Below are 72,089 nucleotides of genomic sequence, written 5' to 3'. Positions count from 1 at the left end.
TTTAAGAGATTGCTCCTCAAATCTCCAACTCAACCCTACCAAACAAATGATTAAGGAATTACTTAGGATCATTTTTTATTTTCAAATTTAAAGAAAAAAAATACAAAAACAAAAATTGTTTTTTTTTTTGTTTCTTTGAAAACTAAAATTAATTACATGTTTTGATAAAAAAAAAAAAAAAAAAGCTTTCAAGTTTAGAGCTTTTACACTACTACCATATATTTTGAAAGTTAAATAGTTCCAATGTCAAGGAATGTGGGTCTTTGATTTCAAGGGTTTGTTTTTTCAAGTATTTTTTCATTCAGAAATGCATCAAAATAATATTTTTATTATTTTAAAAAAATTATTTTTGATATCAGCACATCAAAACAATTTAAAAATACTAAAAAAATATTGATTTTATAAATAAAATAAAATTTCAGGGAACGTAACGAGACTAGTGTTGTGGTCTAAGGCACCAGACTTGTTAGCTCCGTTTGAGAACGCGGTTTCAACCGCGTTCTCTCAATTTTTTTTTGCTAAATATTATTTTTTTATATTTTTAAATTGTTTTGATGTGTTGATTTTAAAAATAAAAATATTATTTTAATATATTTTTACATAAAAAACATTTTAAACTATAATTACAATCTCGGTGCAAGGGTGCTTGGTGTTAGGGCTTGGATATGATTTGGCATGGAAGTGTTTGTCTCTGCGTTGCCAACTGTGTTTTGGAAAATTTAAAATTTTTTTTTTTTTGCTAAAATTGAGTGACGGTTGTACTTTTTGGATCGTTTTGATGTGCTGATGTCAAAAATAATTTTTTAAAAATGAAAAAACATCATTTGCATGTATTTTGGCACGAAAAGCTATTTGAAAAGCAACCGCTACCACACTGCCAAACACGCTCTTAGGTCTTAAGACATGGCATAGGGTTAGGACTAATTGACTAAATCTAGATCACACAGGATTAAGGTTGTGATCGAATCTGAGGTGTCTGGGAATTAGGTCTGAATATTTTGTGGTTCGAGCTAGAATAGAGAGGCAAACAGAACTGGGTTCAAAAGTTGAGTTTAGAGCCAGTAATTATTTTTAGGGAGCCTAAACTAGGGTAATTTTTCTAGGAGGTCAAAATCTAAATTTCACTATTTTTTAGCTCTAAATTTATTTTTTCCTGGTTTTATGGGGAGAATAATATCAAGTTTTATTTCCCAGCCCCCTGGCCTCTTGTCTTCGTCACTGTTTAGAACTTCAAGGACCGGCAAAGACCACATACAAGGCTGTAAGATGTTGGGTTAAGTTTAGGTTCATAGTGTCTTGAGGTCAGAGGTCAGGAGCATCTTGAGTTCATGAGCTCGGTCATTATCTAATTAAGGGTTTGTTTATTTTTGTATATTAAAAATATTTTTGAAAAAATAAAAAGTTTTTATTTTTTTAAAATTATTATTTTTATAGTATTCCTAGATTATTTTGATGTGCTGAAATTAAAAATAATTTTTTTAAAAAAATTATTTTAATTCATTTCTAAGTAAAATATACTTTAAAAAAGAATTACTATTATACTTTTAAACATTTAAATGTTTTTTTTAATAGAAAAAGCTAAATAAAAAACTAATAAAAAAAACAAGTTATCAGATTTTTAAAAACAAGAAAAGATACTTGAAAAATGAAAACAAAAACAAGAAATAGAAGCAGAAAACAGATATGATTCCAAATAGCCCCAATTATTCATAAACTCGTAATCAAATTGCCCAATTATTCCAAATAGCAGAAAACATGTTGTTCTCGAGACAGACAAATTAATAAGGCAAGACTTGATGGTCCTGAAGCCAACCAAACCAGTACAAGCAAGCCGTACGTCACCGAAATAGAAACTCCTAGCAAATTTCTATTTTATGGACTTGGAGGCCAAGCTGAGAACCGTTAAATTTGGCTGGAGGTTATATATATATATATATATATAGTGCATGTCCTAGCGTATTAGTAAAGTATTTTTATCTTGTAAAGATAAAAAGTCTCTTACATATTAGTATAAAATTCCATTGTCTTGTCAAGATAAAAAAAAAAAATCTTACTTGTTAAGATAAAATACCATTATTTTATCAAAATAAAAAATATCTCTAACTTAATGGAATAAAATATACTGTAAAAAACATATTTGACTTATCATAATAAAAATATTTCTGACTTATCAAGATAAAATATCTCCAACTCAAGAATATATCAAGGAACTTAAATTTTTTCTAGAGTTATAAGAGAGTTCTTCTATAATTCAAAAAAAACATAAATGTTAAATTCATAGATGTTAGAAGATGATTGACTTAATAACTCGTCAAACTTATAAATATCTTGGCTTAATATTTGACTAAGTGTAAAGATAAAAAGTTTAGTAGCTTATCAAATTCATATATATCTAGATTCAATGCTTAACCAAACCCAAAAATAAAATGAGGCTATATATTTGGACTGAAAGCTTGGTTAAGTCAATAGATTATATCATACTTCTGAAATATAGTTGTACAAGTACAAAAAGATGATAAATGTCGATTCATCAGCGGTCAATAGCGTGGTTCGCCATGTTAATAAAATTTTGATATTTTTAACACAATAAACTGTGCTTGATATTTTTAACGGGACCAACCATGCTATTAGCTGTGTTAACACACACAGTATTTTTTTAATTTTTTTTTTTTTCACATGCTATGCCCATTTCCTGGTCTAATGCATAGGCGTTGGTCAACTGGGCACATTGCTTTCGGTTTGGCACTGAAACTCTGTTAATTGCTATGCTATGGTTTTCAATCTTGTAAGGTACAATCTACCACTTATTATTGCATTTACAGCTATTAATTTTGATTTTTTCCCTAATAATTTGGGGCAATACTATAAAGGGCAACAGATAGTTTTAGTTCAAAATCTCTCAGTCATGATCTAATAAAACAAATTTAATTACACAAGTTAACCCCTTAAATCTTACTTTAAATATTTTTTTTTTTTACAAAATGTGAACACTTTAGTTGGTCCAATTTAGAAGATCTTCTTGTTACACCACTAACATTGCCCCTAACTTTTGTGAAATCCAGAACTTATAGTTCAATTTGTAAGAAATCTCTAGCACATGTAATTAGATGCAATGGTCAATTTTCTAAACTATGTGATTTAGGGCATTGCATTAGATAATTAAGTTCGAACTATCAACTGAACAAAAAGAGAATTAAAAAAAAATGACTAAGAAACAACCACAATAGAAATAAATATAAAAGATTGTTAGGAAATGTAATAATTATTTTTTTAAATATTTTTAACTTAAAAATATTTTTTGGATTGGATTACAATGTTAAATATAATTAAAGCTTTACATCCATTTTTATGGAGTATAAAATACTCGGGAAATATTAAGAATAGTAGTAGAGATTAGTTTTCAAAGAGTTTTTTTTATTAAAAATATATTAGAATAATATATTTTATTTATTTTTTTAAAATATTTTTATTTTTTTAACTGTTTTAATAAGTTGATATTAAAAATGTTTTAAAAAAAAAAATAAAGAAGAAGAAGCAGTAAACGTTACCTTGATACTAGATATTCAAGGGGGCAGACATTGACGCAAAAGTCAAAGGTTATTATTGTTTCTCAACATATTTTATGTTATAAGAAATCAAATCTCCACCAGTAGCTTTGACTTTTGTACAAAAGATTAAAAAAAAAAAAAAAACCAGTACAGTTGGTGGCTCTTTCCTAGCAATTATATTTATGACGTCAGCTCAGCTATGAATACAGAATCCCTCTTCTTCTTCTTCTTCTACCTAAAGTTCTTGATCTGCAGTTGACCATTCAATTGCTTCTTGGGGTGAGATTTATTAAAATTTAATCTGATGGAGTTTTGAGTCAATTTTAACAGTGAAAATCCTATTCTTTCTCGATTCATCGTTTTGACTGGGTAGAATATGAAGAAGAAGTCGATGGAAATTGTACAAAAAAATATTTAAAAAAGAAGAAGTTATGCCTCCTCTTAAATCAAGGAAAATAAATAAATAAATAAATAAACTTCAATCCTTTATCATCTTATAAAATAATTTAATCACATTGTTTTGAGTGTTTGTTTTTGGATCACAACTTAGTTTTTAAAATACTTCTCAAATTATTTTTTATTGAAAAATATTAAAACTAATTGCTTATGTAATTGTAATAAAGAAAGGAATTGCTAGACAACATAAAATGAAATTCAAAGCACTCTTGTTTATTCATATTAAAATTACTGATTTTTTTAAAATACCCATTCTTTTAAATAAATTGTTTTCAAAGAATAAGAAATGTTTTAGACCAAGCTAAAATTTAATTATTTTTTAAGAAATTTCAAAGATGCATTTATCACATCTATCTCACATATTTATGAAATAAATATTCTCAAATTCATTTAAAAATTTTTAAAAAAGGAAAGAAACCTCTTTATCACTATACATATCTCTTTGAGATTTTTTTTTCCTTTCATATGTAAAACACAAATCTCTTGAGACTAGAGACGACTTTGTGAGCAAATTTGAAGTTCAACATCTTAACATTCAAATTCTTTTTTTTTTTTTCCTCTTTTTGTTAGTTCAGCAATAAAAAACTTAAAAGCCTAATTTAAGTTATTATATCATTAGATCAATCGTCGTTCAATGAGTGCAGTCTGGCCATTTCGAAACATTGCAGTTATCGAAGGAAAGCGCGACCCATTAGCACTAACTTGACTTCTTGGTTCTTGCCTCAGCCAGTCACCCCCTTTGACAGCAACTCTCTTTGGGATTTCACTTCTCTCCCTTTCTCTCACCATACTCTAAACTAAGCTAAACCATACCAGTAAGGGAGAGGAAACGCTCAAAGAAGGGACCTTTACACATTTTCCAGGAAATTTCCTTCCTTCCTTCTTCAATCACATGAATGATTTAAGAAAAAGTAAGTCTATTTATCTTCCTTTGATACTAAGAAACAAAACCAATCTTTTGTTTTACAACAATCACTTGGATTTCTTCCTCTTTAGAGGTACCATTCTACCTTTTCCTCTCTTAAAAACCCTCCCTTTTTCCTTAAAAATCTTGTCTTTCTCTTACATGTAGTTTAATTTTGCTTCTGTTAGTTGAGTTTCAGTTTATTCTCTTATGGGGTATTTTAGTTCTGCTTATCTTCTTCCTTTTTTTTTTTTTTGTTTTTGAATTTTGCAACAAGTACTTTAAAGTTGTCCTGATTTTGGTTTTCTGTTTAATTTTGGAAAATCTTTTTCCCTGAAACTTAACTTTCACAAAAAAAAAGGTCATTTATTGTATATATTTGTTGTGTGCCTGTCTATTGGTTGTCAAGGTATTATTTTTGTAAGGATTTTAGTGTCAATTGCAATTGGGTGTGTCCTTTGGAAAATCTCTCCAGGTGTCACTTTTATGTAATTCTAAAAAAAAAGTCTTCGATTAACCGTACCATTTCCTTGAGTCTATAAAATTTTCAACAAGTCTCTGAAGATAGGGTTTCTGAGTTTGTTTTATTCAATGTTTTATAATCCATTTTGTGTTTTAACAGTGAGTTTTAACTATTAGGGATATTGTTTCTATAAATTATGATTCCATATGTTCATGAACTGCAAAGGGTTGCATTTGCTGGAGTAGGGTTGAACAGGAATGCATTAATACAAGGTTTTTTTTTTTTTTTTTTTAATTTTTTTTTGCTTTTACTTTCTTTTTTTCTTGCAGGGGTTGGCATTTTAGTAGATTAGTGCGCAGTATATGAAGAAGTTTCTTGGATTTAATTTTTTGATTAAAGGTTGATTTTTTTTTATTGTGGACTGCCACTTAAATAAAGCCAGAGTCATGAATCAACCACAAGAGAAGTTTGTGAGGTTAGTTCATTTCCACATTGCAGATATTTGTTAACTTAAGTATTTTATTTACTTTTGATGGCATTTTTATGCTGGAATTTAAGGAACAATTGTAACATTTCAGAATTACATTTCTTAGACATGCAAGCAAATGATAATTGATGCATCATCTGTACTGCTGCTTCACATGGACGCGGAGAGAATGAGAGTGCTGATTGCTTGCTTTTACAAGTGAAGTTTTGCATTACTGTTCCATCATGGATGCCTTTGTAGCATTAATGGTCACTACGTTGCCAAGTTTTGTTGTTATATTGGAACCAACTTTGGAATCTCCACTTATTATGAATTGTTTAACAAGAATGAATCATTATTCTGTAATTTGTTATTAGCAACTTTTAACTGCCAACGTCACTATCAGTTTCCTTTCTCTTCTCCCCATCCATCATCATTGCTATTGTTTTTTTGCATCTAATAACTTACATCCAGGTGTGGTCTTGAGATGTTATATAATTTCGGTGTTGCATTTCATGCTTCTGTGATTGCTTGTTGCATATTGGATGTTCAATTTAAGTGGATGGTTTAGAGTGAGGGTAAACCATTATGTTGATAATGTGTTGTTCAGGTTTCAAGATTGGAAATCAGAGAAAACTACTGAAGGTCAGTATTCTGCAAGTAATGGGATGTATCCAGGAAAAATTAGAACAACAATAAGCTCAGTTTCGGAGAAGGTTCAAAGAGGATTGGAATCAGGTTCTGCAAGCTTTAGAAGGATTACAAAATCATTAAAATCACATTCATTCAACAGTGAGTTTGCGTCCAGGCAGAAAATTCTTGACCCACAGGGGCCTTTCCTTCAAAGGTGGAACAAGATATTCGTATTATCATGCGTGATTGCTGTTTCACTGGATCCTTTATTTTTCTATGTCCCTGTGATTGATGATAAGAAGAAATGTCTTTCTTTGGACAATACGATGGAGATTACAGCAAGTGTTTTGCGCTCTTTTACAGACATCTTTTATATACTACATATTATCTTCGAATTCCGCACTGGATTCATTGCTCCTTCTTCTCGGGTATTTGGAAGAGGTGTTTTGGTCGAGGATACTTGGGCAATAGCTAAGAGATATCTATCATCATATTTCTTAATTGACATTCTTGCAGTCCTTCCACTCCCACAGGTAAAGGAACTTCTCCCTGCCTATATACTGTTTGTGACATGTTTATCAGACACAGTATTTACAAAGAGGACTATATTTCATTTGGCCTCTATACTTGTGATGGATACTTATACCTGTTTTCCTAAGGTGAACATGGAAGAACTTTGTGCCTGTATATAACCCTCATTAATGGACCTTGAACTGTGAATTGGGGTCACTTGAGATTGTTATGTGAGATATCCATAGGTTTATCGATGGAAATTCTCCATCCACCATCAAAGTTTTTCTCACTTTTCCTTTGCCCTATCTGGCGGGGACACCAGGCTATTGTCCCGCATCACTATCCTTTTAATCAATCAGATGCTCCTTGTACCATGGGGAATATACATATGCTATCCATGTGGCAGAAACTGGGAGGATAGGTTTATCTTCCAAAACTAAATGCTTCTGGTATCTAATACTAAAATTTGGCATTTTATCAAAGCAAGTTGCTTGAAGAACCATAGTTTTCAATTTTTCTGCTCCTGGGAAACTTTTACTGTTCAAAATCTTGGCTTAGTTGGCATATTTATTTATAGAGTTTGATATGACCTGTGGGCTTCTAACTCACTGCTCAATTTCCAGGTGGTGATTTTAATTATCATTCCGAAAATGGGTGGCTCAAGTTATTTGAATACAAAGAACTTGTTAAAATTTGTTGTTATCTTCCAGTATGTTCCAAGGTTTGTGCGAATCTATCCATTATATAAGGAAGTTACAACTTCTGGCATCCTTACTGAAACTGCATGGGCTGGAGCTGCATTTAATCTGTTTCTGTACATGCTTGCGAGTCATGTAAGTTTGACTTACTTGATCTGTGTTTAATTTATAGTAAAATAGATGAGAAATCTACTGCATGTGCCATTCATGTGTATAAATATGTTGAATAAGCTATCTATAGGATAGTTTATGTTGGGATCAACTAAGGATGACCTAGCCTAATAAACACCCGTTACCTTAACACTATTATGTCAATAAAAGTTTTAAGGGAATGCATTTAAGCTGAGGTGGCATCAAAAAGTTGATCAATTATGTCTACTGGTATATATAATGATATTCATCTTTTGTTGTACAATTATTTCAATAAATTCTACCATTTTTCTATTTGCTTACTCAGATGTTTTATTAGTTTGTCCTTTATCGTGTCATGTCACTCCATGCATTTTAATGTTTTGTATGCTCTTGACATGTGCTCATATATATATATATATATATATATATATATTTAAAGTGGATTTGGTGCTTGACTCATTCTATTGAACACGTAATGATATGTTGGGTCTATTGATAACTGAAGAAGATTATGGAAAGGGTTGCAACTTTCCATAATTTGAAAGTTCTGTAATTGTCTTTCATGAATTCATTTCTGGTTAAAACCTGATTAGATTAAGCATGCTGTATTATGCCAGAGCTCTCTCTCTCTCTCTCTCTCTCTCTCTCTTCTCTTCTCTTTTTTCTTTTTTCGGAGTCAGAATTTGATTGTGATTGGAAGTGCATCTTCTGGCTTGAAGCATAACTTTCAGACTACTAATTCGTTTAGCTCAAATTTTAGGTACTTGGAGCCTTTTGGTATTTGTTCTCAATAGAACGAGAAACAAATTGTTGGAGAAAAGCTTGTGGGAAAAATTCTGGATGCAATCGTGAACTTTTGTTTTGTGATAGTGGTGTTGTTGGAGACGTCACATTTCTGGATGATCATTGCCCGATACAAACACCAAACGAAACGATCTTCAATTTTGGAATATTCCTTGATGCCCTTCAGTCTGGTGTTGTTTTGTCGTCCATGGATTTTCCACAGAAGTTCTTTTACTGTTTTTGGTGGGGCCTGCAAAATCTGAGGTAACCGTCATTTAAATTATTTTCTCATTACCAGGTTTATGCATCATCTATCAAGGTGGAAAGGCTGAACACTAAATTATGAAGTGATTAGTGTTCGGAACCTCATTTGGTAAAAGACCACTACCCAATTATGTTCTATCTGAACTCTTTAGAGAGAGTATGTGAGAGCAGTCCTGTCCTTTTTTCATGAGGTGGTTGTACTGAAACCTACAAGTTTGTAAACATCCTTGTAAAAATATTGTGGTTTATGTTCTGCAAAGGTCTCTGCTATATAATAGTTATGATCACCATTTTGTTATTTTGGGCTTATGAATCTTGGTTATGTGTCTCCCCTCCCCCCACAGTGCATGCACGCACGCACCAATGATGTTTTGATTGTCTCTTTGAATCTTGATTTTATGTCCTCTTCGTCAGTCCATTTCTTTTTTTTTTTTTTTTGCGGTCCAACTCCTTGGATATTTTTATGCTCTCTGCATTCATGTCCTGTAATGAACTATTGGTACTGAAAAGGTTCTTTGATATCTCATGTGTGTCTTTTGCAGTTCTCTTGGTCAAAATCTTCAAACAAGTACCTATGTTTGGGAAATCTGCTTTGCAGTTTTCATTTCTATCTCCGGCTTGGTGCTATTTTCATTTCTCATCGGAAATATGCAGGTTGGTATTATTATCTTTATTTTATAGCTCTTTTTCTGATTTCAAGCAGGAGTTTATTAAATTTTTTTTTTGGGAGCATGCATCTTATGCTTTCACGCCATGGTCCCAAAATTGAGTCCCACAAACACCTGATCAAGCATTCTTTGATCAGTAATTAAAAGGACCTTTCTTATAGTTTGCATCTGGTGGTATTGGTAGGGTAGCTTAATCTTTAGTGGAATCTCTCATTAACAATATGTACAATATTAAGGCGCGAGGATTTATTTCTTTTTACTTTTCTGTCATCTTTGTTTTTCTTATTTTTCTTTCTTTGAAAAAAAAGATTAAGCATCTGTGATGCTGCTTTGAGAATAGTAAGTAGGATTCTTATTCATCATCACCACCAATGACATGCTCCTTGGTTTGCTTAACCATTGTCAAAGGGTTACCATCTTGATTTTTGGACTATCCAAGGAACATGGGTTCCTGAAAGTTTATAAATAGTTTAGTTTACAGATCAAGCATGAGATATTTGTTAATGAAATAGTTGAGAGACATTCATTTTCGCGATGCCCATATCTTTTGTGTTTTGATGAACTGAAGTTATTCTCAATCAGACATATTTGCAATCCACAACTACAAGATTGGAGGAAATGAGAATCAGAAGACGAGATGCAGAGCAGTGGATGTCCCATCGCTTGCTTCCAGATAATATAAAGGAGCGGATTAGGCGGTATGAGCAATATAGATGGCAAGAAACTAGAGGTGTTGATGAAGAGACTCTTGTCCATAATCTTCCCAAGGACCTTAGAAGAGACATTAAGCGTCACCTCTGCTTGGCTTTGCTCATGAGAGTGAGTTATTCCTCTTTTTGTAATTTCCACTGGTGTCGCACGTATTGATGGTGATTTAACTGATATTTCCCTCGCTACTACCTGCAAATGTTGGCTTAATCTCCTTGTGGTTTCAAATGTTCCTATCTACCTGCAAATGTTCTTTCAAATTACATCTTTGGGTAGCAATTTATTGATATGACTAGTTGACCTGCATTTATCACTTGAGAACTATTTAGTGCATTTTTTATTGGAGATGACTTGAGTAGTCATGTCATAAGAATCCTTTAAACCACCCATTTTGGAGAAAGGTTCATTTTTCTATAGTTTTTTTTTTTGTTTTTTTTTCCATGAGTGTTATATGAAGAGGTTTAAGCTCTTAATGCTTGCTCATTTTATTGTGCATGAATACTCCATGACCCACAAAGAAGAAAGGCTGCCAGAAGTTACTTTGCAAGTTGAAATTTCGATGCATCCTTGGTTAACTACTAGATGTTTGATTTCCTCTCTTGTTTGGGATGTGATTGTCAGGTGCCAATGTTTGAAAAAATGGATGAACAATTACTAGATGCTATGTGTGACCGTCTTAAGCCAGCATTATACACAGAGGAGAGCTATGTTGTTCGTGAGGGTGACCCGGTTGATGAAATGCTCTTTGTTATGCGGGGCAAGCTATTGACCATGACCACCAATGGTGGAAGAACCGGCTTCTTCAACTCTGAATACCTCAAGGCTGGTGACTTTTGTGGAGAGGAACTTCTCACATGGGCTTTAGATCCCCATTCCTCATCTAATCTGCCTATCTCAACTAGAACAGTTCGAACCATTACAGAAGTTGAAGCCTTCGCTCTAATGGCCGATGACTTGAAATTTGTTGCTTCTCAATTCCGGCGGCTCCACAGTAAGCAGCTCCGGCACACTTTCAGGTTTTACTCACAGCAGTGGAGGACATGGGCAGCCTGTTTTATACAGGCTGCATGGCGTCGTTATAGTAAAAAGAAGCTCGAAGAGTCTCTTCAGCAAGAGGAAAATAGACTGCAAGATGCATTAGCCAAGGCTAGTGCGAGCTCACCAAGTTTAGGTGCCACAATATATGCCTCCAGATTTGCTGCTAACGCTTTGCGTGCTCTACGGCGTGGTGGCAATCGCAAGTCAAGGGTACCAGATAGAGTTCCACCAATGCTGCTGCAGAAGCCAGCAGAGCCTGATTTTACTGCTGAAGAATGAATGATGGGAAGTATGCTGCTTTTCATAATTTGTGCTTTTGATTGTTTGTAGAAACTAGACCAACTTTTTCCAGCAAAATATTAGATAAAAAAAAAGATCAAGAAAGAAGAGCTCGGCACAATGTTATAGCAGATGGCTGCAGTTAGTGGGTGTTCCGAGGCCTGTATATGTATATGTATATCATGTTGTATATGGAAGTGCTCAATTGTTTCCTGAGTTGATTTATGTTCATAGTTTAGAACTGAGAAATCTAACAGGATGTAATGAATTAGTGCAGAGTGGTGTCTGAATATGCAGAACTATGTTAAGGAAAGGCATGCTAGATTACTTATTCTAGCCTTTTCTTATTTTTTTTATTTTATTAAGAATATCATTAATTGATTTGCTTTTCAAATAATTATTAAGATGTTGCATGTCATCATCCTAGTGGTTAATAGTTAGTCAATTTGGTGAAAATTGGTCAAACTAACATGGCTTCGCCATAGAGATAGACAGAAGAATACATGTCAAGATGTTTTTCAAGGGCAATAAATGGAATAAGGTTTTAGTTTTCACTATTGTAGGGATCAAATTGAAAACATTTAAAAAAAATGGACTGAATTTATTATATTGTTAGAGGTGGGGACCTTTCACAAGAGAAATAAACAACTGTTATTGTTTTTATCCTTATATGTTTTTTAAAACATAGTATTTATAGATTTCACTTTATCGAATTCGAATCAATAATTTTAGATTTTTATTCATATACTTTATTGTATACTAGAAAATCCAGAAATTTTCCCGGTGGTTAGATCTTTTGAACATAAAAATCAATTGTTGGGTGTTCAAATAGTTTGGATTTTACGAACATAACATAGTATTCAGGTTTTAAATTTTATAATTAATTTTGGAATTAATAATCTAAAACAAAAAGAAGAAAAAACAAATATTTAATAGTCTGTTTGTTACCATTTACTGTTTTCTATTTTTAGAAAATCAAATATTCCAAAACATGCATGACAATAATAATAATAATAATAATAATAATATATTTGCAAAGGATATAAAGATAATATATAATGATAGTATTAGTGAAGTTAATGATAATAATTATATGTTAAAGAAATTGATGGTTGTGCAAGAGGGTAATGAAAATGGTGGTTGTGGTATCTATATTATAGTAATGTTTGGAAACATGGTTGAAATAATGTTTTTAAAAATTTTGAATATTTTTTGTTTAACATTAAGTTTTTTTATATTTTTAAATTGTTTTGATATGTTGATGTTAAAAATAATTTTTTTAAAAATAAAAAGATATATTATTTTGATGTATTTAAAGAAAAAAATATTTTAAATCACAACTGTTATTATATTTTCAAACACCTTTTTAATGATGATGAATATTTCGATGATGATTATGATGATGATAATCAAAATAATATTTGTAATAATTATCTTATTAGGTGAAGTTAATGATAAAGATTTTTTTTTTTTTTGGGCGGATAGAATCTAATAGCCGAGATTTATAATGCCTTTCTTAGGTACCATTTTTATGACATAAGGTAAAATTTGGACCTTTGCTTTCTACATGTAACTCATAATTAACAAATCACTTCAATTGTTCTGAAAGTGTGAAAAGTAGTTTGTATCCTTTAATTAACAAATCACTTCAATTAAAAATACTCTTAAAAATATAAAAAAAATATACTCGTATCCTTTGATGTTAAATTCAAAAGTTAACTTCGTCTAATGTTAATGAACCAAGATCTGCTCCCTTGATGTTAAATTGATAGATTTGATTTTGTGAATATTAAATTGTTGTTTTAGGTAATTAATTGAAGTGTCTTTACTTTGATTTAGTTTTTTTTATATAATAATATATTATTTCTTCATGTTTTTTTGGTCTCATATAATATCATAGAGATTTTTCTTTCTTCTACGTCTTTATGTTTAATAATTATATTTCTATCTCGATTTGTTAGGTTAAAATTAAGAAATAAAAAGGGAATTTAGACAATAGATTTGTATAGCATGATATTGTAAGAAATCTAAAATTTAATCTGTAAATGGATATACTTATTTCAACCCACTTAAACCATATTCTATCACTCCATTTAAATTGCCTGTCTTATTTTTTACCAAGCTTATGATTTGACGCATAGGGACTTAATTAACTTTTATAATGTAAATACTAAATTATATTTTTTAAAATATAAGGACAAAAATTCACATAAGGATGTATTTGTAAAAAAAATAAATAGAAAGACTAAAGTAAAATTTTCAATAAAAAACCAAAACAAATATAATAAAAAAAAAACATTTTGTGGGCTGGATTTTTAAATGGGTTAATGGGAATTAGTAGCTTTGGCCACCTTACTCCCTCTCCAAACACAAAAATATCTTAATAACAATATCAATCACAATTATAAAATACAATCACAATTATAACATTAATTGACCTTAAAACATCATAAACTTTGAAATAAATTCTATGAAAAAGTGTATGAGTGTTTGATACTGATTTTTATGTTTTTCAATGGAGGATATTTCTCTGTTTTACAAAAATAAAATAAAGAGTTCATAAATATATACCAATTGAAGCATGAACTCAATTTTTAGTTGATCCTAAAACATCATAAACTTTGAAATAAATTCTATGAAGAGGTGTATTTTTAGTTGATCCTAAAACATCATAAACTTTGAAATAAATTCTATGAAGATGTATATAAGTGTTTGATATTGATTTTTATGTTCTTTAATGGAGGACATTTCTCTATTTTACAAAAACAAACTAAAAAGTTCATAAACATATACCGATCGAAGCATGAACTCAATTCTTAGTTGATCCTAAAACATCATAAACTTTGAAAAAAATTCTATAAAAAGGTGTATGAGTGTTTAATATTAATTTTTATATTCTTAAATGATGGACATTTCTCTATTTTACAAAAACAAACTAAAGGGTTCATAAATATTTACCTATCTAAGCATGAACTCAATTTTTAGTTGATCCTAAAACATCATAAATATTAAAATAAATTCTATGAAGAGGTGTATGAATGTTTGATACTAATTTTTATGTAGGACATTTCTATGTTTTACTATAAAAAGAAGTTTTACTCATAACAAGTGCACATACACACAATCATATAGGTTTCAAACGTGACTCTCATTTATGAATCTATCTTTTTATCTTTAATATTTATGCAGTTGCTTAACACAAGATTGAAAAGACATAATATGTGGCTTGTTCTTTATCCAATATTCTATATTAGCTAGAAAAAGAAGGAGACAGCTTGTTCTTTATCCAATATTCTATCAAAAGTTATAAAGGGTCGAGAGAACAAATTAAAGTTCTTTTCCGAACAATTTAGGAGGGCCATGCACTCATAACTTTATATATACTCTCCATGTATATATATATTTCACATGTTACCGCACAAATAAGAATTCTTTGGCACAAACTCCTATTAATTTTAATATTGAAAAGGCAAATTAAGCTCCCTCTCCTTTCCTTGTATTTCTAAACCTGTAATCTTTTGCATTCATATTCCATAAACAACCAAAATAAATACAAGTATAAGAATTATATTAAATTACTACGACATTTAAAATTGAAAATAATAATCTCAAATTTTTACTAATTATCATCACTACAACTAAAAAACTAGGTTTCGGTTTAATTAATGATATAACTATAGATAATAAATCAAGATAATATATTTTTTAGTTATTTGATCACAGCTTCACATCATAGTTCAATGATTAACATTTTTGTATAATAAATATGGTGGAGGACTTTATTAATTTTGAGGAGATAGACAACCTCTCTCTCTCTCTCTCTCTCTCTCTCTCTATATATATATATATATATATATATATATATATATATATATATATATAATAACATATGACTTATTATGTATATCTCGTATAAAAAGTTAATAAAGAAAAATAATCATATATTTTTGGGAGAAGACAATGGTTTTTTGGTTTTTAATTTCTCTGATTTTATTCAATAAGTTTAAATAAATTTATGTTTAATTTTTATCGTATGTATTTACAAAATATGAACAATTGTTATGAATAAAGAACAATATTTTATCTAGTCATATATTATTCATGATATGAACTATATAGGCATATAATTTAATATTTATAGGATTCTGAATCGAAATAAACACAAGTATAGAAATTGTATTAAGTCACTACGTGACATTTAAAATTTAAAATGATAATCCCATTTTTTTAAAGCTACTAAAAATCTTATAACAGGTTTATATGCATAATCTATAGTCATTTTAATTCAAATGAGATGGCATGTCCGCGCGCTGCCGCGGACTTATAAAACAAATATATTTGATAGTGTTATACTTGTGAATTAACGCTAGATAAGTAATAGAAACTAAAGGTATGATGAAGCCAATATTTCATGACGAAAAAAAAAAAGTTGTGTTGGTGATTTTAGAGACTGAACAAAATGATTTGTAGCAATTCATAATATTTTGAGAGGAAAGATACAATGCTTTCACTACATGATTTAGCTTTTCTATTAATAAAAAACAAAAAAAATTACAAAGTTAAATTCTTTACCACCTTAATATTAAAAAAAAAAACTAACAAAGATAATTTTGGAAGGAAAAAAACCCATGTGAGGAAATGCTTTCCTCATTAAAATAAGATAAAAAACCATTTAGAGAAATACTGTAGCAATCCATAATGTTTTGTGAGAATTTTCCTATATAATTCTGCTTTATTGTAATTATAATTCTTAACCAACTCAATATTAAAAATAAAATAAAATTGATAAATATAATTTTGAAAAAAATCATATGGGAAAATACCGCAACAATTCATAGTGTTTTAAAGAAAAAAAATTACAAAGCTAAATTCTCAATCAGCTCAATATTAAAAAAATCAAATCGACAGAGATAATTTTAGCAAAGAAATAACAAAAAAAACTAAAAAAAAAAAAAAAATTCATGTCGAAAAACACTATAGCAATTTACAGTGTTTTGTGATGAAAACTACAGTGCGAAATTTTTAACTAGTTCAATATTTAAAAAGTAAAATCAACACAGATAATCTTAAAAAATAATAAATGAGAAAAAAAAAAGGAAAAGAGGAAAGTTAGAAAAAAAAGTGCAAAAAAAAGAAAAAATAATTACTATTATAACCCATAATATATTTGAACATGGGAAAACAATAATTCCCCCTCACCTTTTCGGTGTATATATAATATCAAAAGAATAGATTTATTCGCAAGACAAGAACTTGATTGTTTTGTTTCGAGGCACAACGCAACACGACAAAACACGATGAACAGACCACAACGACCGAATCATCCAACGAGAATTCAAATAGGCTAAAGGAATAGAGCACAACTTCCAAGCAAGCTAAAAGACTGGCTCCAAGCTAAAGCCACTTCACTTCCAAGCTAGACCGATCATTAGTGTGTATACGTACTAACAATGTCTATAGCACTAAATATTGAGGGCCCTTCACATAGTCCTGCGCAGAGTACAAGCTGCAGTACTGATCATCATGCGTGGCTGCAGTCCTTGATGACCGAAAGTAGGGCCGGAAATCCCAACCAAGTGGATGAGCTAGAGGTTCCAAGGGTTCCATTAGAGTTTCGTAAAATGAAAGAGAACACGGATTGCTATGAGCCACTGGTTGTCTCCATCGGTCCCTATCACCATGGGAAAAAAGAACTCAAGGAAATGGAGAAGCTCAAGGCTGAAATGGCCGGCCAGTTTGTCAAAGATAGTAGAGTGACTGCTGAAGAAATGTACAGCAAGGTCAAAGAATTGGTCAGCGATGCAAGGAAATGCTATGCAGAGGAGTCAACACGTCAGTTCAATGATGAGAAATTCACCCAGATGATGTTTCTTGATGGCTATTTCATTCTCCAGGTTGTCTCCGACAAGCTTGCGAAACAGAAGCTGAGGAAGGAAGAAGTTGCTTCGGTTAGAAGGGACTTGTTCTTACTAGAGAACCAGCTCCCTTTCAAAGTTCTTATCCCATTGATGAGGTTGTCAGTTACAAGTATGCTAACGTTTAATTAATTAACTAGATGTGATTTAGCATGATCTAGAATTTTTACTTTTGATGAAGTTGTAATCTTAGCATTAAAATTATAATTGTTGGTGAACTCAGGTTATATAAAAGGAAAGGGGATCACCTTGCCGTGGAGGATACCTCTTCTTTCAAACAAGTAAAACATGTATTCTTTCTGCCATCTATTTTAGTTCTTTTGTGTTTAGTTTAGGAGCATTTCTTAATTTTTTATTGAATTATTTATATTATTCTGCTCATAACTTGCATGCATCATATATTGTACTCGCATAAAAAATTGAACTAAACAATTTTATTGCGTTTTTTCCAGAGTTCGAGTCCGGAAAGTTGGAGAACAATACTTGAGAATTTCTTCAAAGAAATTCATGAAATACCCCCTCAAAGAGAGTCGTGCTGGGAAAAAATATCCCATTTTTTTTCAGAATTGCCAAGAGCATTAAAATTAAGTTCGAAATCCCCAATATCCATGGATACTACCTTTGGTTTGGATTCTTACAATCATCTTCTCGAAGTTTTTTATTTCATGTTCGTATACGGCGGCCCCGATGAACAACGTGAACGAGGGGGTGGAAGGTACCGGGAGATCCCACGCTGGAACCGGTATTATTCTGTCAACGAGCTTAAGAACGTTGGAATTTCTTTTAAGCCAAGCAACACCAGTGTTTTCACCGATGTCAAGTTCAAAAAAACTTTGCTCGGTGGAGCACTCCGCATTCCTCCTCTAATCATAGAGGACTCAACCAAGTCCTTGCTTCTGAACTTGGCAGTCTATGAAACATGCGCTCAATGGTACTATGGTAGGTGCACTTCGTATGTATGCCTTATGCGTTCACTGATTGATAAACCTGAAGATGTGATGGAGCTCCGATCAAAGGGAATACTCCGCACCACTATAGGAAGTGACGATCAGATAGCACAAATCTTCAAAGAGATAACAACCAATCTGGTGCCCAACCCTACTGTTTATACGGAGGTCAAACGCTCTGTTGAATCGCATTATAGAAGCAATTTCAATAGATTGATCCTTCAATATAAGGATCCTATTTCTAAAGCAGTGGTCAAGTACTCTTTTATTTATGGCATTGCAGTAACTGCCATACAAGCTTACTTGGCAGAAACAAAAGAGAAACCAGGTTTCGGCAACTGCAGCTGCTCAAACGCCACCCTATAACACCCTTAAAACTTGATCGTACGCGTGAGAACTGTTTTCTTCTTCTTCTTCCTTTTGTTTTCCTCATTAACAGTGTGGATTGGTTTGCCATATATATGTACTGCTGTACTGTTTGGATTGTGATCATTTCTTTCAAGAAGTCGTGTGATTCAAATTGATAATTAATATGCAATATCATTTTCAGATACAAATTTATTAATGCATTCTCTTAGTCAACTGACAGTGGCTGAGCCAGGGGGGGTTGGAGACGGAGCATCCCATCCCTCCTCAAGAATACTTTTACAAGGATATGTATATCATGTATATGGTAAGATAAGAAAGATTGCAATTAAAATATCAATGGATCTTCACCTTATATTTGATAGCACTTTGATAAAAGTAAAACAAACATAACGAGTACACACACTAACATTATGAATTATTTTATTTTTGGTTTTTGAGTTGATATTAAAAATATTTTTTTAATATATTTACAAACAAAAAATATTTTAAAAAACAATAACTATTATTTTTCAAAACACCCCTAATTACTTCTCATTAATAGCAGAAATCAATAACTTAACTTTGATATTGGGTTTACATTAATCTATAGTCACGGCAATTCCGAGGTTATTTGGCAAGAAAGATTCTAAATTTGATCCCCGACATGTCTGTTTAACACAAAATGGATAACTTCTACTCATCTATCCAACAATATTCAATTGTTTATCAAAATTCGAAAGATGCATGAGAGAGTACAAATTAAAGTTCATGTTTCTTTCTTTTCTTCTCTTTTGCATCTTCAAGCTTTCATGGAACCAGTAAAGAGCATATATATCGAAGCTATCTTTATCCCCCACGCATTTCACATCTTACAGCATGGAAAAAATAAAAAAATCAAGTCTAGCTTGAACAACATACTAAAGTTACTTCTTAATTAAGAGTAGACATCATTAATTACTTTAATTAATAGCAGAAATCATTAACATTACTTGAATATTGGGTATACATAAATCGATATTAACAAACACCCTACATCTAAAAATTAATATATTTTTTTAATATGACCCTAGCTACCTTCAGATAAAAGGATATTTAATATGATATCATTTTCTATTAAAAAAATATATGAAATAGATAAAGCAAATCCGAGGTGTGAGGATTTAGTGTGCATAAAAGAAAGAGATAAAGCTTAACAAAATTGATATTTGTTTAGAGTTGCTAATATTGGATGATGATGTGATATATTAATTAACACCATGTTATCAATTCAATTAACACAAATTACCAAGTACAGAAAAAGTTAGTGAGTTTAATTATCAAATAAAAAGAAAATCAAGGATTAAGCTGTTACTTCACTGATAAAATTCATTTCAATGGAGGACATTTCTCTGTTTTACATTAAAAAAAAAAATGCTTTACACGTAACATAGAGGTTTCACATGTGACTCTCATTTATGAATCTTTCTTTTCATCTTTATTTATGCAGTTGCTTGTAGCACCGGTAAAGGTGAAAAGAAATTCTGTCTGATCTTGCTCAACACAAGATTAAAAAGACATGGTAAGTGACAGGGATAATCTCTATATTAGCTGGAGAAAGAAGGGAAAGAAGAAGACAGCTTGTTCTTTATCCAATATTCTATCAAAAGTTATTAAGGGGAGAGAGAACAAATTAAAGTTCTTTTCCGAACAATTTTGGAGGGCTAATATGCATGCATATATATATATATATATACTCCCCATGCATTTCACAGGTTAAAGCATAAAAAAAAAAATTCGAGTAGCTCAACCAACTTTTCTTGGATACTAGGTTTTTCAAATTCCGTCCAATTAATTAATATAATAATCCAATAATTTAAAATTTGATTTTAAGTTGGGTTTTATTTTAAATTATTGTTGACCTGCAATTCAATTATTGTTGACTTGATTAAAAAAAATTATTATTTTTAAATAAAAATAATAGATTCATGTTAACTAGATAATTTAATGACCCCAGCTTTAAATTGGATTAAATTCTAGACTGGATGGATGTGACAACCAGGATTTACATAAATCATTGACATATACTTCATCTATATTTGCATCATTTCAGAGGTTATTTGGTTAGAAAAATTCTACATTAGTTCTGGATTTTATTTTCGAAGTAGTGTAATTTTTAAATCTTAAATATTCCTTAAACACGTCTGATTTAGATGACGTGGAAATTCATGAAGAAAAAAAAGATGACATATAAATTGAAATAAATAAGAATTCTTTGGCACAAACAAATATTAATTTTAATATTGAAAAGGCAAATTAAGCTCCCTCTCCATTCCTTGCATTTCTAAACCTGTAATCTCTTGCATTCATATTCCATAAAAAACCAAAATAAATACAAGTATAAGAATTATATTAAATTGTGACATTTAAAATTTAAAATAATAATCTCATTTTTTTACTATTTATTATCACTACAACTAAAAAACACGGGCTCAATTTAACTAATCATATAAACAATAATTAAGTTAATATATTTTTGAAGTTTGAACTGCTGTACAAAATTTTATAATAATGCTAAAAAAGTTTCAACAATCTAAATTTTATATTCTTACGTTCACTTTTTTAATCCAAAGCCCAACAAGAGCACAATCAATAAATTAGCCAATACAACTAAAAGATAGAAGGTCAGTTTAATTGTTCATATGAATAATAGATCCAATTAATATAGCTTTTTAATAGTCTGATTTAGCGTTTCATGTTGTAGTTGAGTGGTTAATGAACTAATGTTATGATGAGGTAACTGGTTCAAGACTTGGGTGCGATATTTATTGTCTAAATGAACAAACAGTTTGTTCAAGACTTGTTATGACAGAGTGTACCTATTACGGGCCTCTCAAGCCCATAATTTATTCTTCTTCTTGTATTTTTTTTCTTTGAGTTTTTTTACTATTTTATTTGTATTTATTTTTTAATTTCAATTCCTTTTTTTTAATATGATGTTTTTATTTAATTTATTTTTTAATATTAAATTATTTTTTTTATATATAGATTCAACTATTATATAAGGTTATAATAAAACAACTTTTATATAATTTAATTTAAAATTTAAATTAAAAAAATATTCAAGTCCGGATTTTTCAGATTCGAACTCGTATATAAATATCATGACAAGACTAAAATATTTTTAATAATTTAGATATTTTTATTTTTATATTTGTTTTATTTTATTCAAACTATAGCGATAGCACGTTAAATAAACTAAAAATCTTATAATAAGTGTATATGCTTAACCTATGGTCATTTTAATTCAAATATTACAATAATATATTTATTCATGACACAATAAATTGATTGTTTTGTTTCATGGCATGAAGCAACACAACACGATGAACAAACCGCGACAATCAAATCATTGTGCAGCACAATACTGTACAACGAGAATTCAAATAGGCTCAAAGTAATGAAGCTCGAATTCCAAGCAAGCTAAAATAGTAAAATACTTGTTCCAAACTGAAAGCCACTTCATTTTCAAGCTAGGTCGATCAATCACTTGGTATAAATTCATATTAATTAGTTCTGTTTAAGATATGTTATCCCTCTGTTGATGTGCATCATCTAGAACTGGTACTTGCTTATCATTAGTGAGTATACGTCCTAACAATGTCTATAGCACTAGATATTGAGGGCCCTTCATATAGTGCTGTGCATAGTGCAAGCCGCAGTACTAATTCGGGGCTGCACTTCTTGATGACCGAAAGTCCGGAACATGACGGAATTCCCAAACAACAGATGGGGCCAGTTATTCCAAGGGTTCCAACAGAGTTTCGTGGAATGAAAGAGAACACGGGTTGCTATGAGCCAAAGGTGGTCTCCATCGGTCCCTATTACCATGGGAAAAAAGAACTCGAGAAAATGGAGAGCCTCAAATTTAGAATAGCCCGCCAGCTTGTCAAAGATAGAAGCGAGGCAGCTGAAGAAATGTACAACAAGGTCAAAGATTTGGTCAGCGATGCAAGGGAATGCTATGCAGAGGAGTCAACACGTCAGTTCAACGATGAGAAATTCACCCAGATGTTGTTTCTTGATGGCTACTTCATTCTCCACTACTTTCTGTCCTACGAGCTTGGGCAGCAGAAGCTGAGGAACGAAGAAGTTGCTTCAGTTACAAGGGACTTGCTATTACTAGAGAACCAGCTCCCTTTCAATGTTCTTATCTCATTGATGAGGTTGTAGGTTACCAGTATGCTAATGTTTAATTTAACTAGATGTGATTTAGCATGAACATGAACTAGAATTTTTTACTTTGTTTAAATCTTAGCAATAAACTTATATATAATTGTTCATGAACTTAGGATACATGAAAGGAAAGGGCACAACATTGCTGGGGAGGATAAGTCTTCGTCCCGACAAGTAAGTAAAACGTATCTACTTTGTGCCATCGATTTTAGTTCTTTTGTATTTAGTTTAGGAAACATGCTAGATTAATTAATTTTTTATTAAATCATTTATATTATTCTGCCCATAACTTGCATGCATTATCAAAATTTGAACTAAACATTTTTATTTCAATTTTCCTAGAAGCTGAGTTCGGAAAGTGAAGATCAAAATATGATGAAAATCTTTGTACATGTCTTCGAAGACAATCGTGCAATACCTCCTCAAAGAGAGTCGTGCTGGGAAAAGATATCCAATTTTCCTTCAGAATTGGCAAGAAAATTAATATCAAGATCCAAGCGTACTGTCTATGGTTTAGATTTCTACTTTCATCTTCTCGATTTTTTTTATTGTAAGTTCGTATACGACGAAGGAGAACGTGAACTAAGGGAAAGCAGGTACCGGGAGACAAGGTGGAACCGGTATTATTCTGTCAGCGAGCTTAAGAACGTTGGAATTTCTTTTATGCCAAGCAACACCAGTGTTTTCACCGATGTCAAGTTCAAAAATACATTGCTCGGTGGAGCACTCTCCATCCCTCCTCTAAGCATAGTGGAAGAAACCAAGCCCTTGCTTTTGAACTTGGCAGCCTACGAAACATGCGCTGGTTGGAATTATAGTAGGTGCACTTCGTATCTATGCCTTATGCGTTCACTGATTGATAAACCTGAAGATGTGAAGGAGCTCCGATCAAAGGGAATACTCCGCAATAGTTTTGAAACGCGTGACTCTCAGGTCGTAGAACTCTTCAAAGAGATGGCAACAGATCTAGTGGGAAACCCCACTGCTTTTGTCAGTGTTACGAGGGGCATTGATTCGTATGTTAACAGCACCTTCCGGCGATGGATCCTATATTACAAGGGTCCTATTTCAACCACAGTGGTCAAGTATTCTTTTATTTATGGCTTTGTAGTAAGTGCCATACAGGCCTACGTATCAGCAACGCAACAGAAATCAGGTTTTTGCAACTGCAGCTGCACAAATGCCACCCAATTACACCATTAGAACATGCACAACTCTCTCTGTGTGTTTATCTATACCAGTAACAGTGTGGATTTGTTTGATACATATGTACTGTTAATTACATTGGGGTGGTATTGTAATTTCTTTGAAGAAGTCGTGTGATTCAAATTGATAGTTGTTTTTGAACTTGGCAGCCTTTGAAACATGCGGTGGTTGGTATTCTAATAAGTGCACTTCATATGTATGCTTTATGCGTTCACTGATTGATAAACCTGAAGATGTGAAGGAGCTCCGATCAAAGGGAATACTCCGCACCACTATAGGAAGTGACGATCAGATAGCACAAATCTTCAAAGAGATAACAACCAATCTGGTGCCCAACGGCCTACTGCTTATACGGAGGTCAAACGCTCTGCTGAATCGCATTATAGAAGCAATTTCAAGACATGGATCCTTCAAAATAAGGATCCTTTTTCTAAATCAGTGGTCAAGTACTCTTTTATTTATGGTATTGCAGTAAGTGCCATACAAGCTTACTTGGCAGAAACAAAAGAGAAACCAGGTTTCGGCAACTGCAGCTGCTCAAACGCCACCCTATAACACCCTTAAAACTTGATCATACACATAAGAACTGTTTTTTTTTTTTCTTCTTCCTTTTGTTTTCCTCATTAACAGTGTGGATTGGTTTGCCATATATATGCACTGTTGTACTGTTTGGATTGTCATTTCTTTGGTATAAAAAAATAGATTTGTGATTTGGATTTGGTATTAATTCTCTAGTGCTTAACTTTTAAGGTAAAATCACTTCGTTAAGATTGTATAAATATTTTAGTTCATGAGATAATGAGTACACACAAACACAATCATATAGGTTTCACCTTGGATTCTAATTTATGAATCTTTTTTTTTCTTTTTTTATCTTTATTTAAGTGGTTGCTTATGACACCGGTTGATTCTCCAAAAGGGTGGAAATAAATAGTCTGACATTGCTTAGCACAAAATTGAAAACACATGAGGGATAATTCTATTAGCTAGTCGAAAGAGAGAAAGGATTTGTTCTTCATCCAATACTGTATACAAAAATATAAAGATTAGAGATAACAAATTAAAGTTCTTTACCGTATAATTCAGGAGGGCCATGCATGCATATGTTTACCTACACTCCCCAAGCGCATTTCAATTTTTTTTCTTACATAGTTTTTGCCCTTTTTTAAGGGTTTTTTTAGAATATCTTTTACTTTTAAAAAATTGATATTTTTAAATATTTTTCATTATTTATGATATGTTAGTATTAAAAAAAATTAAAAACAATATTTTAATATATATTTTTTTTAAAAATCTCAAATATCCTATAATCCAGCAAATTAACCACATCAAAAGAGAGAAAGAGATAAAAGGGATGATTTTAAGATTTAAATCCCCAGCAACCTAAACACCAAAAACATCTACTGTCCTCGTCAAAAATAAGATTTGAAATAAAAAAAAGACGCCTTTGATCCTATCTTCCTAGCTAAAAAAAACCACCTAATGATAAAAACACATTCCTACACTTGTCCATTCCAAAACCGGAAAAAACACTCCAGAAGCCGTCGCCTCCTCCACAGCTGGACATCACATTTTAACTGTTTTTTTTTTTTTTTTTTTTTTTTTTTTTATAAAAATTAGATTGTTTTGTTGTTAAAAATAAATTTTAAAAAAATAAAAAAAATATATTATTTTAATATATTTTCAAAAAAAAACATCATCTTCTATCTTCTTGAAAAATCAATAACTTCCATATTGGTTTAATTAATCGGTGACATATTGGGTTTACATTAATCTATAGTTACGGCAATTCCGAGGTTATTAGGCAAGAAAGATTCTATATTTAGCAAGTAAAAATACTTCAGCCCTTCAAGAAAGTAAAGGGTGACACCGTTTGATCCCCGGCCTGTCTATTTAATCTTGTTTAACACAAAATGGAAACATAAGATCTGCTAGCTACAAATTAAAGTTCATCTCCGTATAATCTACAGTTCATGGTTCTTTCTTTTCTTCTCTTTTGCATCTTCAAGCTTTCATGGAACCAGTAAAGCATATATATTGAAGCTATCTTTATCCCCCACGCATTTCACATCTTACAGCATCGAAAAAATAAAAAAAAATCAACTCTAGCTTGAACAAGATACGAAAAGTTACCTCTTAATTAAGAGTAGAAATCATTAATTACTTTAATTAATAGCAGAAATCATGAACTTCACTTGAATATTGGGTATACATATATCGATATTGACAAATTAACACCCTACATCTACAAATTAATTTTTTTTTAATATGACCCTAGCTACCTTCTGATAGAAGGATAATATGATATATATCAATGCCATATTTTCTATTAAAAATATATATGAAATAGATAAAGCAAATCCAAGGGGTAGGGTTTTTGTGTGCATAAAAGAAAGAGATAGAGCTTAAAAAAATTGATATTTTTTTAGAGTTGGGGATATAGGATGGTGATGTGATACATTAATTAATAGGATTGAATGAGTATTATAAAATTGTTTTTAGATATTTTCTGTCAATATCTTTACTCAAATTAAATTAGAAATTATCAAGTATACTTTATTCATATAATAATTATTAGGTAGGGCATTGTTACCAGTCATTTTAATATTTTTTTAAACATTAAAAAACTTAAAAAAATATTAAAAAGTCGACTTCATTAACTCACCACAATGAAATTTGGCTCCTCTTCACGAACAATAAAATTACATCAGTCATTTTAATAAAGTCTTCACTAATGAGGAACAGTAAATTTTTTTTTCAAAACAAGCAAAACTAACTAAACTGAACAATTGTGAATTATGGCCAAGTTGAAAAGAAATATAAACACATAAAATATAAAACGTGATGAAAATCATGATAACAGAATATTTAATTGTTAGATTTTGGACTTGAAATTGATTCAATTATTCTAAAGGTGGAGTTACTAATATGAAGTATTTTTTATGTCATCCAATCATTGAATTTTCTAAAATTAGACACATACGTTATTATTTTTTTAGTTAATTTTAGATTTTAATATGTTTCCTACGTGCTTAGCTTTAAATTCTTTAGTTAGATCAGTTTTTAAAACTTTTATATAAATAATTGGAGTGTTAGAATTGTAACTTTAGAGTTTGAGAATCCTAATTTTTATTCACATTATATACTATGTCATCAATCCAATGAAAATAAATTACCAAGTAAAGAAAAAATTCAATGAATTTAATTATCAAAATAAAAAAATCAAGGATTAAACTGTTACTTCGCTGATAAAATTCATTTCCAAGATACGTGTTATTAGTACCATCAAATGATCAAGTGTAAGGGTAACAAAAATAAAATAAATAAAGTTTCAAATGTGACTCTTATTTAATTATGATTCTTTCTTTTTATCTTTAATATTTATGCAGTTGCTTATAGCACCGGCTGATTCTCTAAAATTGTGAAAAGAAATTCTGTCTGATCTTGCTTAATTAACACAAGATTGAGATGACATGAAAAGTGCCAGGGATAATTAACCTCTATATTAGCTAGCAAAAGAAGAGAAAGAAGAAGACATCTTGTTCTTTATCCCATATTCTATCAATAGTTATTAAGGGGAGAGAGAACAAATTAAAGTTCTTGGATATTAGGTTTACTTATAGTTGTTAAACCAGTGATATAATAATCAAGTATTAGAATTATATTAAATCACTATAAAATTTAAAATTTAAAATAATAATATCATTTTTTTTACTCATTATTATCACCACAACTAAAAAACTTTAACTAATCATTTAAAAAATAAATTAAATTAATATATTTTATAATTGTTTGATTAACAACTTTGTTGGCGTGAGCTGTAACACATGTGTAATAACAGATCTTGTAGGAACATAGATGGTAAGAATATGAGATATTATAGGAACAGAGATGGAAAGATATCCTTCCATCTATGTGTAGCATAATTATAGGAACCAAATATGTATAGACCAAAAATAGAAGATTTATTCTGGTAGTATAAATATGTAACCTGCTACTATGTTAATATTCATTCAGAAATAAAGAGAAATATTCTGACATGGTATTAGAGCATATTACCTTTTCTTTCTGCTTCAAAAACCCTAATACTCGTCTTTGTATTTTCCTTTTCTTTCTCTTCTGTCACATTCTTTCCCTAGCCTACCATGACTTCAGAAGCTGGTATTATACCTCAACCAGAGTCTATGTTTACAGAATTTACCACGCAAATCACTGAGGCTCTTAGCAAAATCCAAACACCGACCATGACTGCTGAGTCTCCTGCTGCTCCGATTGGCATCAAGTTGAATGGCACCAACTATGCCCTCTGGTCCCAAGTTGTCGAGATGTACATCTCAAGCAAAGATAAATTGGGATATATCAATGGTGATCTTCCACAACCATCATCAACAGATCCTGCCTTTCGTAAATGGCGTACAGATAATGCCATTGTCAAAGGATGGCTAATTAACTCGATGGATCCCTCATTAATAGGGAATTTTATGCAGTTCCCTACTACAAAGATGGTGTGGGACTCCATTGCTACTACTTATTTTGATGGAAGTGATACATCTCAGGTTTATGACTTGAGACGTCGTGTGACACAGCTTAAACAAGCTGGAGGGACTCTGGAACAATACTACAATGACCTTCAGGGGTTATGGCGTGAGATTGATTTTCGGCGTCCTAATCCAATGGAATGTGCAGTTGACATTCACAAGTATAATACTATTATTCAAGAAGACTGGGTGTATGTTTTCTTGGATGGTCTTGACAACAGACTAGACAAAATCAGAGGAGATGTACTGCAACTTCATCCATTCCCTACTGTTGAGCAAGCATATGCTCATGTTCGTCGTGAGGCAATTCGCCAGACTGTTATGATCAATGACAACGAGAATATTTCTGGGGCTGTTCTCGCCACCAAGGGATTACACCTTGGGCCAATCAACTCTACTTCTAATATACATCATGGGAGGCAGAAATCTCGGGCATCAACTGAAGGCTTAAAATGCACTCATTGTGGAAATCAAAAGCATACGCGTTAAAATTGCTTCAAGCTGCATGAGTATCCAGATTGGTGGAACGATCTTCAGGAAAAAAAACGCCATGATACAACTAGTAAAGAAGTGGCCCTTGGCACTGCAGCAGTGGTTAATACAGAGCCTCACCTATCTTTTACACCACAGTCGCAACCTCACAGTTCTTCATCCTCAGATCCAGGTAACCGTGGTTGTGTCTGTCTTAATTCACCATGTGATGCTGAATGTGGTACATGGCTACTGGATTCTGGCGCTACTGATCACATGACGTTTGATGCTCATGATTTCATCCAAACATCCTTACCAAGACGTACCAATATCGCCAATGCTAATGGTGTCGTCTCCCCAGTTACTGGTGCAGGCACAATGATATTAACACATACATTGCAGCTGCCTAATACACTACTTGTCCCATCTTTGTCTCATAAGCTCCTCTCTGTAAGCCAAATAACTTCTGATCTTAATTGTCTTGTGCTTATGTATCCTACCTTCTGTCTTATTCAGGACATTCTCACCAAGGAGATCATTGGGCATGGTACTAAGAGAGGGGGACTCTATTATGTGGAAGACTTCAGCATGGGAAGAGCACATCACATGCAGCACTCAAGTGGAATAAAAGAGAAGGAGATCTGGCTTTGGCACTACCGTTTAGGACACCCATCCTTCACTTACATGAAACACCTGTTCCTAGAAATGTTCTCTAAAGTGCACCATTTTGATTTTCAATGTGAAACCTGCACTTTAGCAAAAAGCCATAAGGTCATTTATCCTGCTCAATTGAATAAAAAGGATACTCCGTTTTCTTTGATACATTCCGATGTGTGGGGTCCTTCTCCAATTCATACAACATCGGGGTTCAGATGGTTTGTGTTCTTTGTGGACGACTACACCCGCATGACTTGGCTTTATCTGCTAAAACATAAAGATGAAGTATTTAGTGTGTTTAAATCATTTCATGCTATGGCAACCACACAATTCTCTGCTAAGATTCAAGTGCTTCGATCGGACAATGGTGGTGAGTATGTTAATCACCAATTTCGTGATTACTTCAATCTTCACGGCATTCTTCATGAAACCTCATGTCCTCAAACTCCTCAACAAAATGGTATTGTTGAGCGGAAAAATCGACATATTCTTGAAACTGCCAGAGCTCTCCTCATCGGTGCTCATGCTCCCTCTCGGTACTGGGCTGATGCAGTTACTACTGCTGTGCATCTCCTGAACAGATTACCTTCGAAGGTGTTGGGTTTCCAAACCCCATTACAAGTCCTTGCAACACATACTCCTCTACCTTCAGTCTTAATGCTTCCACCCCGTGTATTTGGGTGCGTGGCTTATGTCCATCTTCATAAAAACCAAAGAACTAAGCTGGATCCATGTGCTCGTCGATGTCTCTTTATGGGATATGCATTTCATCAGAAGGGCTATCGGTGTTATGATCCAGCTTCACATCGCATTTATATCTCCATGGATGTCACCTTTATGGAAACAGAAACTTTCTTCCCACCTGATTCTCCTCTTCAGGGGGAGACTAGACAAGAAGAGTCGAAATGGTTGGAACTGAACTGGTCGAGCTTGTCAGAAGCACATGTGGAATCAATACAGTTAGCTGGTCATGAAGGTGCAGTTCCAGAAATTGCAGAAGTTGTAGAAGTTCCAGAAGTTGAAGTTCTAGAAGCTACAGCTTTTCGTCATCAAGACGACAGTGCAGTTTCTTCCCCCTCTATAGTACCTGAACGCCCAACTCCTGAGAATGATCCTGAGGTAAGTCCTTTGAACACCAATATTATAGAATCTTCTGCTGGTTATAAACTACCTCACAGGCACAATCGTGGGAAACCACCAAGGCGATACTCACCAGATATTGAAGAGAGAAAATCACGATATCCCATTGCCAATTATGTGTCCACACAGGGACTGCCAGATTCCCTCAGGAACTTTATGCGTGATATCTCTACCAATCACATACCTACAGGAGTGGAGGAAGCCATGAAAAACCCGAAATGGACCCAAGCAATCACAGAAGAAATGGAAGCCTTAATGAAGAATAAAACATGGAGCCTAGTAGCATTACCGAAAGGAAAGAAGACAGTGGGGTGCAAATGGGTGTTTTCTGTGAAATATAAAGCAGACGGATCTGTGGAAAGATACAAAGCCAGACTTGTGGCAAAGGGTTATACACAGGTATATGGGGTAGACTACCGAAAAACCTTCTCTCCAGTTGCTAAACTAAACACTATCAGAGTATTATTGTCCATTGCAGCAAATTTAGATTGGCCACTACTTCAGTTTGACGTGAAGAACACCTTTCTTCATGGTGACCTTGAAGAGGAGGTGTATATGGACATCCCTCTAGGCTACTCAGTAACAATGGGAAAGAATGAAGTGTGTAAATTGCAGCGTGCCCTGTATGGACTAAAGCAATCGTCACGAGCATGGTTTGGAAGATTTAGTTTGGCAATGAAGAAGTATGGCTTCACACAAAACAACTCAGATCATACTTTATTTCTCAAAAGATAGCAGGGCAAGGTAACAATTTTAATTATCTATGTCGATGATATAATTATTACAAGAGATGATAGAGAAGAAATATCACGACTCCAAGAGCAATTGGCCAGCGAATTTGAGATGAAAAATCTAGGCGGGTTAAAATATTTTCTGGGAATAGAAGTTGCAAGGTCAAATCAAGGTATTTTTCTGTCTCAGAGAAAATATATCCTAGATCTATTATCAGAAGTTGGATTGTTGGAGTGCAAACCAGTAGATACCCCAATTGTCCAAAATCACAAGCTTGGAATCTATCCGAACCAGAAATTAGCTGATAAGGGGAAATATCAGCGATTAGTTGGCAAACTAATCTATTTATCGCATACTCGTCCAGATATTGCATATGCGGTAGGCGTGGTGAGTTAGTTCATGCATTGTCCAAGTGAGGAACACATGGAGGCGGTAACTCGAATACTGAAATACTTGAAGTCATCTCCGGGGAAAGGGCTATATTTTCTAAGAATGGTAATTTGGAAGTCAAGGGCTATACAGATGCAGATTGGGCCGGTAACTGCCTAGATAGAAAGTCAACCTCAGGGTATTTCACATTTGTTGGTGGAAATCTTGTGACATGGAGGAGTAAGAAACAAAATGTGGTGGCACTCTCTAGTGTTGAATCAGAATTTCGAGGGATGGCTAAAGGTTTGTGTGAACTTCTTTGGCTAAAAAAATTGCTAACTGAGATTGGTTTTGCTCCTAAATCAGAAATGAGTCTCTTCTATGATAATAAAGCTGCAATAAATATTTCTCAAAATCCTGTCCAACATGATAGAACTAAACATGTGGAGGTAGATCGACACTTCATCAAGCATAACCTTGAAATGAAGACAATTCAATTCCTATTTGTCAAGTCTGAAGATCAACTAGCAGATATACTCACCAAGGCCGTGTCCAGCAAAGAGTTCCACAGCTCACTCGTCAAGTTGCGCATAAGGGATCCATATACACCAACTTGAGGGGGAGTGTTGGCGTGAGCTGTAACACATGTGTAATAACAGATCTTGTAGGAACAGAGATGGTAAGAATAGGAGATATTATAGGAACATAGATGGAAAGATATCCTTCCATCTATGTGTAGCATAATTATAGGAACCAAATATGTATAGACCAAAAATAGAAGATTTATTCTGGTAGTATAAATATGTAACATGCTACTATGTTAATATTCATTCAGAAATAAAGAGAAATATTCTGACAAACTTTATATCATAGCTCAATTGTTAACATTTAAAACTATAGCTTTATTAAGGTTATATATAATATGACAACTTTTACATAATTTAATTTAAAATTTAAAATAAAAAAAATATTTAAATTTATTTAAACTGCACGAGAGGATGCTCAATAAACTAAAAATTGATTGCTTTGTTTATATGCTTAACCTATAGTCGTTTTAATTCAAATATTACAATACTAAATTTATTCATAACACAATAAATTGATTGTTTTGTTTCATGGCATAAAGCAACACAACACGATGAACAAACCGCAACAATCAAATCATTGTGCAGCACAACACTGTACAAAGAGAATTCAAATAGGCTCAAAGTAATTAAGCTCGACTTCCAAGTAAGCTAAAATACTTGTTCAAAACTGAAAGCCACTTCATTTTCAAGCTAGTTCGATCAATCACTTGGTATAAATTAATATTAATTAGTTCTATTTAAGATATGTTATCCCTCTCGTGATGTGCATCATCTAGAACTGGTACTTGCTTATCATTAGTGAGCATACGTCCTAACAATGTCTATAGCACTAGATATTGAGGGCCTTTCACATAGTCCTTCGCAGAGTACAAGCTGCAGTACTGATGATCATGCGTGGCTGCAGTCCTTGATGACCGAAAGTAGGGCCGGAAATCCCAACCAAGTGGATAAGCTAGAGGTTCCAAGGGTTCCATCAGAGTTTCGTAAAATGAAAGAGAACACGGATTGCTATGAGCCACTGGTTGTCTCCATCGGTCCCTATCACCATGGGAAAAAAGAACTCCAGGAAATGGAGAAGCTCAAGGCTGAAATGGCCGGCCAGTTTGTCAAAGATAGTAGATTGGCTGCTGAAGAAATGTACAGCAAGGTCAAAGAATTGGTCAGCGATGCAAGGAAATGCTATGCAGAGGAGTCAACACGTCAGTTCAATGATGAGAAATTCACCCAGATGATGTTTCTTGATGGCTATTTCATTCTCCAGGTTGTCTCCGACAAGCTTGCGAAACAGAACCTGAGGAAGGAGGAAGTTGCTTCGGTTACAAGGGACTTGTTCTTACTAGAGAACCAGCTCCCTTTCAAAGTTCTTATCCCATTGATGAGGTAGTTGGTTACAAGTATGCTAACGTTTAATTTAACTAGATGTGATTTAGCATGAACATGAACTCGAATTTTTTACTTTGTTAAAATCGTAGCAATAAAATTATAATTGTTCATGAACTTAGGTTACATGAAAGGAAAGGGCATAACATTGCTGGGGAGGATAAGTCTTCGTCTCGACAAGTAAGTAAAACATATCTACTTTGTGCCATCGATTTTAGTTCTTTTGTATTTAGTTTAGGAACATGCTAAATTAATTTTTTTTTATTAAATTATTTATATTATTCTGCTCATAACTTGCATGCATCATGAAAATTTGAACTCAACATTTTTATTTGAATTTTCCAAGAAGCAGAGTTCGGAAAGTGAAGATCAACATTTGATGAAAATCATTGAACATTTCTTCGAAGACATTCGTGCAATACCTCCTCAAAGAGAGTCGTGCTGGGAAAAGATATCCAATTTTCCTTCAGAATGTTGAATATTAAACTCAACAATCCAGAAGGTCAAGGAAGGCAACCACCCACCGACCAGCCACAGCCACCAGCCGCAGCCGCCAGCCGCCTTCACACCACCGGCCGCCAGCCGCCTTCACACTTGGAAAGTTTGATTTTTTGTATTCTGTTTCGTGTATAAATAGAGTGCTCAGTTTATGTTATTGTGTGTGGAGAAAATTGAGAGGAACACTAGTAAGAGAAAGAGAGAGAGAGAGAGGGCGTGTTTAAGCTTTTGTGTTAAATAATTGTAAGCTTCGGTTTCTTGTAATAAAACAGTGTGTTTTATCCCCTCTAAGTGTTTCAAAGCCACCACTAGTGGTTTCTCCCACCAACAATTGGTATCAGAGCCCCATTCGTCGAAAAACAGAAGTGTTTTGGGGTATATCCGAATTTTCAAAGTTGTCCAAAACAAGTTTTGATCATTCCACAATGTAGAGCTCATCAAGACGAACTCACTGTCGCAAGAATCAGCCTGATCGGAGACCGCGGTGAGCCACACGCTCCGCCTGAAGATTCTGCCCAGATCGCCCACGCGCAGCCCATGCGCCCAGAGGTTGAAGACGACTGATGTGCACGCGCGCCATATTTGAGCCGAGCCAAGCCTCTTACGCTGAGTCCTAGCCGAGCCTCAAGCCGATCCAGCCGAGCCATACACCGAGCCGCCAGCGCGCCGAGAGAATATTCCCAGAATATTCCACAGAATATTCCCGGTTTAACCCAGCGAACTGCTCGCCGTACAGAATTGGTTTTTGGACCGGTTCACCCAGTTTCCGACCCGATTTCTACAAAGTCAGACCGGTTCCCGACTATTTGGACCATTCCGGATCGATCTACAGTGTCCGTTTGGCCAAATTCGGCTCCCAGAAAGGTGATATAGTCATTAAAAGAGCAAAATGACTACATAAGGTACACATACACTCATCCTGAAGCTGACCAAAGACAACTATGATAGTTGGTGCATCAGATTGAAGGCATTTCTTGGGTCACAAAAGTGTTTGGATATTGTACAAACTGGTTATGATGAACCAGAGTCTAAAGAAAAAGAAGATGCTTTACAAGAGGCACAGAAGCAAGCCCTGAAAGTCAACAGAAAGAAGGACAACAAAGCAAAGACCATCATCTACCAAGGTCTTGATGAAGATACATTCGAGATCATAGCTTCCGCTGAAACATCGAAAGATATATGGGAGGCTCTCCAACAGAAATACAAAGGTGCTGACAGAATCAAGAAGATTCGTCTTCAATCTTTGCGAGGAGAATTTGAATTATTGCAGATGAAGTCCTCAGAATCTATTTCTGATTATCACACAAGGATTATGGTGATAATCAATCAGATGAGGAGAAATGGAGAAGCCATCATCGATGCTCGAATTACTGAGAAAATTTTGAGATCCCTAGATCCAAAATTTGATTTTGTTGTTGTCGCAATTGAAGAGTCCAAGGAAGTGGACAAGTTGACAGTTGATGAGCTTATGAGTTCCTTGCAAGCTTATGAGCAGAAGATTGTAAAGCGAAATGAAGATAAGGCCATCAAGCATGCCTTACAAGCAAAGTTGTCTCTCAAAGATAGATATGAGCAAGGGGAGACTTCAACAAGTGGCTACACCACTCAAGCAAGAAGTCAACAATCAAGAGGAGGATTCCAGAGATTCTAAGGAAGAGGTTCTTGGAATACAAGCTTTAGAGGAAGAGGTGGCAGAAACACCACCAGAGGAGGTCGAGGACAACAAGCATTCACTCCTAGAGGAAGAGCAGGCGGTTACAATAACCGTGACAAGAGAAATATCAAATGTTATAGTTGCAATCAATCTGGGCACTATAGCACTGAATGCAGAAGAAAAGCTCCGTTGGAGATACGTGAGCAAGCTAACTATGTAGAGAAGGATGACCGAGAAGCATCTGCATTTCTTGTCCAACAAGGACTTGATGAGAAAAAGGAGGATATATGGTATCTAGATACTGGAGCCAGCAATCACATGTGCGGCTACCGAGAGTTATTTAGTAATCTAGATGAGACCAAGCAAGGTCTAGTTACTTTTGGAGATACCACAAAGGTTCCATTCAAAGGTAAAGGCAACATCCCAGTCAAGTTGAAGAATGGCGATTCCAGCTACATCGCCGATGTCTATTATGTCCCAGCCATAAAGCAGAACCTGATCAGCTTAGGTCAACTTTTGGAGAGAGGCTATACTTTTTACTCTGAGAATTGTCATCTGACAATTAGAGACAACAATTGGAGATTAATGGCCTATGTGAAAATGTCCAAGAATAGGATGTTTCCTTTGAACATCCAGTATGATGGAGCAAGGTGTTTGAGTGCCATCACCAACAGTGAAGAATGGCTTTGGCACCTGAGGCTTGGACATCTGAATTTCACAAGTCTGAAGATGCTAGCAAGTAAGAAGATGGTCAAAGGTTTGCCTCACATTGATCATCCAGATGAAGTCTGTGAGAGTTGTGTCCTCAGCAAACATCACAAATCCAGTTTTGCCAAAGAAGTCAACTGGAGAGCAAAGAGGCCACTGGAGTTAGTGCACACAGATGTGTGTGGCCCAATAACGCCTATGTCGACTGGACAAAATAGGTACTTCCTCACTTTTATTAATGATTTTAGCAGAAAGACGTGGATATACTTTCTGAAGAGGAAGTCAAAAGTATTCAATTATTTTAAAGATTTTAAAGCAATTGTGGAGAAGCAAAGTGGCTACATGATCAGAACTGTGAGATCTGATCAAGGTGGAGAATATACAACCAATGATTTTGAAGCCTTTTGTACAAAACAAGGCATCCGACATCAGACGACACCAGCTTATACACCACAGCTGAATGGTGTAGCCGAGAGGAAGAATCGAACGATTCTTGACATGGCCAGAAGTTTGCTCAAAGCAAAGAAGCTGCCCAAGCAATACTAGGCTGAAGCTGTATCATGTTCAGTGTATCTACTGAATCGCTGCCCAACCAGAAGTCTGCAAGGCGTCATTCCAGAAGAAGCATGGAGTGGTCACAAACCAAGTGTTACTCATCTACGAGTCTTTGGTTGTGTGGCATATGCAAAGATCCCAGATGCAAGAAGGAGAAAGCTCGATGATAAGAGCGAGAAATGCATCTTTGTCAGATATGGTGAAAGAAGGATGGGATACAGGCTGTATAATCCCATCACGAAGAAGGTGATTACGAGTAGAGATGTTATCTTTGAAGAAGATAGATCTTGGGAATGGAATGGTGATCAAGAAGCAGTCAAATGGATCACCACTGATTTGATCCTTGAAGGTGAAGAAGTACCAACAGTACTTGCAGAAGAACAGATTGTGCTAGCAGCTGAACCACAAAGTCTGGTGCACAGATTCCCTGTATTCAACAGGAGGAACACACCAGGAGCATCATCATCAACACCACCATCAGCATCCTCATCAGAAGCACCAAGAAGGATGAGAAATCTTGAAGAGTTGTACGATACCACTCAGGTTATGGAAGATACAACTCTGTTTTGTTTCTTTGCAGATAATGACCCACTAAGCTTCGATGAAGCTATCATAGAAGAGAAGTGGATAGAAGCAATGGATGAAGAAATGCATGCCATTGAGAAGAATGATACCTGGAAACTGACTTATCTACCAGAAAACAAGAAGGCAATAGGTGTCAAATGGGTCTACAAGACGAAGAAGAATGCAAATGGGGAAGTGCAAAGATACAAAGCCAAATTAGTGGCTAAAGGCTACAAATAAAGACAAGGCATTGACTATGGAGAAGTATTTGCTCCAGTAGCCCGACTAGAGACAATAAGACTAATGATCTCACTAGCTGCACAACATAGATGGAAGATCTATCAACTCGATGTGAAGTCAGCATTTCTGAATGGCTTCCTAGAAGAAGAGATCTATGTTGAACAACCACTTGGATACATTGAAGCTGAAAATGAAGGCAAAGTATACAAGTTGAAGAAAGCTCTCTACGGTTTGAAGCAAGCTCCGCGTGCTTGGAATACCAAAATTGACAGGTATTTTCAAGATAATGGATTTGAGAAATGTCCATATGAACACACCATATATGTGAAGAAAGGAGCAGATGGCAGCAACTTATTTGTGTGCCTATATGTTGATGATTTGATATTCACCGGCAACAATCCCACCATGTTTGAAGACTTCAAACGAAGCATGGTACAGGAGTTTGAGATGACAGACATTGGTCTAATGTCACATTTTCTTGGCTTAGAAGTAACGCAGAAGGAAGAAGGGATTTTTGTATCCCAAAGCGGTTACGTCAAAGATATTCTTGAAAGGTTTAAGATGGAAAGCTACAATCCGGTATCAACTCCAGTTGAGAATGGAGTGGAATTGAGGAAGAGTAAGGTTGGAAATGTTGATCCAACTTACTTCAAAAGCTTAGTAGGAAGCTTAAGGTACTTGACATGTACCAGACCGGATATACTCTACGGAGTCGGACTCGTCAGCAGATACATGGAGACACCAGACCAGTCTCATTTGAATGCAGCCAAGAGAATTCTTCGCTACATCAAAGGCACAATGAATGAAGGTATGTTTTATACCTCAAGTAAAGACTTTAATCTTGTAGGCTACTCGGATAGTGATTGGGGTAGAGATTTGGATGAAAGGAAAAGCACAACAGGGTTTGTCTTTTTCATGGGAGACACATCTTTCACATGGTCATCCAAGAAGCAATTGATAGTAACGTTATCAAGCTGTGAAGCTGAGTATGTTGCTGCCAACTCAGCCGTATGTCACTCAATATGGTTAAGGAATATGCTGAAGTTTTTGGGATTTCCTCAAGAAAATCCTACGGAGATTTACATTGACAATAGATCAGCAATCGCATTGGCAAAGAATCCAGTGTATCATGAAAGGAGCAAACATATTGATACACGTCATCACTTTATCCGGGAACACGTGAAGAATGAAGAAGTCCAACTGATATCTTGTAACACAAATGATCAAGTTGCGGACATCTTCACCAAGCCATTAAAAGGAGAAGTATTTATCCGATTAAAGTTCATGCTTGGCATGACATCCCTAAATTGAGTTTAAGGGGGAGATTTGTTGAATATTAAACTCAACAATCCAGAATGTCAAGGAAGGCAACCACCCACCGACCAGCCGCCAGCCGCCTTCACACCACCGGCCGCCAGCCGCCTTCACACTTGGAAAGTTTGATTTTTTGTATTCTGTTTCGTGTATAAATAGAGTGCTCAGTTTATGTTATTGTGTGTGGAGAAAATTGAGAGGAACACTAGTAAGAGAAAGAGAGAGAGAGAGAGAGAGAGAGAGGGCGTGTTTAAGCTTTTGTGTTAATTAATTGTAAGCTTCGGTTTCTTGTAATAAAACAGTGTGTTTTATCCCCTCTGAGTGTTTCAAAGCCACCACCAGTGGTTTCTCCTGTCGCACCCCAAAAAATTAATCAGCGCGCGGCATCGGCTGGCGATTTAATTCTCGTTTGTTGCGTTTGCTTTGAATTTGGTTCGTTGGAGTCGCCACCTAGTAATTGATTGTGGGCTACTAGGAAACCGGATGTACTGGTCTTGTCAGAGATTCGCGGGTAAGGGACTGGTTGTGGTTAGGGAAGGTATTAGCACCCCTAACGCACCCTACCTGAGATAAGCTGCTTCGTGAATTTGATGTGTTAAAGAAGTTTTAATAATTGTCTTTTCAACGGAAATTAGAAATATCACTTACGTATAAGTTAATAATTCTTAACCGTGATCCAATCAAAATATTAAATTCTTCTTTAATATCTGCAATTTTATCATAAAAATATATATATATACAAATAAATAAAACAAAATACAAACACACACATTCACTATTTTCATTTCTTTTCTTTTTCTTTTCTCTTTTCTTTTCTTTTACATCCACAATACAAATACAAATACAAATACAAATTCAAATTCAAATTCAAATTCAAAATAAATAAATAAAAATACCCCAACACACACATCCCTTTTTTATTATTATTTTCTTTTCTTTTCTTCTTGTTTTTTTTTTTTTTTTTACATTCACATATTACAAATTTAAAATAAATAAACAAAAATTACATTAAAACTTTAAAATTTACAAAATGGTCCCTCAAAACTCCCGAATTTGCATAGAAGGACTTCTGGGGATGCATGAACAGTTCTTGCGCGTCTTCACACGCGCCTCCGCCACTGGAGGCGCGTGGGTTCACGCGCCGCCGCAAGAAAAAACAGGGAAATCAGTCACGGCTTCCTCTCTTCTTCCCCTCCTCACCGGCGATGATGCTGTGACCTGAAAGATAAAAAAAAACGCAACAAAACACAATCAATCCTCTTCTTCTTAGATCTGTTTAGATCTGCTCCTCTTTCCTCCTTCCTCAATCGCAGATCTGTTGAGGAGTGTTAGGTGGCTCGCCGGGAAGCTTTTTTTTTCTGCCCGTTGCTCCTGTCTCCTTCCCCGGTGGCAGATCGGGCGGCGACGCTGTCGTTCGCGGGCACCGTTGAAGGCTGTTGTTCGGATGGTTGCTGCTGGTGAAGATGGGAGCTGCTGTTGAAGGAGGCTGATCTGCGGTGTCAGCCAGATGAGGGAGAGAAGGACGGCGCTGCTGCTGCCACCGCTGAGGACGGCTGGTCTGGGTGGCCGGTGCTGAGGGAAACCGAAGGGGGAAGACGATGCTGCTAAGGGGAAGCCTCCGGTGTTGATGGAGAGGCGGCCGGCGAGAGAGGATGAAGGAGCGGCGGGGAAAAATGAGAAGAAAAAAAAAGGAAGGGGGCTGGTTCCGAAGAAAGAAAATCAAGACCGGGTGGGGAGCGGCTGTTTTGGTTTGTGTTTTCTTTTGCGCAGGGAGAGGGGAAGGTCTCGGTGACCGGTTTCTGGTTAAGGTGAAAAATATGGGGGAACAGCGTGGGTAGAAGCTGAGGGAAGGGCTGTTTGGCTTCGGTTTGTGGCCGGCGGTTGTAGAAAAAAAATTCAAACCAGGGGAGAAGGGGGGCTGCAGGCTTGGTAGAGATAGGTTTAGGGTTAGTTTATTTTTTTTGTATTTTCTGATATTTCAAAATTGCCCCCCCTTGAATGTGTTGAGGAAACCAGTATTTATAGGCAAAATGTTGCTAGGTTTTTCAACTTGGTCCCTCAACTTCTTTCTTTTTTGTAAATTTTGATTTTTCTTATTTTTTTGTATTTTTTGAAAACGAGCAATATCAACGTTGACTCAAATGCGAAAAATCAACGATTTAAAAATTACGCGTGAAAAGTCGAACGCGTTTGAAAATCTTTTAACAATTTAAATTTCTTTTTAGACGACGTTGAAGATGCTAAAATGAAGAAAATATATTAAAAAAACATATTTTTTGGATTTTCATTGTTTTTTCTCTATTTTTTGGATTTTTTGAAAAATATATCAAAAAACATGGGTCAAAAATTGGGTAGCAACATCTCCCACCAACACAGAATTGGCAAGAAAATTAATATCAAGACGTTCGAAATCCCAGGGATCCATGGGTATTGACTCTGCTTTCGATCATCTTCTCGAATTTTTTTATTTGACGTACATGATCAACATAAGACATCATCAACGAGGGAGAAGATTCCACCGGCCGTAGACCACAAGCTGGAACCGGTATTATTCTGTCAACGAGCTTAAGAACGTTGGAATTTCTTTTATGCCAAGCACCACCAGTGTTTTCACTGATGTCAAGTTCAAAAATACATTGCTCGGTGGAGCACTCCTCATTCCTCCACTAAGCATAGAGGAAGAAACCAAGCCCTTGCTTCTGAACTTGGCAGCCTATGAAACATGCGCTGGTTGGGATTCTGATCATAATTGCACTTCATATGTATGCTTTATGAGTTCACTGATTGATAAACCTGAAGATGTGAAGGAGCTCCGATCAAAAGGAATACTTCACACCACTATAGGAAGTGACGATCAGATAGCACAAATCTTCAAAGAGATAACAACCAATCTGGCGCCCAACCCTTATGCTTACAATGAGGTCAAAAGTTCTGTTGAATCGCATTATAGAAGCACTGTCAAGAGATGGATCCTTCAAAATAAGGATCCTATTTCCACAGCAGTGGTCAAGTACTCTTTTATTTATGGCATTGCACTAAGTGCCATACAAGCTTACTTAGCAGAAACAAAAGCGAAACCAGGTTTGGGCAACTGAAGCTGCTCAAACGCCACCCTATATATTACACCTTTAAAACTTGATCGTACGCGTGAGAACTGTTTTTTTTTTTTTATCTTCTTCCTTTTACTTTCCCCATTAACAGTGTGGATTGGTTTGCCATATATATGCATTGTTGAACTATTTGGATTGTCATTTCTTTCAAGAAGTCATGTGATTCAAATTGATAATAAGCAATATCATTTTCAGATATAAATTTATTAATGCTTTCTCTTAGTCAACTGACAGTGGCTGAGCCAGAGGGGGTTGGAGAAGCGTATATCATATAGTACGATGCAAGCTTGCACGCAAGTTTTACAGTGTAAGAAATATTCATGCCAGTGGTTGGCACCATGAAGTTAGTAAACTTGTTTCCACACATTCTGTTGCAACGCCACCACTTACTATATTTTAGGAATGGTTTTATAATATTTGTTAAATATTTTTCTAAGAACTTAAATTTTTACGGACTGAATTGATCTACTTACAAAAACTTATTTATAATCTTTAGAGTAAACTCAAATATGATATAAACAAGTTTTGAATTTTAACTGAAATTTAAAATATTAATTAATCTTGAATATATATATATATATATATATATATATATATAATATATATATATATATATATATATTTAGCTTAAATAACTCTTAATGGAGATTCACTTACTAGATTTGTACAATCAATATAAATGTATAAACTCACATCACATGTTTCAACAACCAATAATGGAAGAAACAGTCTATTAGAGGAAAAATAGAATTGCTATAGAGGAAAGTCTGTATATTATTTCTCACTCAATACTTTTCTACAATGACAGAGAAGCTATATATAAACTTATACATTCTTCGTTGTTGCACGAAATAAGGAAAGAAAAGATTGTTATTCTATCTCCATGATTTCAGCAATTAAATACTGACAGGATTGTCAAGTGTAGATGTCATCTTGCTGGAGTTTCCTTTATCTGTTGAACTACCATTTACGTAGGAATTTGTTACTCCTAGGAAGTCCTTATCACCAACCACATTTCCTTTGATATCTCTGTGAGTATAATCATCCTTATTGATCCATAATTCTTCCTTGTCACTCCATGATTTGTGGGATAGACTCACACGATTATTGCTAACAGGGGACTGTAAGTTGCTAATATCCCCCCGCAAACTGAGCCGAGGTTGAAGGCACATTTTGTTGCGAAAGTAAGAGAGGGCAGCCTTGGGCACTGGTTTTGTAAATATATCAGCAACCTGGTTAGCCGAGGAAACATGTTTAGTGACAAGTAATCCAAGTGCAACTCGTTCGCGTACAAAATGGTAATCCAACTCAATGTGTTTACTTCGAGCATGAAAAACAGGATTAATGGTCATGTATAGTGCACTGATATTATCACAGTAGAGAACTGGTGGATGTGATAGAGTTATGCGAAGATCGGTGAGGATGTAAGTGAGCCACGTAAGTTCAGCAGTAGTATTAGCCATAGCTCGATATTTAGCTTTAGTATTGGATCGCGAGATTGTGTGCTGTTTTTTTGCACACCATGAAATGATATTGGTGCCAAGAAAGGTGCAGTAACCAATGGTAGATCTCCGTGTTGTAGGGCAGCTTGCCTAATCCGCATCAGAGAAAGCATGCAAGTCAAGTGTTGTATTGGATGAGAGATGAAGACCAGTAGCTATTGTTCCTTTGAGGTATCGAAGGATGCGCTGAACTAGTTTCAAGTGTGCAACTGTAGGATTGTGCATAAATTGGGAAACATAGTTGACACTGTAGGATAGATCAGGTCGCGTGAGAGTGAGGTATTGGAGAGCTCCCACAATCCTACGAAAATGACTAGGATCAGCAGCAGCTGAGAATGTATCTGCATCTTTGTTGAATTTGGTTTCCAAAGGCATGCTCATGGGTTTGCAATGAAGCATACTGGAGCGATCAAGGATGGTAAGTGCATAATGTGACTGAGACAAATGGAGTCCATCTGCTGTGGTAGAAATTTCAACGCCTAAGAAATGATGCACATGTCCTAAGTCTTTCATTGAAAATTCACAACTTAGTATGTGAATAAAGGAGTCGACCAATTCTGTTGATGACCCTGTAAGAAGCATATCATCAACGTAAAGAAGTAAGGCCAGAATTCCATGTGCTGAGTGTAAGACAAAAAGAGAAGGATTAGCCAAACTACAGAAGAAACCATATGATATAAGATAATCACTGAGTCTATTAAACCACGCACGTGGTGCCTGTTTGAGCCTATATAAGGCACGCTGAAGCTTACATACATGCATAGGGTATTTTTGATCTGTCATACCTGGTGGTTGTGACATATATATATCCTCCATAATGTTGCCATGTAAAAACGCATTCTTGACGTCTAATTGACGAATGGGCCAGTGTTTCACAAGAGCAATAGTTAAAATTAATCGAATTGTACCTGGTTTTATTACAGGAGAGAACATCTCTATGTAATCAATATCATCAATCTGATGATAGCCTTTGGCAACTAACCGTGCTTTTAGGCGATCCAATGTTCCATCTGGTTTCAGTTTGGTCTTAAAAACCCATTTGGACCCAATCACATGCATATCTGGTGTGCAGGGAACTAATCGCCATGTATCATTGTGATGAAGTGTTGTAAGTTCATCATCCATTGCAGCTTCATCAAGGCTGCTTTAATGTTGTTTGGTTCACAAGGTATCGTTGGGGATAAGGTTATTGTCAAGGCATATTTAGGATTCGGCTCACTACTCCATGCTGGGACCTGATTAACATAGGATGATGGGTTGTTGCTTCATAAGGAGGATGGGGCGGATGAGGCGCTGCAATTTGTGGATCACTAATTTGAGGGAAGAGTGCAGGTTGTATTTCAGTGTTTAATACTGGCATTGGGGTCTGCACGGGGCGAGCTGCTGAAAGCTGAGTATTAAAATTTGTTACATCATTTTCGAGTGCAGTTGTTTCATGTGTTGAATGTGATGCAGACTGCCAGGAATGGTGATCAACAATTGGAAGAGGAATAAGATTTGTGGACACAGACTGTTGTGGGAGAACTTCTATTTCAGCATCTGTTTCTAGAAAAGTGTTAGAAAATGGTATCCAGGAATCAAGTATATTAAGCACATGTGAGGCAGCAGGTGAATTTGAAAATGATTTAAACGGAAAAGCAATCTCATCAAAAACAACATGGCGAGAAATGAAAAATTTATGACTTGGTGGGTGAAAGCACTTGTAGCCTTTATATTTTTCACTGTATCCTACAAAAACACACAAGATTGTTTTCGAGTCAAATTTATGGTTTCTTGTATTCCATGTATATGGAAAGCATTTAGAGCCAAACACTCGAAGTGACGTATAATCAGGTTGTTTTCCATGTAGCATGAAATATGGGGTGTTAAAACGTAGTGATGATGATGGTAGTCGATTAATGAGAAATACTGTTGTGGTGAAGGCTTCCACCCATAATGAAAGAGGTGCATTGCTATGAAATAACATTGTCATACCTAATTCGCGTATATTTATGTGCCTTCTCTCAACCATACCTGTTTGCTCTGGGGTATAGGGGCATGAGATCTGATGAAGAATACCTGTGGCCAAAAAATGTGATGACATTCTAGAGTTAACAAACTCTCCTCCTCTATCGGAGTGAAAGATTTTGATTTTTTTATTGAACTGTCTTTCAACATATTGTTCAAAGGCTAGATAGGCAGTAAAAAAATCTGATTTGTGCTTCAAAGGTATAATCCAAGTATACTTTGAGAAATCGTCAACTAAACATGCATAAAACTTAAACTTGTCAATAGATAAAACTGGTGCAGGTCCCCACAAATCGCAGTGAATCTTTTCAAAAATGCCAGAGCTAGAGTGTTCAGAATGAGCAAAAGGAAGTTTACTAAGTTTTCATAATTGACAACTATCACATAAATGTTTTGTCCGTGAGGGACCTATAACTTCAATTAACCCTTTATTCTTTAATAATAGAACAGCTGAAGCTTGAGGATGTCCCAAGCGTTGGTGTCAAATGTCTGCAGTGCCAGATTTGAATCGATAAGAGAAGTGTGCTTTTGGTACATTGGATAAAACATATAGATCACCCTTCTTTTTCCCTGTTATTAGCCGATGTCTTGTCTTGCGTTCCTTTACACAAAAATCAACATTAGAAAATTCACAATTGACAGGAAATTGAGAGGTTAGTTGGCTTATAGAAAGCAAGTTTTTTTTTTAGATCTGGAACTAAAAGAACATCATAAAGAGGCAATGTCTTATCTTTTTGTTTAATGCACGAATCACTAATAGCTGTGATAGGTATAGAAGAACCATCTCCAATTATGACAGAATCAGATCCAGAGTATTTATGGATATTAGTCAACATACCTTGCATTCCTGTTATGTGATTTGAAGCTCCTGTGTCAGAAGTCCATTCTGTTTCAGTAATGGAATTATCTAAGGTGAGTGCAGCAAGAGCTTGTGGAATCTCATCATTTTGAGTTGTTCTTTTATGTATCCACCAGCAAATTTTGGCAATATGGCCTGGTTTCTCACAGTATTGACATGTCTCATTACGATACAAATCTCGTTCTGCTGCTGTCATGCATCGTTCTCCTGGCGGTGGTGGGCGTCGTTGTTGTGTAACTGATGTTGAATTGTATGAATAGCTATGTTGTTGGTTCCGAAATTGTTGTGCCTGGAATCCACGACCTGCAGAAGTAAATGTGTTGTTGCGATTTCTTGGCATATTGCCTTGAAACTGTTTCTGTTGCTGTCTATAAAAGGCTAAATGTGGGGTGAGTTGAGAAAAAGGTGCATCTGATTGGTTTGAAAACCAACTACGACGTTGATCCAGGCTTTGTAACTGTGAAATCAGTTATGTGTAGGTTGGTCTTGGTGGTTTCAACATTGTTGTTGTAAAGGTTTCATACTGTGGTCCTAGACTTGTGAGAAGGCAGAATACCTTTTCTTTATCTGGTAGGGGTTTTCCAATACCAGCAAAATTGTCACATAGACCTTTAAAAATACGTATGTGATCTCCAATGGTCCTGTTGTCATCCTTACGAAGATAGGTTAGTTGTTGTCGTAATGTAAACTCATGCTCTTGAGAGTCTTGTGCATAAGCATCTTTCAATGCTTCCCAGACTGCAAGTGCTGTGTCTAAGCCGATGACAAGTCCAAGTGCTTCTTCAGAGAGGGTTCCAATGATCCAACCCCTGAGAAGACGATCAGACTTTTGCCAAGCAATGAATTCTCTTGTCAGCTGTATTGTTGTGTTTCCTGCTTCTGTGGTGTTTGAATCTGGATTGATATATTTTGTTGGGATTGGTGTTTCTTTGGTGAGATGATCAACCAAGTCTTGGCTCTCTGCTAAACCTAAAACTTGTTCTCTCCACAGTGGGTAATTGGATTGTGTGAGTTTAAGTGTGACAAAATTTCCGACATTCAAAGACAGAGAAGACATGGTGTTTAGAATAAGAAGCAGAATCGTTCCTGCTCTGATACCAAGAGGAAAAATAGAATTGCTATAGAGGAAAGTCTGTATATTATTTCTCACTCAATACTTTTCTACAATGACAGAGAAGCTATATATAAACTTATACATTCTTGGTTGTTGCACGAAATAAGGAAAGAAAAGATTGTTATTCTATCTTCATGATTTCAGCAATTAAATACTAACAGGATTGTCAAGTGTAGATGTCATCTTGTTGGAGTTTCCTTTATCTGTTGAACTACCATTTACGTAGGAATTTGTTACTCCTAGGAAGTCCTTATCACCAACCACATTTCCTTTGATATCTCTGTGAGTATAATCATCCTTATTGCTCCATAATTCTTCCTTGTCACTCTATGATTTGTGGGATAGACTCACACGATTATTGCTAACAGTGGACTGTAAGTTGCTAATACTATTGATAAAGAAAATGAATTAAGCAATAAAGGTTACAACCTTCATCAAGTAAGGAGGAATTTTGGCAGAGTAATTGATGTTTATAAATAGAAACATTATTAAAGAGCAATATAAAAGCAGAATATAGAGAAAAACACATGAGAAGAGCGAAAAAAAGAGAGGTTGTCAAGGGCAGCAACCCTTTTGGCCTTGTGCAGTAGTGACAAATATAAGAGTAATGGGAGTTGAGTGAGTTGATGTGATCTCTTTTTTAATATATGTATAAATTTGTATTTTTTTCTATCAATAATAATATAGACTATTCTTATTGATGTAACTAATTTGTTAAACCATATTAAATATTATGTTATGCATGTTCAGTGACACGACCAAAAGATTGATGTCTTCTCCCAAGTGCAGGAGTGTTGAAGTAATAAATAACCCGGCAAGACCGGGGTCGAACCACATAAAGGTTAATTGTACAAATTATAAATAACAATAATACAACAACAACAACAACAACAACAATAATAACAATAATAATACTCAGTACGTGGCGTTGTTATACCTGAGAATGATCTAAAAGATCGGGTCACAGGTTTCCAGCTTATATACTGAGTTTATGAAAGATGAAAGATATATATTATATAATATAAACAGAATGTAAATAATAATAATAATAATAATAATAATAATAATAACAATAATAATATTAACAGTGATAATAATAATAAAAATAAAAAAAGGAGGAAAAAATTGATGAGAACTTTGAGATGGAAGATTAATGTAAGGATTAAACAATGATAAAAATAAATGTCAAGGTTAGAGGATTCATCAATGGTATTGCAAACAAGTATAGTATAAACTCTTATTATTCAACCGGAAACCACACACAAAGGAGGTTCCAATTGGCCGATTTGTCATTAATAGCTCATTATAAATTATTAACATGATCATATTAATTATCTCATTTATATAACACCAAACTTTTAAATATTATCAGGAATTCATGATGTTAACTGATGTTAACAACAAATCAAGTACCTTTCATAGCCCAGGTGTAGGTAATACCATACGGTTGGGCTATGAGAGTGCCAAACATTTGTTGTACCAAGTATTATACAACACAAATCTAGATTAACCATTTAACAAGCAAGGTATTAAGAATTAGTAAGATAAAAAGATAAGACATGTTAATATTAAACATTAAGATCCATATTAAGTTTACACTATATTTATTCTTACACCATTAGTGTAACCTTTTCACCTTGACATAATAAACTTAGCTAAACATAATGAAGAAGAGAAACATAAATAAATAAAACAAGAACATAAATAAGATACAAGTTAACTAAGGAAAGGAAAGGAAATGAAAAGCATAAACAAGATATTAATGAAAGCAAAACTTAAGAATTACAAAAAAAATATAAAGAGAGAAATAAAGAGCATGAACTTGATCTGAACAACCAAGCCCCTAAATACATGGCAAATGCCTCCTTTTATAGGCCAACATTCGGAATTATTGATTTGATGACTAATTGTTGAGTGGGTGGCCAACTTTTGACTTGGTGAAAATCCTTATCTTCTTGTCTTAATAAAACAAAACTTCTAGCATCAGAACTAGGTCCAGATGTCCAAACTAAAGTTCTAGGAAATTCTCTTAGCTTTCCAGGAAAAAAAAAGATGAGGTCATTTGGTGTAAACCCCTGTAAATAAAAATAAATAATAAGAACAATAATAATAAAAAGAAATAATAAAAAAACAACACATAGGATCGAAGTAATGACATTTCGATGAGTAATGGATATTCGGTATGAAAGAAATGAATACATGGTAGGAATGACAATAAATGTGTCATGTGAGAGAGAGAATGATCTCCATAAACAAATTTAAAGATATTGTTGAAGTCGAAAAGAGAGTCATGATTTTTAGTTTAAAACTTGTAACGTTGGCGAAACCAGTGATGAGGTTTCAATGGATGAAAGAATAAGAAAAAAAAAATAAATAATAATAGAAGATATGTAAACCCCGGTCAAAACACGTATTTTGACAAATTAATGATAAATGTGGTAATATTGAATTTATTGATTATAAATTAAGGGGAAATGTCATGAGGATCTAAGTAAATAAATTAATGCATGAAATTCAGATTTTTGTGTAAAAGACACTAATTGTCTAGTTTTACGATATCGATGATATATCTCAATCCGACCGTTGGATCGGGTTGCAATTTTGTAAGGAATCTCCAGACATATTGTTTTATATTAGGTTCAAATTTCGTGTCAATCGGAGTTGGAAAAGATTTACGAAGAGTACTGAAAATCGGGTAAATGAAAGAAGATGACACAAGGGGCATTTTTGTAATTTTATCAAAACAAATACTCTCCTCTCCTCTCTTTAAAAACAGAACACGTCCTCTGCAAATGAAAAAGGAAATAGGAGGGAGACCATTTGTTTTGTCCCATTTTCTTCATTTTCTCTTCATCTCTTCAAGCTAAATCAAAAGGGAGTGTTCTTAGGAGGATCCTATGCAAGAAAACAAATTAAATAACAACTTAGAGAGTTATAGAGCTTGAGAGAAACAAAGAGAAGAAGCTGGAAATTGGAAGAGGAGGACATGATTTTTGTAAAGTTTTGCAAGAATTCATTGAAATAAGTTAAAGTAGCAAAGGTAAGCAATATACCTTTTAGTAATTTCGTTTTTCTCTCTTGTTCTTGCATGAGGAGAAGAAAACCCCCAAGTTTAAAATTCTAGGGTTCATATAAATATTTTGGGGGAGTAATTGTTCATGTGAATTTCGAGATTTATTGCATGATAATGGCTTGATTTGCTGAAAAATAGAAAGAATCAATTGATTTGAAACTATGGGTTTTGGGATTGCAACAGGGCAGGCACTTCGGCAGCCATAGTTTGACTTTCCACCGTTGGATTAAATTGATTTTTGGATATGTTATTATGCTCAATGTCACCTACATTATGACCGGAGGGATTGTAAATATCAGACTGCGTTTGAGGGCTGTCACCGGAGGAACATTTCTGGAAAATCACACTTCAAGACAGCCTTGTTCGTCAGCTGTTATATCATCATTTCACCGTTGGATTGGTCTGGATTTTGGATATGTTGTTCATCCAGATGTTATATAAATTCTGAACGGTTTAGATCGGAAAAGAACACTCCTACCAGAAATTGTACTTCCTGAACAGCAGGTCTCCAAATTTCAGACTTTGTTTGAGGGCTGTCACCGGAGGAACATTTCTGGAAAATCACCCTTCAAGACAGCCTTGTTCGTCAGCCGTTATGTACTTCCTGAACAGCAGGTCTCCAAATTTCAGGAGAAGCATTCACTCGACTTCTCAGGAGCTCGTATAGTAGGAGCTTTGCAGGAGGGGCACAACAACAACAAGGAAGAGCGAGTTGAGCTTCTGCAGCTGGTAGGTGTTCTATACCTACACTTTTTACGTAGCGTTAATTTACGAACTTATTAAATTCTTGGTCTTTGCATCTATGGATGAAACCACAAAGAGAAAGGATAGAGTGAAATAAACGAGAAATTAAAAATGGATTTGAGTACTTGACTGGGTTAAGAATATGAATTACACTAATAGACTTCGTTGATGATCATTCCTCGAACTTGATTAGCCAGTCTCGAATGCGGAGGCTAATGATGTTAGTAAGGTTTACTAACATCGGGCTTAAATGTTGACAAATGGTTGATTAGCTTCCGCTAATGGCATCCGAATGGATGACCGGGATGAAGGACTGATTAGCTTCGGCTAATGGCATCCGAATGGATGGCCGGGACAACGAATGATTAGCTTCGGCTAATGGCATCTAGATGGATGGTCGGGACAAATGAATGATTAGCTTTGGCTAATGGCATCCGAAGTGGATGACCGGGGTGAGTGAAAGGTTAATGATATTGACCGGTGCTGTCAATATCTGCAATCACATGAAACTTGATTAGCCGGTCCCGAATGCGGAGGCTAATGATGTTAGTAAGGTTTACTAACATCAGCATAATCATCACTGAAAACGAGGGATACTGAACTTGATTAACTATTCGGGTGAGAATAGTTAATGATATTGACCGATGCTGTCAATATCGGCAATCACACGAAACTTGATTAGCCGGTCCCGAATGCGGAGGCTAATGATGTTAGTAAGGTTTACTAACATCGGCATAATCATCCCTGAAAACGAGGGATACTGAACTTGATTAACTATTCGGGTGAGAATAGTTAATGATACTGACCGATGCTGTCAATATCGGCAATCACACGAAACTTGATTAACCGGTCCCGAATGCGGAGGCTAATGATGTTAGTAAGGTTTACTAATATCAACATAATCATCCCTGAAAACGAGGGATACCGAACTTGATTAACTATTCGGGTGAGAATAGTTAATGATATTGACCGGTGCTGTCCATATCGGTAATTACACGAAACTTGACTAGTTATTCCTGAAGTGAAAGCTAATGATGTCAAGAATCTTGACATCAACATTTCCGGAAATATTCCAAGATATTATGGAAAGAAAAATCTGATTGGCTATTTCATGTTAGAAATAGTCGATAACATCAATCAATGGTATTAATTTTGACATTTATAATGAACTTGATTAGCCGATCCTAATATGAGAGACTAATAACACTAATGAAAATTTATTAGTATCAGCATTCCCTTCCAAGTTTTAGGGGAGAGGTAATAATTAAAAATATTAATGAAATGGGGATTGACATCTTGATAGGATTATTCATTCGGCCTTGAAGAGGCGGATATTGATTGGAAATTATGGAATAAGATGGGCGGAGGAACTAGTTACCCGGTGATGGGCTAGCGGCATTAGTTTTGTTTTCTAATGACCGGAATATACAACTTGAATTAAACTTACTCGTGTGGTGTTAATAGTGTCAGGATGACTGACTTGTCAGATTATAAATGGAATGTTGGATGATACCTAATTGTTAAACAAAAATGGTAATTTGTGTTTATATCATGGATTATGGGAGAGAGAAAAAAAAAAGAGAAACTGATGAGGATCTAATTCTTGTGAAGGATGGAGGCAAATATCGTATCGCTTGGGACGTGAGAGCAGAAGTTCATTAACCATGGTAGGTGTTATACACTCAAGGAATGCAATGCTATATATATATATGATGTATTTTGAATTAATTAAGGAATTGTAATTGATATAATTTGAGAATCATGTCCTGCGCACGGGAAGGATGTCAAAGAAATTATGACCAATAATGTAAATATATTGTATTAAGGTTTCATGTTGTTACTGGCATGATAAGAATTTAGTGATAATTATAATAGTGTAATAAAATGTCAATAATAGTCATATTATTCGAAGATGGATCAGATGTGAATATTGTGAAAATGATGGCAGGTTCCATGATAATGAGAGATTTTACTGAAAATCTAAAGAAACATTGGAATGTGTTGAAATGGGCACAAGAAACATGTAAGTGCAATATATTTATAAACTATAATTGGACCGAAATCATGATGAGTTTGACAACTTATATGGAAAAGCCATAATGGGTATAATAGATGTTGGGATTGAAATTAATATAAAGAGATAGAGTAAGAGGGAGAGAAATCACATGGTAAATATTATAATGAATTAAATGCACTCATGAGGTGAAACAAGACACAATGAAAATGTTGAATGATTATAGGAAGGATGGATAGAGACGTAATAATGGAAGGATAAATGAGAATTTCAAGGAACTATGATTGCATATCGTTGAATATATGTTTACTTTGTGCATGTATTGTGTGATTTTCCTTTTATGCTATATTTATTATATACATTATGAAATTGCAGGTCCTTCAAATTCACGCCAGGAGTAGCGTTTCAGGTCCTCTAGTTTCCTTTTGCATGATTGAATAAGAAGATGAACATTAATGTAGTTTGTCATTTAGGAACTAAATGACTTAATATGTAATAGTACTCTTTTTACATTAAGTGTCGGGACATAAAAATGTATTATTCTGTATTTGTAATCTTAGTTTGTTTACTTGCAATTATTATGAATTACGTGTGTTAATGGGAAAGAAATGAGCATGCGACATGTGAGGCATGTACCGTGAATGATGTGTTGTTGAGGTTCTACATGATTATGATGTGATTGAGAAATAAGTATAATTGTACAGGATGATTGTCGATAACTTGGGACTCCAGATATAAAGGAAACTCTGCCAAAATTTCAGTAGAAATTTCGGCAAGTCTTAGATAAGTTCGGTGGATAAAAAAAAAAAAACCCATTTTTTTTTAAAGTTAATGCTCAAAGTTCTTTTATGAATGTACGAAATTACAGGGCGTTACATTTGAACTTCTAGAACTCAAGATATGGGCTGAACACTGAACAATGTCTGGGCTGCAGAACAGATTCGGACTTCTCCGTTGTTGCTATAATTTGGACTTGAAAACGGCCTTCTTAGATCTTGATGTCCAAATGAAAGTTGTAGGCCTATGTCTTACTGAATTTGTGTAAACATTTGAGGTCATTTGGACATTTAGAACTCGAGATATGACCCAATTACCGAACAGCGTTCCAGTTTGGACTGCACCAACATCTCTTTTCCAAGTTTCACCCTCTCTTTATCTTCACAAATTTCAGTAGTTGAATTCATCAATCAATACTTTGATTTATGTGATAGACCTGCATTTAAGATGAACATTTACCATATATTAGGGTATTTTATAGTATTAGAGTTGTTATTATAAAACATGCTTTAGTTAAGGAGTTATTGATACTTTAAGTGCAAAATGATGATATAAAACCTTGATAAGTATGCACTTTTAAGTACTAATCATTCAGCTTTCAACAAGCATTGATCATGACATCATTGTTCCAACAATTAGTATTAAAGTATAATTTATAATGGTGTTTGATCTTTGTTAAAAAATAAAAGTGATCCAAAGTTATGATTATACTTTAATTCTTGAAAAAAGTTGTGAATTGGATTTTGTTTTAACTCTATGGTCCTTAAGTTTCAAGGTAAAATTACTTTATTAAAATTGTATAAATATCTCATATCACAAGGGAAGCAATTCACTCAACAGTATCGTAACTTCACACACAACCAAGGTTGTTAAAATCGCGATTCAAGTCGTAAAATCATACGTTTTTACGAGTTAATATAGACTTTACGTGCTAAATCGTTTATAAAACTCGAAAATGAACAAAATCAGGTCTTGAATAGTTAAAATCGTTAAAATCGGGTGAAATCGCATAAAATCGCGATTTCATACCCGATTGTACGAGTTTGCCAGCAGGATATAAAATTTCACCGTTTCGTCCACGTGTCACCCGCCTGTTGGATGGCACAGATCAAAGGCAATTGAATTCACGCCTTCACGGGCAAACCTTGCTCTAGTCTTCTCGCGCTCAGTCTTCTACTCTTCTCTTGAAAATCCCAAATTGAAAATCCCAAATTAACATCCCGAATCAGTCTCCTCTTGCAGCTTGCTCTCAGCCAACAATCAACCACCGTCACAGCCCTCATTCATCAGTCGTCCCTCATCTGCATTATTTTTCAGTCTCAGTCTCACTGTCTCAGTTCTTTCCACCGGCCATTGTGAGAATCACAGCCCACAGTCCACGCTCCACACAACAACAACAGTCAACGACGTCTCTCCATTCTTCACGAGGTAAGTTACACTGTCCGTTTATCTTGTTTCTCTAGTCTTCAAGTGGGTTTATTTTTTGTCCCTGTCCGTTTATTAGTCTGAATCTGATCACTGATGTTAATGTTAGTTTGATTGAGAACTGCTCACTGCTCACGGCGTCTCTCAGCCTCGGTGCTCACTGCTCACAGCGTCTCTCAACCTTGGTGCTCACTGCTCAGAACAGAGGTAAACTAATTGGCACTGCAATGGGTTGCATTATTTCACCTTGTGTCTTTTGGCTGTTTTTCAAGGCCTTCAAGGATCTTGGGATTCCTGGAAGTCAATACCCTGCTCCTAATGCTACTGTATTTCGAAACATGGCTATATTGGGGGTAGACGGATTCTCGTATCTACCAAAGAATTGCCTCTATCTTTGCTATGGGTTCTTCAGTGCCGCTATTCTGATAAATTTAATGAAGGATGCATTGGGTAAGAAATGGGCTAGGTTCATTCCTAATCCAATGGCGATGGCTACACCTTTCTATATTGGCTCATACTTTGCCATCGACATTGTGTGGGAAGCTTGATTCTATTTATCTGGGAAAAGATTGACAAGGCAAAGGCAGATGCTTTTGGGCCAGCAGTGGCTTCTGGTTTGATTTGCGGGGATGGGATATGGACTTTGCCTAGTGCGATACTTGCTCTAGTAGGAGTAAAACCTCCCATTTGCATGAAGTTTTTGTCAAGGGGAACAAATGCTAAGGTCGATGCGTTCTTAGGGTCATAAAGTCGAAGTTGAGATCAACTTGAATAGAAACTGTGAAGTAAAGCTGAATTGCTTCCTAGACTAAGGTTATGAAGTTTACATGTGAAGTTCGACTCAAAAATGCTATTTCGTGGAGCCAACCACTATTTTCGCTATAATCTTTTCTGGAGAAGAAAATCAAATGTCCATTTACTTGTATATGTTTGTAGTTTTTTTCTAGTCTAGTTTGAAGAAGATTGTAGAACAGATGCATCATGCAATGTGAAAGGTGAAAATTACAGTACCCTTTGTGAGCTGTTATGATCAGTTGCTATATTTGGTATCAGGTTTGCTCATTTTGCTAGCTATGATCATATAAGGTGGTCCAATTAATGTGGCATTGGAATGGCTTTCTGGAACTGCTGTGTTATTATCAGTCACACAATAAAACCATGCCAGACTTCGTCATCCAACACGAGAGAAAAAAAAGATGGAAAAAATATCAGATGCGTCGAGGAAGATGATAAAAGCTTCAGCGAATATGAGACTTGTAACAAATATTTTACCTAGGTTTTTCCTAAGAATATGAAAAGAAGCTGAAAAATAGACAAGCATTCCCGTAGTGATCTTAATGGCATCTAAGCCCAGAGTGAGTGAAGTACATAAAGAGGGTATCATTCGTTCTTCCCCGTGCAAATATATTCATAGTTAATTATCATAGAATCCTCAACTCTCCATCTTGCTGTTGTTATGATTTGTTTATAACTCATCTTCAATCTCATGCTCTGTAAGGCAAGATCCTGCATTGTTTTTTATTTAAAGCATTATTTTTAAGGTGCTTGAAGTATGTATGAATTTTTATTTGAAGCATGAATTTTTTTTTAATGTATTTTAAAATTCCTTAAGATTTTTTTACGATTTTACGATTCGATTTTGTGAGCGGCTTTCCGTGCCGTGTTAAAATCGTGATTTTAACAACCTTGCACACAATCATTCACTCAATTTGAAAAATCGACTTCATCTACTCACCACAACTAAACTTGACTCCTCTTCACTGACAATAAAATTTCATAACAGCTGCTATAGAACCTATTAGTTGATCTAGAGGTTCTAGATGGTGTTTAAAAATGTAATAGTAATTATTTTTCATATTTACACGAGCCTAGAAGTTGTTGTTCAAGATTGTTCTTTGTTTTTCTAGTTATTTTTATATTCTTTTTTTGGTTAGGTTTTAAAATTTTAATTTGACTATATAACTATGACATAATAATAGCATCTATTTAAACAGCTTGTAAGTGATTTTATATCAAAACAGAGTGGTGTCGTATCTTTAGCACTTGAAAAGCCCAGAAATGCCTCTCTCGAAGAAATGGTCATAAGAGATGCAAGAACTAACTGATGAATCAAAGTCCTCTTCTCTGTTACCTGATTCTGCTGATACAATTATCTTAACCATTTAAAAGAATTTGGATGAATTTGCAGCGTCTAATTACCTGAGTTCAGCAACTTCTGTTCAATATCCTATAATGTCCCTGGCTGATGTAATAAAAATCCAATGGCCAAAGCCACAAAATAACTACGGAGTGTGGTCTCCTTTTGATGGGGATCATGGAGTAAGCTCACCTCCCTTGGTCTTGGAGCAAGCTCACCTCTCTCTTCAAAAATCTTGGCAATGCAAAGGCAGCTGAGAGAACCTGTCCAGAAAGCATCACAGACAATATTCAGCTCTGCGAGTTTTAACTCGACAGTTCAATTTCTCCCTGGGAGTCCCAGTCGAGAAATTAGTATTAAAGATGAGAAAATCCGTGAAATGCAGTTACCATCAATGTAATAAAGATTCCAAGACAGAATCATTATGTTTACATGATGCAACATAAGAAAATAAAAATATGGGGTTTTTGCAGATCCCAAATTGGCCATGAGAAATCAACTCTTGCAGGCACTGCTTATCTCTCATCCAGCTACAGCAAAAAGCTGTGCTCATGTCTACGTTTTTAACCATCCTTCCAAAGGAAAAAGACCACAGTAGGGAAATGAAACCATGAGCAGATAAAGTTGAACTTTGACCAAGCAAGAAGCATTTCTACCTAATGAACCAATGAACATTAGAGATATGAAGACAATTAGTCCAGATTGGAGCAATTCAACAGTGCACAAAATTCAAGACATTGTTCATCAGCAACCATCACATTCACCTAATGAACCTATGAGCATTAGAGATATGAAGAAGCGAGGAGATGACATGCACTTGAATTTCAAACTTTAAAACGGAGCTATTACCATCAGAATTATAGTACTTGAGATCTCTTTTATGCTTGGTAGCTCCTTCTAACTTCTCGATAGGATTGACAGGAGATCAAGAAATCAACAGGTGGGCCTTCTGTTCATGTTCATGAAGTTGAGATTATTCAGAATTGAGCATAAACAACAAAAGGTTTTAATTGCAGAACTATACTTCAAGCGGGCATGATTGAAGTATCCACTGGTCCCACAATTTTTAGGAAAATATTTCTGAGACGAAAAGAGCAAGAACAAGTATGAAAAGAAATAGAGCTCATCATTACCTTGGAGACGTTGGAACACTTGCCCAGGCATAACGAACAGAACCCTTGAATGTTTCACAGCATTTAGAGATCATATCCTGAATAAGATATGTATGAAGCCACATACTTTCTGCCATGTTACATAGCACACCACCAGGCCTTAATGATCTAGCTATTGACTCGAAAAGTGGCTTCTCTACAAGCTCTTGATCAGCAGGACCTTAACCAGGAAGAGAAATCTCATGAGCAGCATTCCTAAATGCTACAAGGTTTAATTGCGTGTTTTGCATTACGTTTCAAAAGCATTTTAAAAATTTTTGATTTTTTTTGTTTTGAATTAGTATATTTTTTATGTTTTTTATATTATTTTAATGTGCTAATTTTAAAAAATAATTTTTAAAAAATAAAAAATATTATTATCAAACTTTTTAAAAAAAAAAAATATTTTAAAAAATAACAATAACCACACTCATAAACACGCTCTAACACTACCTAAGTTTACACGAAAAACACAGAAACCAAGTTTTTAAATACTTCAGTTCTGACCTGTAAAGGGCAGATCAGGAAACTCTAGAACCAAAAAATTATTTCTCAAACTCAAGGGGCAGTTTGTAGCAAAAATTTTCAATCAAATCAAACCAACACTTATGTTGAGAATATATATCCTCCAAATATAAATAACATGATTCTGGTTACAAAAAGTTCATTCATTTGCACAGTTCCGTGGTTCCAAAACATGATTCTACCTCAGTTTTAAGTTTAACGGGTTTCATTACCATACTATTTTTATATGATTTTGATAATTACATGAAGTACCTAATAACCTAACCTCGCAATCGCTATAATGGGTTTAAATGTAATATTATTAAGAGTGTTTTTGACAATAATAATAAAAATAAATTTTAAATCATAACTAAATAGCTTCTAATAAAAATGAATAAAAAAATATATTTAATAAAAAATGAACTCAAAATATTTATTTTTGATAAAATAATTGAAGGTAGTAACAGTTAGAAAAAAATGAGTCAAAGTTTTCTAAACTAAAAATTTGAGTCTTGTAACTATCTTTTTTATTCAAGTCAAAAATTTATTTGAATCAAATATATTTATAATTTTTTTATTCAAGATTTAAATAAACAATTTAAATTAATTTATAGAAGTTATATCAAATATCATTCAAATTATCTTGTATCAATGGATTAATATAATAGTTAATAAAATGTAGATTCAAAACTCATACTTGTGTTAAGTAAAATCTTATAAATACTTTAATTTCAATGTGATTAGTGTGTGTGGTAATATAGTGCAAGATGTTTTTTAAAACTATTTTTAATTAAAAATTTATTAAAATAATATTTTTTTATTTTTAATATCTGCACATTAAAATAATTAAAAAATACATAAAAATCATCAATTTAATACTTTAACAAGTGAAAACTAAGTTAAAAAATAAAAACTAGAAACTAAAACCAATCCAAGAATATCATCAAACATTAAAATAAAAAAAAAATGATATTTGTGATCCAATATGCACCATATAAAGTGATTCAAAGAAATCATTGCTTTTACTTTCTATTTGCTTGTGATTGTGGTAAATGTGGATCATACAAATACTATAGATTTTTGTTTAGAAAATATAGTATAGATAATGTTTCAAAATATTTTTTATTTAAAAATATTTTTTATTTTTTAAAATTTATTTTTAATATCAATATATTAAAATAATTTTAAATAAAAATAATAAATTTAAAACAAACAGACTTTTAACTGCAATCCCTGGCTTTCCTTGTCAGATTATGTCTTTTCTTAAAAAAGTAGCTTGTTGCCTAAAGAGAAACGATTTGTACAGTAGCTGTTGCTGTCCTACGTAGAGTTTCTTTGATCGAGTAAGGCTGCTTTTACCTTGAGCTTCCATTTTCATTTTCTTGGCTCTGTTTTTTCTCAGCTTCACATTAGGAATGGTCCCAATGTGAATGATGTGATTGGATGTCACGTTCATTTGATGTTTGAGGCCAATGGCGTCGCGCTAGACAAATAGAAAGTTAGAATTTTTTTTTATTATTATTCCTAAAAATGTGTTTGTTTTATGTTTAAATATTTAAAAAAAATAATACATTTTTTTATTAAGATTATATTTTTATAAATTTAAATTTTTTTGATGAGCTGATATTAAAAATAAATTTTAAAAATAAAAAAAATTATTTTGATATATTTTTAAATAAAAAATACTTTGAAAAACAACTACTACCATAATTTCAAATATTATTTAAAAAATTACACTTTTAAATTATAAAAACACCCTAAAGATAAATTATGAATAAATTTGTAAAAGGATTAATTTTAAAAGTGATCTCAACATCAATTATAAAACTACTTGCTATTTAACCTACTGTGGGTTGTAAATGTTTTTCCATAAAACAATACTAGTATACAAGCTATTTTCAAATTTTTTTTTTACATAAAAAAAAATTAAAAGTTAAAATAAAAAAGGTTTATGCAAATACCTAATTAAATAGATCAATAATCATCAATATAAATTAAAAAAAAAAATATCAACAATAACTAAAAGAGAAATTTGTGAAATTAAGAGATGAATGTATATCAAAATATTTAATAACATAAAATAAAATATTTATCTGGTTGTGTTTACTGAATTTGTTTATTTAAATAAATAAATAATAATAAAAATAAAAACACATATAAAATTGATTGAATAAACTCATGTCCTAAAAAATATTATGCTAGGCCGAACATACAAGAAATATTTTTTAAAAATAAATATTTTTTATTTTGAAAAATAAAGCTCATTTGTATAAAACAAAACAAAATGAATTAAAATAATATCTTTAAAAATAAAATACAAACAATTTTATTTTTTTTGAAAAAAAACTTCTATTCAAAAAACGCATGAAAACTTGTGACTCAAGTAATAAGACCAGTGTAAACTTATAGAAAATAAATTTAAGATAATCACAAAATTAATCTTTTTTTTTTTAGAATGACAAGATGTTTAGCGACATTAACTTTTTTAAACATGTAACCCAGGTCATTAACTAGATCAAAATCACTACAAATGGAAAACAAATAAAGCTCAATCCCGGGCAAATCATATATCGATAATGAAACTATAAAAAAAATCAATTACACAAAAGAATCTAAAAACATTATAATTAAGAGAATGAGGGTGAAGATTAAAAAAAAAATAGAGCACAAACAAAAACTTTCAATTAGAAGGTTAAATTGAAATGAAAAACAACTTTAACAAAATAAAAAATAAATTAAAAGAATGAGGGTCAAATTAAAAAATAAAATAAACAACATAAACTTTGATTGAATGATGAAATTGAAAACCAAAAAAACTTTAACAAAAGGGACAAGGAGAAAAAAAAAACCAAAATGAAAAAAAAATACTAGAAATTATAATTAAAGTGCTAAATTGAAAACAAATTTTTTTTTTCCCTAAAAGGGATAAGAATGAAAATAAAAAATCAAAAGAATCGAAACTTAAATTGAAATAACAAAAACAAAGAGGAAAATCATATGCATTTCCTAGCAGGAGAGAGAAAAGAAGTAGAAAAAAATGACCACCTGTTACAAATCGATATCATATGCTATCATGCATTACACCCTGAGGAAGAAAATGTTGTGATGTTTCCAATAACACAATGACAGTGCATTTTTGGCAGCAGGATAACATTTCACGTGCCACCTAAAAAGCACTGATGCCACCCATACACTTGTATATCGTAAGCATAACTCAGCGGTTTTCTAAAATATATATACAAAAAAAAAAAATTCAAAATAAAATATACCAAAATACCCCTTATTACTTTGGGAATTACAAATAAACCCGTGTGAAAGAATAAAAACATCTCTAAATACAAAAGATTATTTTTTGTCTTTTCTAAGAGCAAACACATATTTCTAATGTATTATATAAGGGCAGATAAAAAAAAAAAGCTCTTGCTCAACAACTCAACTGGTTTTTTTTTTTTTTTTTTTTTTTTTTTTTTTTTATCTTAGAGGTAAATATTTTTACTATTTTTACACATAGATTTGTTTTAATAAAAGCAAAGGCACAAAATAACAAAAGAACATATTATTGCCATATATAGTATTTTGTAACATGATACAAAGTAAAAACATTATCTCTTTGAAATTTTAGTGCATGATATTTTTTTAAAAGTAATTTTTACTTGAAAATAAATTACATCAAAATCATATAATATTTTGATATGTTAGCCAATTTAATGTTTTTTTAATTTTATTTTATTTTTAATATCAATACATCAAAATCATAAAAAAAAATACTAAAAACAATTAATTTAATATTTTCCAAAAAAATATATTTTTAAAAAGCATACTAATAACATGGATTGCATTTCCTTCAACTCTACAAGGCCTTTGCTTAATTTTGGTATAAAATAATGCTGAAATACAAAAACAAACAGGTTAATATAATTAAAAAAAACCTATAATTAAATCATAATTATTATATCTAATTTAGCATCTAATTTGATTTAATTTTTTTATAATTATTGTGAATTCTAAAATAATATTATTTTAATTTTTTTAAATGAAATAATATTATTTTAAATAAATAAAATTCTTGAAATAAATCGGGTTGTATCTCAGCTAAGCAAGGTTGTCAATTTCAAAACACTCTAAAACTAAAACATTTCATTTCAATTAAAAATATAAAATATCTATCAAAACAAAATTCACAACCTTACAGCTAAGTCATACAAGTTTGATCACATTAAATATATTCAAGATCTATATATCTTTAAATCACTAAAACTCAGCCTGAACGAAAACTCCAAACCCTTAAATTACCAAGTTAATCATTCAGATATACTAATTATTGTTTGGTAGATTGATTAGACCGCATTTTAATCGAATAAACTAAATCAAACAAATTTGATCAAATTAAATATATTCTAGAAGATCCATCTTCAAATTCGGCCTGAACGAAAACTCCAAACCCATAAATTACCAAGTTAATTCGGTTCTAACTTTACCTTCTGTTGTACTAAATTGCCGTTTGGTAGAGCGATAATTATACTGCTTTCGAAAACACTTTCAACTTGAAGCAGAAAGTTTATGATCCATCTAGATCTAGTTATAGTATTTCAAAGTCAATTACAAGGAAAAAAAACATAAATATAAACAGGTACCATACTGTACGCATACGTATGTTAATTAAATACTATATATTAACAGGAAAAACTGCTGCGCTTCTTTAGCTCAACAACGATCACAGTGATGTTATCATTACTACCCCGAGCCATTGCAAGCTCTGTTAGCACTGCCGCTGCCTCAGCTGCGCGACAACTCTCGCTCACGACTCCCTCCCGGGACTTCCTCCTCATCCGGCCACTTAGACACCTCTTTGTGACCAGGCATGCGAATTCGTTGCCGATGACATCCCATAGGCCATCGCTGGCTAGGATGAGGAATTCATCATCTTCTGTTCGTTCAATCACGGTGACATCTGGTTTGGATGATACAAATGGTTTGAGATACTCATCGCCTGCATCAGGATATTAAAGCCCCGTGAGGAAGGATTTATAGCAATAATCATAATAATAAAATCTACGGAGAACAGAATCAATTTAATAAGCTTTAGACATACCTATGGATCTAGAAGTGGCAAGAACTCCAAGAACACGGTGTCCATTCCAGTTTATAACCCTTCCACCTGCTGCCTCAACCCTCTCCAACTCATCAGGTCTGTCGGGCTTTGCAAAAAAAAAGGTGTCAACAGATTGCTCTATTATTGTTCATTAATTCTTGTATATTTATATTTTTACAGTAGCAGTGTAATGTGCAGATTCTGATTTCATTTTCTTTTTGAAATTTAATATAGGACCTTGAGTTAAGATGATAAGGTGACCATCCGACTTGATTATCATAATATTCTATTATTATCAAATGATTTTTACTAACCAAACAACACACAGCACCCTAAAAAAAAATTATTGATCATTACCTTATGATCAACAGACAATGGCGCAGCAACCCCACTAGTACAAATCACAGCTCTGGAGTCCCCACAATTAGCCACCACAACCTCGTCCTTCCCAACCACCGCAACAACCGCCGTGGACCCAATCATCTTATTCTTCACTACCTCCTCATCCATCCTCCTAAAACAATCTTCCATCAACTCCTCCCACTCCACACCACTAACCCCTTTCTTTCCGAGCTTTCTCTCCATTATCTCCTCCACAATAACTCCATGCAACCTCTCTTTACAAGCCTCCGCCACAAGAGCCCCACCATGTCCATCATAAACACCAAAAAAATCATACTTCTTTTCACCTCCATTAAAACTCAAAAACCCCAACTCCACCTTCATTGTATCCTCCATTTCTTTCCTCCTCCCTATAACCGAAGCTGATCCATTAGACGAAACAAAGTCATCTTCCAAAACAACATCATTTCTCAGCGATGTTAACGACAAAGACTCTTCCTTTGACTCATCACCATCGTTAGCTTTTGCACCAAAGAATTCTTCTATCTTCTTCTCTTCTTTCTTATCTTCACCCCACAAATTACCACCCTTCCTCTCAGTTCCACCATCCCCGCCGGAGATTGTGACATGGGATTTACTATTTTGACACGTGTACCTCATTCGCCGGATTTTTAATCTTCTACTTGATTCATTTCTCGCTGTAAGCTATCTCAAAAAAATCGCCAAGTTGTCGCAACGGACCACAACACGAACAAAAAAGGGAAAAAAAATCAGTCTTTCTAGTGTTACCAAAACAATCCCCACAAAAAGCAAAACTCAAAGTCTTGGTGCCGACTCCTTCGTTTGCATGCATGAAAAAAGAAAGCTTTTTAGCAGTACAGAAAGAAAGGCACTTACACCTAAATATAAACAAATTAGCAATGGTGATTGACTAAGGGTTAGGTCATTGATATTTTTGGTTCACTTGGATACTGCCACATGGGATGTATAAGAGCCGCTGGTGTAGATATTGTACGAGAGACGTGGAGGGTGGAGATTGAATAAGGAGTACGTGGAGGGTGGATATGTGAGTTCGAGATTCGATGCGGTGGAGAGTGGGACCCAAGAGGGTATCGTGTTGTTTAATTAAAGTAGTGAGAGTTTGGGGTTTTGGATGTGTTCGTATCTGACAAGGAATTTAAGACACGTGTCTAATGACGCAGAGTCGCGTGTCCGATGAGCTGCTGCTTTGACTATCAGTGTCGGTTGAAATTTTGTGTTTTATCTTATTGGACGGTTGCTACGTATACGTTAAAATGTGCACGGTGGGTGCGTGTACAATAATCGGAGGCATGTCGTTGGTTGGTAGAAAATTTGGTGGTATTTGAGATGGTTGAAATGATCTTTTTTAAAAAATATTTTGTTTTAAATAATATATTAAAATAATATTTTTTATTTTTAATATTAGTATATTAAAATAATCTAAAAATATAAAAAAAATTGAAGTAAAAAAAATTAAAAAATTAATTTTTTTAAAAAACATTTTTGAAATATAAAAATAAATATATTCAAAGTTTATATTTTTATAATACAATAAAAGTTTACCAATGGTGGTCTAAATGGCTATATACATTGCCCAAAGGGTGAATAACATATTTTATTTTTTATAAGATATGTGTGGTCCACTTTAATTATCATTGATGATTTTTTTTTTATATTATTTAATTTATCTCATCAAAATATTTTTAATAATTTTAAAAAATGTAATCATCAAGGCTTCAATATTACTCCATAATTTTTTTTTCTTTTTAATTTCTCTCTCTAACCTTTTTATTTTAACAATTCTTTAAAATGTCAACTTTTTAAAAGCCTATATTCTCTTTTATAAAATGGAGTTATTTTTCAAAATCTTTTTGAAGCAGTGCTATTTTTTTTATATTTTTTGTAAACTATACATTTCACATATTTTTAATCTATTAAATTTATTTAAATAAATGATATTAGAAAAATTATAAATAACTAGTAAAAAACACACACATGTATGTATTTATGTTTGAGATATTTTTTATAGTGTTAGCTTCTAATTGGAGGCAATTTTCGAAGGATAAATTTTCTACGATACCCTTCGGAAACGTCAAAGGTATTGGTCAAGTAGAACTTATGTATTTTTTTTCTAAAATAGTTTATTGTATAAAAGGGATATTAAAAGGAAGTGATTTTAGGATCATGCAAATGTTATAAAAATAATCAATTAAATTATATTTTGATTCGATTATTTATACAATGACATGAAAATACACGCAGAAATTGATGTCTATAGTTCTTAATTTGAGCTCATCCCTTTTAGTTTTATTTTTATTTATCTTTTCACATAGGTCGAGATAAAACGTATCGATTATCCCCCTTAATTTTTTCTAACCTTTCCCTTTGTTCCTTGTATATATATATATATATATAGATTCAGATGAAAATACATCAAGTTCCCACTAATATCTATGGCTTCACTACTGCAGTCCAAATATATTTAGACTGAAAATACAATGAAAAATACAATATTATCAATGAGAATATTGAGGGATGTATAGTACTGTTATTAAACCTTCTTCTAACTTTGTTACTCATTAAAATGGTCATGTTTTTTTATTTCTTCATAAGCTCTGCTTATCTATCCAAGAAGATTAGCAGTTGAGGAATTTTTATCAAGAACATAACTAGTAAATTTACAAATTCCAGGCCAGTCAACAAATGGAAAATGGAGTCTCCTTGTAGCTTTCTTGAATGAACAAACGTATACTACATTGAGTTGTCAATAACTTTATATCAAACAATGTGATTACATTTACCAGTAATCATTGCAGGAGCAGGTTCCATCCTTAAAATGATGAAATCTATTGGCATCCCTTAACACTATTTCTTTCCTTCTGACAATGGAGAAGTATTTGAATGCTGTGTGACAATCTCCACAGACGCGAAGATTTTTGAACACCCTTATAGGTCTTGATGTGGATGTGCTTATAAAACCATACGCAACAGCAATTTTCTCACTGTGCTGGAACAGGTATTGCTCCTTCTGTTCTTCTTCCACATCATGAAGAACAAAATCCGTGCTGGGAATATAGCCTAATTCCTTTATTTTTAAAGCCAATTGATCTAGTTCGTCATAAATCTCTTGTGCTTGTGGGTGTGAAGTATCCCCAACATAGAACTTGTGCACCTTGTTTTCCACTTCTATCCAGCTACAACCAGCTTCTTTAGTCAAATTTCTCTCCTTCATTTTCTTTCTGATTTCAGCCACCTCTCCCCACTGACCAGCTGAAGCATGCAAGTTTGAAAGCAGGATGTATGCTGCCGGATCATTTGGATCCTGCTCAAGAATCATCTCCGCAGCATGTTTCCCGAGATCCATGTTGCCATGAACTCGGCATGCTCCAAGAAATGTACGGAGGACCAAGGCATCGGCCTTGAAGGGCATTGAGTTAACAAGCTCCATTGCTTCTTCAAGACGTCCTGATCGACCCAATAAATCCACCACACATGCGTAATGTTCCATTCTCGGAACAATCCCATGTTCTACCTTCATTGACCTGAAGTGTTTCAATCCCTCAGAAATCAAACCCACATGGCTACAAGCTGATAAAACAGCAATATAGGTGACCTCATTTGGGCTCACACCTGCTTCTAGCATTTTATGGAAGGTTTCCAGAGCTCTTGTTGCAAATCCATGTTTTGCAAACCCTGTGATCATTGATGTCCAGGATATAACATTGCCATCTCCCATCTCATTAAAAACTTGGAAAGCAGCTTCTATATTTCCACACCTAGAGTACATGGAGATCAGAGCATTACAGATGTGGAGGTTTGACTTAAAACCTGATTTCAGTATCCGAGCATGGATTTGCTCGCCCTTACCAATTGCTCCAATGCTAGAAGCTCCGCTTAAGAGACTAGCAAACGTGAAAGCATCAACCCCAGTCCCTGTACCCTCAATTTCAGTATACAGTTCAAATGCTTCTTCAGAATTCAAACTCTTGGCATATGCATTAACGATCGTATTATAAGAAACCAAATTCTTCTCAAACAGAACATCAAAGGCTTTCCTAGCATTTTCCATGTTACCACACCGAGAATACATGCTAATAAGAGAATTCCCAACACAATTAATTGACGCAAGCCTCAATTTAACCACAAGTGCATAAACCTGTTCACCAAGCCAAATATCAGAAAGATTTGCACATGCCTTGAGAACGCTAGAAAATGTGAAATGGTTCGGTTTAACTTGTCCCTGAACCATTTCCAAGAAGAGTTCAATTGCTTCCCTATCACACCCTCCACTTTGCACATATCCCGTGATAATTGCAGTCCAAGACATAACATTATGAACTGGCATCCTATCAAACACTTTCCTAGCATCATCAACAGACCCATCCGCCACACACTTTGCATACATATCCACCAAACTACAACCAACACAAACATCCAAATCCAACCCTGACTTCATAACCAAACAATGGAATTGCCTCCCTAGCGACAACAAACCCATTTCAGCACAAGCCGAAACAACCCCACTTAACGTAAACCTATCCGGGACATATCCACTTAGAACCATATCTAAAAACAAACCAACAGCATCTCTTGAAAATCCCAATTGTTGAAACCTAGTTATCATCAAAGTCCAAGTAACCACATTTCTGTCAGGCATTCTATCAAACACCTTATAAGCAGATTCCAAATCACCATTCCCCTTCACAAACATATCAATCAAAGCACAACCCACACATACATCAGACTCAAAATACCCAGTTTTTAACAAAAACCCAAAAATGATTTCCCCAAGCGAAATGTTCTCTTTGTTCGAACATGCCCGAAAAACCCCAGTAAAACAATACTCATTAGGATAAAACCCACATTCAAGCATGTCAAAAAAAGCACTAATAGCCTCAAATTCTTTCTCATTATTAGCATAACAAGAAATCAATGCGCTCCATGACACCAAATCTCTCTTATTTCCCATACTTTCAAAGATTTCATGTGCTTGTTGCCAATCACCACATTTTGAGTAGAGACTGATTAAAGAGTTCAAAATGACCGAGTCAAGCTCGAGTCCCGACTGAGTCAAACGATGATGGACGAGGTGACCCAGTTGGTAATTATGTGACCTGATGCAGGATTTGAGGAGGAGAGAGTAAGTGATGAGGTCTGGGTGGGTCCCTTGTTGGGACATTTGATCAAGGGTCGAGATTGCTTTCTGGAGATGACCCGCATTGAGGTGGTGAAACAGACGGTCCTTGAGGGAGTAGAAGCTGCTGTTTTGGGGTTTGAAGGTTGTTGACGATGGAGGTTTTTGGCGGGAAGGGTGGTTAGTGGGTTTTGGAGAAGGTAGAGGGATTTTGGCGGGAGAGGAAGGTAGAGAGAGGCTTATCATTGTTCGTTATGACAATTTGATGTCTGAAGAGGTCCATGCGTTTGGTTATTATGAAGTAAATTTTCTTTTAATCCCTCATTTTTTAACATTGTTATAAATTAGTCCTTTTAACTTCTGTCAACCATTGTTATTAAATTCAACTCGACAAATCAACCAAATGACCCAACTACTCAGGATATATTCAGGGTTGGTTTCAAATTAAACTATATATTGTTAACCTGGTTGTACTTTGCTGGCATGACAAGTTAATCAATGATTGAGTTAAAATTTGACTTGATACATTTGATTTTTGTAATAAAATATTTTAAAATAAAATTATTTCAAGTTAATTTATTTAACATGTGATTCTCGAGTATTCAGCTAAGCCAATATAACTTCATTGTGGACAAATTTTTTAAATTGAGTTTAATCAATCATGGGTTTGATGCCTTTTTTTTTAGTAATAAATCTATTGATTCTCCTGAGTTTTTATTTATTTATGATAATTAAGAAAATACGTATTAATATAAAAACTAAATCCATTGCGACAATTACACTATAAAAGAAGAGTTCTAACAAAATAAATAAAGAAATAAAAGTAAATATAATCTAGTTGGACTGCATTAGAATGCCCTCTTAACCTCTATACAAATCCATGTCTGGGTAATTGAAATTGGAATTGTTAGTCTCCAACTATAATGTCAAAGCGGTGTAGAACAGTTGAAAATTAATTGACTAGTATGAGAGTTTATCCTGAAATATAATATTATTCTTACCCAACCAGATTCCCTAATTAATACGATAGGCTAGCATAAGGGTTTCCTGTTGTTGAAATTTCCTTTTGAACAAAAACTTTCACCGAAACAAAACTTAATCAAGATCGCATGCATCATTGAAAACCTAACCAATCCACGAAATATTATCTGGAGTTTGAATTTAAGATGAAGGCCACGCCTTTTTATGAATTCCTAAACTTTAATATGAATAAGACTAAACTGAAAAAGGTTTTATATATATAACTTAGGATGTCTGGACTAATTTACGCACACTACGATTAATTTATAGACCAACTGAATACCCTGTAAACCCAATGAGTATGTAAAGCACCTCAAAGGTAATAATTGTGCACAAAAAAAATCAAACCCGGATACAGAGAAAGGAAACAAGTCCCTTTCCCCACCAGACCACAACCTCAAGTGCGACCACAACCTCAAGTGCAACTGAGAAAGGTTTTTCATTATGCAGAAGCTTGCTTTAATATACTATGATC

At 34.1% G+C, this 72,089-nt stretch overlaps 5 protein-coding genes and 1 long non-coding RNA gene across 11 annotated transcripts; 4 read left to right on the top strand and 2 right to left on the bottom strand.

Annotated features, from left to right (window-relative positions):
- The first annotated feature begins 4,497 nt into the window (after window positions 1-4,497).
- Window positions 4,498-11,950, top strand: LOC118057184 (cyclic nucleotide-gated ion channel 1). 2 transcript variants are annotated; one of them, XM_035069681.2, is made up of 8 exons: window positions 4,498-4,915; window positions 5,701-5,846; window positions 6,448-7,003; window positions 7,607-7,816; window positions 8,574-8,860; window positions 9,403-9,514; window positions 10,111-10,347; window positions 10,858-11,950. In XM_035069681.2, exons 2-8 carry the CDS (start codon window positions 5,818-5,820, stop codon window positions 11,551-11,553), a joined length of 2,127 nt encoding a protein of 708 aa, XP_034925572.1. In that variant the 5' UTR covers window positions 4,498-4,915; window positions 5,701-5,817; the 3' UTR covers window positions 11,554-11,950. The 2 variants fall into 2 exon arrangements, with proteins under 2 accessions (XP_034925572.1, XP_034925573.1); XM_035069682.2 differs by having other exon boundaries at window positions 4,498-5,002.
- A 5,031-nt stretch (window positions 11,951-16,981) lies between these two features.
- LOC118057264 (UPF0481 protein At3g47200) lies at window positions 16,982-18,980 on the top strand. Of its 2 annotated transcripts, none has more exons than XM_035069781.2 (3): window positions 16,982-17,566; window positions 17,692-17,749; window positions 17,921-18,980. In XM_035069781.2, the coding sequence occupies exons 1-3, from the start codon at window positions 17,004-17,006 to the stop codon at window positions 18,779-18,781; spliced, it is 1,482 nt and encodes a 493-aa protein (XP_034925672.1). In that variant the 5' UTR covers window positions 16,982-17,003; the 3' UTR covers window positions 18,782-18,980. The 2 variants fall into 2 exon arrangements, with proteins under 2 accessions (XP_034925672.1, XP_034925671.1); XM_035069780.2 differs by having other exon boundaries at window positions 17,692-17,758.
- Window positions 18,981-50,943: 31,963 nt separating this feature from the next.
- On the top strand, window positions 50,944-54,596 carry LOC118057266 (uncharacterized). 4 transcript variants are annotated; one of them, XR_004688932.2, is made up of 3 exons: window positions 50,944-51,220; window positions 51,442-51,982; window positions 53,609-53,724. It is a non-coding gene; the product is annotated as an uncharacterized lncRNA (long non-coding RNA). The 4 variants fall into 4 exon arrangements; XR_012168086.1 differs by lacking the exon at window positions 53,609-53,724 and adding an exon at window positions 54,387-54,596 and having other exon boundaries at window positions 50,963-51,220; window positions 51,437-51,982; XR_012168087.1 differs by having other exon boundaries at window positions 50,963-51,220; window positions 51,553-51,982; window positions 53,609-53,723.
- Window positions 54,597-55,743: 1,147 nt separating this feature from the next.
- LOC118057168 (probable metal-nicotianamine transporter YSL12) lies at window positions 55,744-57,059 on the top strand. The gene is given in 4 exon segments (XM_035069672.2): window positions 55,744-55,757; window positions 56,106-56,216; window positions 56,323-56,741; window positions 56,744-57,059. Coding segments are annotated over 4 exon segments (762 nt in total). The 3' UTR covers window positions 56,962-57,059.
- Window positions 57,060-64,549: 7,490 nt separating this feature from the next.
- Window positions 64,550-66,355, bottom strand: LOC118057257 (protein phosphatase 2C 51). Its single transcript, XM_035069774.2, has 3 exons — window positions 65,455-66,355; window positions 65,098-65,203; window positions 64,550-64,995 (listed from the first exon to the last, which is right to left on the bottom strand). Exons 1-3 carry the CDS (start codon window positions 66,097-66,099, stop codon window positions 64,679-64,681), a joined length of 1,068 nt encoding a protein of 355 aa, XP_034925665.1. The 5' UTR covers window positions 66,100-66,355; the 3' UTR covers window positions 64,550-64,678.
- Window positions 66,356-68,158: 1,803 nt separating this feature from the next.
- LOC118057297 (pentatricopeptide repeat-containing protein At3g49170, chloroplastic) lies at window positions 68,159-70,869 on the bottom strand. The gene has a single exon (XM_035069832.2). The coding sequence runs from the start codon at window positions 70,838-70,840 to the stop codon at window positions 68,258-68,260; it is 2,583 nt and encodes an 860-aa protein (XP_034925723.1). The 5' UTR covers window positions 70,841-70,869; the 3' UTR covers window positions 68,159-68,257.
- Window positions 70,870-72,089: the final 1,220 nt, after the last annotated feature.

Source organism: Populus alba, chromosome 15 (genome assembly GCF_005239225.2).
Source record: "Populus alba chromosome 15, ASM523922v2, whole genome shotgun sequence".
Taxonomy (NCBI): Eukaryota; Viridiplantae; Streptophyta; class Magnoliopsida; order Malpighiales; family Salicaceae; genus Populus; species Populus alba.
This window is presented reverse-complemented; position numbering and strand designations above follow the sequence as displayed.

Coding starts and splice junctions, on each gene's coding strand:
- LOC118057184 (XM_035069681.2), top strand. CDS start 5,818: ATGAATCAACCACAAGAGAAGTTTGTGAG. Junction 7,817..8,573: donor TGTACATGCTTGCGAGTCAT/GTAAGTTTGACT, acceptor CTCAAATTTTAG/GTACTTGGAGCCTTTTGGTA. Junction 8,861..9,402: donor TGGGGCCTGCAAAATCTGAG/GTAACCGTCATT, acceptor TGTCTTTTGCAG/TTCTCTTGGTCAAAATCTTC.
- LOC118057264 (XM_035069780.2), top strand. CDS start 17,004: ATGTCTATAGCACTAAATATTGAGGGCCCTTCACATAGTCCTGCGCAG. Junction 17,567..17,691: donor GTTCTTATCCCATTGATGAG/GTTGTCAGTTAC, acceptor TGGTGAACTCAG/GTTATATAAAAGGAAAGGGG. Junction 17,759..17,920: donor CTTTCAAACAAGTAAAACAT/GTATTCTTTCTG, acceptor CGTTTTTTCCAG/AGTTCGAGTCCGGAAAGTTG.
- LOC118057257 (XM_035069774.2), bottom strand. CDS start 66,099: ATGAGGTACACGTGTCAAAATAGTAAATCCCATGTCACAATCTCCGGC. Junction 65,204..65,454: donor CATTGTCTGTTGATCATAAG/GTAATGATCAAT, acceptor TTTTTTGCAAAG/CCCGACAGACCTGATGAGTT. Junction 64,996..65,097: donor TGCCACTTCTAGATCCATAG/GTATGTCTAAAG, acceptor ATCCTGATGCAG/GCGATGAGTATCTCAAACCA.
- LOC118057297 (XM_035069832.2), bottom strand. CDS start 70,840: ATGATAAGCCTCTCTCTACCTTCCTCTCCCGCCAAAATCCCTCTACCT.